General features: G+C 37.0%; 1 protein-coding gene across 4 annotated transcripts; it reads left to right on the forward strand.

The window, feature by feature from the left end:
* Positions 1–10149: 10149 nt before the first annotated feature.
* Positions 10150–41669, forward strand: RAB18 (RAB18, member RAS oncogene family; the record flags this gene model as incomplete). Of its 4 annotated transcripts, none has more annotated exons than XM_079700415.1 (7): positions 10150–10217; positions 14407–14462; positions 32530–32609; positions 36527–36599; positions 37920–38038; positions 38112–38178; positions 41316–41669. In XM_079700415.1, the coding sequence occupies 7 exons, from the start codon at positions 10150–10152 to the stop codon at positions 41489–41491; spliced, it is 639 nt and encodes a 212-aa protein (XP_079556541.1). In that variant the 3' UTR covers positions 41492–41669. The 4 variants fall into 4 exon arrangements, with proteins under 4 accessions (XP_079556541.1, XP_079556542.1, XP_079556543.1 ...); XM_079700416.1 differs by having other exon boundaries at positions 32548–32609; XM_079700417.1 differs by lacking the exon at positions 38112–38178 and having other exon boundaries at positions 32548–32609.
* Between the last annotated feature and the right edge of the window lie 30420 nt (positions 41670–72089).

Below are 72089 nucleotides of genomic sequence, written 5' to 3' on the forward strand. Positions count from 1 at the left end.
GTCATGAGCTGATCATATCTTATGAATATGGCAGAAAGACTTAATACTAGAAGATGGATCCATAAGGAAAAGGACAATTAATGCTAGAAGATGGATCCATAAAGAAAAAGACAATGTCTGAAGCCTGAGAAAAAATGACTATTTTTTTCTAGGGAATTAAGGATAATAGTGCATATGAGGCCCCTTCCTCCCTACTTCAGCCCTTCGTACCGGGACATTGGGAAGGGAGTTGTGCCAGGCGGAGAGAACTCAGCAAGGATTCTGAGCCGTGTGGCTGACAGCGTCTTAGTGCTCCAGCCGGGCATCAGGCCTGAACCTCTGAGGTGGGAGAGCCAAGTTCAGGACATTGGACCACAAGAGACCTCCCAGCCCCATGTAATATCAACTGGCAAGAGCTCTCCTACAGATCTCCATCTCAATGCTAAGACTCAGTTCCACTCAATGGCCAGTGAGCTCCAGTGATGGACACCCTATGCCAAACAACTAGCAAGACAGGAACACAATGCCACCCATTAGCAGAGAGTCTGCCTAAAATCATAATAAGGTCACAGACACCCCAAAACACACCACCAGACATGGTCCTGCCCACCAGAAAGACAAGATCCAGCCTCAACCACCAGAACACAGGCACCAGTCCCCTCCACCAGGAAGCCTACACAACCCACTGAACCAACCTTACCCACTGGGGGCAGATGCCAAAAACAATGGGAACTACAAACCTGCAGCCTGTGAAAAGGAGACCCCAAACACAGTAAGATAAGCAAAATGAGAAGACAGAGAAACACACAGCAGATGAAGGAGCAAGGTAAGAACCCACCAGACCAAACAAATTAAGAGGAAATAGGCAGTCTACCTGAAAAAGAATTCAGAGTAATGATAGTAAAGATGATCCAAAAACTTGGAAATAGAATGGGGAAAATACAAGAAACATTTAACAAAACGTAGAAGAACTAAAGACCAAACAAACATTGATGAACAACACAAAAAGTGAAATTAAAAATTCTCTAGAAGGAATCAATAGCAGAATAACCGAGGCAGAAGAACAGATAAGTGACCTGGAAGATAAAATAGTGGAAATAACTACTGCAGAGCAGAATAAAGAAAAAAGAATGAAAAGAATTGAGGACAGTGTCAGAGACCTCTGCAAAAACATTAAACACACCAACATTCGAATTATAGGGGTCCCAGAAGAAGAACAGAAAATTAAAGGGTCTGAGAAAATATTTGAAGAGATTATAGTTGAAAACTTCCCTAACATGGGAAAGGAAATAGTCAGTCAAGCCCAGGAAGTGCAGAGAGTCCCATACAGGATAAATCCAAGAAGAAACACACCAAGACACATATTAACCAAACTATCAAAAATTAAATACAAAGAAAAGATATTAAAAGCAGCAAGGGAAAAGCAACAAGTAACATACAAGGGAACACCCATAAGGCTAACAGCTGATCTTTCAGCAGAAACTCTGCAAGCCAGAAGGGAGTGGCAGGACATATTTAAAGTGATGAAAGGGAAAAACCTACAACCAAGATGACTCTACCCAGTAAGGATCTCATTCAGATTCAACGGATAAATTAAAACTTTACTGACAAGTAAAAGTTAAAAGAATTCAGCACCACAAAACCAGCTTTATAACAAATGCTAAAGGAACTTCTCTAGGCAGGAAACACAAGAGAAGGAAAAGACCTACAAAAACAAACCCAAAGCAATTAAGAAAATGTTAATAGGAACATACATATCAATAATTACCTTAAATGTAAATGGATTAAATGCTCCAACCAAAAGACATAGACTGGCTGAATGGATACAAAAACAAGACCTGTACATATGCTGTGTACAAGAGACCCACTTCAGACCTAGGGACACATACAGACTGAAAGTGAGGGGATGGAAAAAGATATTTTGTGCAAATGGAAATCAAAAGAAAGATGGAGTAGCAATTCTCATATCAGACAAACTAGACTTTAAAATAAAGACTATTACAAGAGACAGAGAAGGACACTACATAATGATCAAGGGATCAATCCAAGAAGAAGATACAACAATTGTAAATATTTATGCACCCAACATAGGAGCACCTCAATATATAAGGCAAATGCTAACAGCCATAAAAGGAGAAATCGACAGAAACACAATAATAGTAGAGGACTTTAACACCTCGCTTTCACCAATGGACAGATCATACAAAATGAAAATAAATAAGGAAACACAAGCTTTAAATGACACATTAAACAAGATGGACTTATTTGATATTTATAGGACATTCCATCCAAAAACAACAGAATATACTTTCTTCTCAAGTGCTCATGGAACATTCTCCAGATAGGGCATATCTTGGGTCACAAATCAAGCCTTGGTAAATTTAAGAAAACTGAAATCATATCAAGTATCTTTTCCGACCACAATGCTATGAGACTAGATATCAATTACAGGAAAAGAAAAACTGTAAAAAATACAAACACATGGAGGCTAAACAATATGCTACTAAATAACAAAGAGATCACTGAAGAAATCAAAGAGGAAATTAAAAAATACCTAGAAACAAATGACAATGAAAACATGATGACCCAGAACCTATGGGATTCAGCAAAAGTAGTTCTAAAAGAGAAGTTTATAGCAATACAATCCTACCTCAAGAAACAAGAAAAATCTCAAATAAACAACCTAACCTTACATCTAAAGCAATTAGAGAAAGAAGAACAACAACAACAACAAAAACACCCCAGAGTTAGCAAAAGGGAAGAAATCATAAAGATCAGATCAGAAATAAATGAAAAAGAAGCAAAGGAAACAACAGCAAAGATCAATAAAACTAAAAGCTGGTTCTTTGAGAAGATAAACAAAATTGATAAATCATTAGGCAGACTCATCACGAAAAAAAGGGAGAAGACTCAAATCTACAGAATTACAAATGAAAAAGGAGAAGTAACAACTGACACTGCAGAAATACAAAGGATCATGAGAGATTATTACAAACAACTATATGCCAATAAAATGGACAACCTGGAAGAAATAGACAAATTCTTAGAAAAGCACTACCTTCTCAGACTGAACCAGGAAGAAGTAGAAAATATAAAGAGACCAATCACAAGCACTGAAATTGAAACTGTGATTAAAAATCTTCCAACAAACAAAAGCCCAGGGCCAGATGGCTTCACAGGCGAATTCTATCAAACATTTAGATAAGAGCTAACACCTATCCCTCTCAAACTCTTCCAAAATATAGCAGAGAGAGGAACACTCCCAAACTCATTCTACGAGGCCACCATCACCCTGATACCAAAACCAGACACAGATGTCACAAAAAAAGAAAACTACAGGCCAATATCACAGATGAATATAGATGCAAAAATCCTCAACAAAATACTATCAAACAGAATCCAACAGCACTTTATAAGGATCATACACCATGATCAAGAGGGGTTTATTCCAGGAATACAAGGATTCTTCAGTATATGCAAATTAATCAATGTGATACACCATATTAAAAAATTGAAGGGTAAGAAACATATGAAAATCTCAATAGATGCAGAAAAAGCTTTCGACAAAATTCAACACCCCGCTCCATTTATGATAAAAACTCTCCAGAAAGTAGGCATAGAGGGAACTTACCTCAACATAATAAAGGCCATATATGACTATGACAAACCCACAGCCAACATCGTTCTCAATGGTGAAAAACTGAAACCATTTCCTCTAAGATCAAAAACAAGTCAAGGTTGCCCACTCTCACCACTATTATTCAACATAGTTTTGGAAGTTTCAGCCACAGCAATCAAAGAAGAAAAAGAAATAAAAGGAATCCAAATCGGAAAAGAAGTAAAACTGTCACTGTTTGCAGATGACATTATACTATACATAGAGAGTCCTAAAGATGCTTCCAGAAAACTACTAGAGCTAATCAATGAATCTGATAAAGTAGCAGGTTACAAAATTAATGCACAGAAATCTCTTGCATTCCTATACACTAATGATGAAAAATCTGAAAGAGAAATTAAGGAAACACTCCCATTTACCACTGCAACAAAAAGAATAAAATACCTAGGAATAAACCTACCTAAGGAGACAAAAGACCTGTATGCAGAAAACTATAAAACACTGATGAAAGAAATTAAAGATGATACAAACAGATGGAGAGATATACCATGTTCTTGGATTGGAAGAATCAACATTGTGAAAATGACTATACTACCTGAAGCAATCTACAGATTCAATGCAATCCCTATCAAACTACCAAGGGCATTTTTCACAGACTAGAACAAAAAAATTTCACATTTTGTACGGAAACACAAAAGACCCTGAAGAACCAAAGCAACCTTGAGAAAGAAAAATGGAGCTGGAGGAATCAGACTCCCTGACTTCAGACTATACTACAAAGGTACAGTAATCAAGACAGTATGGTACTGGCACAAAAACAGAAATATAGATCAGTGGAGCAGGATAGAAAGCCCAGAGATAAACCCACACACATATGGTCACCTTATCTTTGATAAAGGAGGTAAAATATATAATGGAGAAAAGACAGCTTCTTCAATAAGTGGTGATGGGAAAACTGGACAGCTACATGTAAAAGAATGAAATTAGAACACTTCCTAACACCATACACAAAAATAAATTCAAAATGGATTAGAGACCTAAATGAAAGGCCAGACACTATAAAACTCTTAGAGGAAAACATAGGAAGAATACTCTTCGACATAAATCACAGCAAGATCCTTTTTGACCCACCTCCTAGAGAAATGGAAGTAAAAACAAAAATAAACAAATGGGGCCTAATGAAACTTAAAAGCAAAGGAAACCATAAACAAGACGAAAAGACTATCTTCAGAATGGGAGAAAATATTTGCAAACGAAACAACTGACAAAGGATTATTCTCCAAAATATACAAGTAGATCACGCAGCTCAATATCAAAAAAACAAACAACCCAATCCAAAAATGGGCAGAAGACCTAAATAGACATTTCTCCAAAGAAGATATACAGATTACCAACAAACACATGAAAGGATGCTCCACATCACTAATCATTAGAGAAATGCAAATCAAGACTGCAATGAGGTATCACCTCACACCTGTCAGAATGGCCATCATCAAAAAATCTACAAACAATAAATGCTGGAGAGGGTGTGGAGAAAAGGGAACCCTCTTGCACTGTTGGTGGGAATGTGAATTGATATGGCCACTAGGGAGAACAGTATGGAGGTTCCTTAAAAAACTAAAAATAGAATTACCATATGACCCAGCAATCCCACTACTGGGCATATACCCTGAGAAAACCATAATTCAAAAAGAGACATGTACCGCAATGTTCATTGCAGCACTATTTACAATAGCCAGGACATGGAAGCAACGTAAGTGTCCATCGACAGATGAATGGATAAAGAAGATGTAGCACATATATACAATGGAATATTACTCAGCCATAAAAAGAAACGAAATTGGGTTATTTGTGTGAGGTGGATTGACCTAGAGTCTGTCATACAGAGTGAAGTAAGTCAGAAAGAGAAAAACAAATACCGTATGCTAACACATATATATGGAATCTAAAAGAAAAAAAAGGTTCTGAAGAACCTAGGGGCAGGACACGAATAAAGACGCAGACGTGCAGAACGGACCTGAGGACACAGGGAGGGGGAAGGGTAAGCTGGGATGAAGTGAGAGAGTGGCATGGACGTATATACACTACCAAATGTAAAATAGGTAGCTAGTGGGAAGCAGACACATAGCACAGGGAGATCAGCTCCGTGCTTTGTGACCACCTAGAGGGGTGGGATAGGGAGGGTGGGAGGGAGACTCAGGAGGGAGGGGATATGGGGATATATCTATACATATCGCTGATTCACTTTGTTATACAGCAGAAACTAACACGACATTGTAAAGCAATTATCCTCCAATAAAGATGTTAAAAACAAAACAAAACAGTGCATATGGGAAACAGATCCCCCAGGCCAGACTGTTGGCCAGGAATGTCATCTTCCTGATTCTTCTGTTTTGGTGTCTTGCTATCTGGCCTGAATTTCAGAAGCACAGCTCTAAAAGGGTTCTGAAAAATTTTGCTTCCAAGGTGTACCTTCACATAATTCAACATGGCTGAAATGTAACTCATTTTCCTCACCATTTCTGTCATAAGTTTGCCTGCTTATTGGTGGCACTGAGACTTACAATAGTAGAGAAATTCTTGAAATTTTTCTCACCTTTTTTTTCTCCTCATCTTTCACTGGGCGTGGGGCAATTATTCCTTTTGTCGTCTGTATATATGCCTCCATTTCCAGCCCCCAACCCCCATCACCACCACATTCAGGTCTTCCCCTAATTTCCTATGAGGTCTCCATGCTGTGGACTAAAAACAAAATGCACAATCTAAAAGCTGAGAATTATACTTTATTTGGTTGACTTAACACAGGACTTAAGCCAGGGATACAGTCTCTCAGCTCTGAGGGACTGTTCCAAAGAGGTAAGCAAAGAGCCAGCATATATATGAGTTTTTGGAAAAAAACATAAAACAGTGGTCAAACAGCAAAAGATTACTCCTAATTAAAGAAACAGACATCTCAATTTAATGGATTTAGCATTTTTTCTATGCATGGGAAGATGCAGGAGTCTGGGCTTATTGAAATCATTCCTTTGATATGCATCTTAACTATCTAGTGCCAGTATCCTCTTCTTTCCGACCCTGAGCCCCCTCAGGGTACACCTCTGGGGGCGGCTGCAGTAGCTGACAGCTTGGTGGTGGCAACATCCTTTGTTTACTGATATGGCAGGTGACCTTCTTTGTCCAAAATGTCTTTACTCCTGTCTGTTCCCTAATTCTTCCTGTAAATAGCCAGATTTATCCATCTAAAATAGAGTCCTGATGCCTTTGTTTATGCTAGATTCATTCTGCCTGAAGCGGTACCCCCTTTCTTGCACTTGTCTAAACTGTACCCCTTTTCAAGTCCTGCTTCCTTCCTGAAGCCTTTTCTGGTGGCCCTAAGCTTCAGTGATCAATTACTCTTGTCTGAATTTCTGGAGCATTTATTTTCTGTGTCACCTATTTAGCACAAAAAATACTACCTTGCCTTACCTGTGCATGAATGCTTGCTTCCTTTCTAGCAATACCTGGTAATGGCTATGCATTAAGATTTACCGAGGTTTTTCTTCCCCTAATGTTCAAGACAGAGATTCAAGAGACACTCCAACTCATATAAGCAACAAATAAATAAGAAGACCTCACTGTTCCAAATTTCTGAAGTTGATTTGAGGTTTTTATATTTACAAATATTTTTTGAGCAGCTACTCTATGCTTGGCATTTTACTGCATGCTGGAGACAGAACAGTGAACAGGACACTAATCAAGTCTGCTTTCAAGAAGCACACATTCTGGTAGGAGAACAAGCAATTATAATACTGTGGAGTACATACCACAATAGACGCGTAGGACACTATCAGAACACAATGTAATGCTGACCTGGGGGGCCTGAGAAATCATTCCGGAGAAATAGATCCAAAAACTGGAACATGGAGGATGAGGAGGAGCTGCCCAAGCAAGAGTGTGTGTATGTGCAGGGATGGGACTGGGGACAGAGGAAAGAAGGGGACTCCAGGCGGAAGGAATGACAAGGTCCTGGAGACAGGAAAACACGGCTCATTGAACATACGAAAGGAGTTTAATTTGGCCAGAACACAGAGTGCAAGGCATGAGATAGCAAGAGATGAGGTTGGAGGGATAACCAGGGCCTATGATAAAATAATAAATACTTGGAAGGGCAGTGAGCAACATAAAGAAGGTAGGATGACTGGACTAGGTTTGCACTTTAGCAGTGCCACTTTGGCTGCAGGGTAGAGAAGAGCCCGAGGGGAGAGAAGAATGAAGGCAGGAAGGCCAGCTGGGCAGCTAACAGGGCAGGTGATCCAGCAAGAAACTGGTGGTGACCTGACATTAGCAGTGATGGTAGAAGTGAAGAAAGTGGATACATTTCAGGATGCTTAAGGGAGGTGGGTAGTGAGGCTGAGGAAGGTGAGCGGCTGTTAATGTCATTCCTTAAAAAGGAAACCAGGAGGAAAAGCTAGTATAGAGGAGAAGACGATGATGTCAGCATGATTCATGTTTAGCTTGGTTTTCTGCACCTGGACAGACCCACGTGGAGACGTCTTGGCAGCTGTGCCATGCAACAGTTCTCAAACTTTTTGGTTGTACAAATTATTGTATACTGTTACAAATTATTGAGGACTTGAAAGAGCTGATGACTATTCATATTTACTATTCAAATTAGAACTGAGAAAAATTTAAACATATGTATTAAACCATCTTAAAACATAATAAACCTATTACTAGTTGGTATAAATGTTTATGAAAATAATTATTTTAAAACAAAAAATCAGTGGAAAAGTGGCACTATTTTACATTTCTGCAAATCTCTTTAATGTCTGGCTTAACAGAAAATAGCTGAATTCTAAGATCTGGTTCTGCCTTCAATCTGTTTTGCTATCACACTGTATATAGCCTCTGGAAAACTCCACTGTAGTATCAAAGAACCAGAGTGAAAAAAGTAAACAGCATCTTGAATAACTATGAACATAGTTTGACCTTGTGTTCATCCCTGAAGGGGATCTCTAGGGATCTGGGGACTACACTTTTAGAATCACTGCCCCAGAGCAGGAAAACTTGACAATATTGTGAGTCTCACTAATAAGCTCTTGATGCCATGGCCAAAAGGAGGCTGGATAGTCTTGATTGAGGTTTCAAGTGCTATTTTGAGAGGTTGTGGTTGCCTGGTTGACATCACCTTCCAAAGTTAGGAACGGAAGAATGTTCATTCAATTAATTCATTCAACAAATATTTATTTAGCCCATATTATATGTCAGGAACTACTCTAGACACAGAGGGTAGAACAAACAAAACAGAAAAAAAATCCTTGCCTTCATGAAGCTTCCCTTGTCTTTGGGGAAGATTAGACAGTGAACAAAGTAGTAAAATATATATCGGAGGGCAGTAAGTACATGCAGAAAAACAACGAAAAGAGGTATAGGGAATGTTGTAAGGATTTGCAGATTTCGAGTAGTGTGTACAGGGAAGGCTTCATTAAGAAGGCAACATTAGAGCAAAGACCTGAAGGAGGTGAAGGACCCATTTGGGTATCTAACACAAGAGCTTTTCCGGGTATTTAAAAAGATTATTTCCTTAATTTATTTTAACTTTTATTAACATGTATTCTTTAATTAAATATCTATTGTATCTGGCATTAGCTGCAGGTAAAAGAAGATAAGATGGGAGGTTAATGTTTATTTAGTGTCTGCCATGTACCAGGCACTTTGTTAGTTACTATACATGAGGTTTGGCGCCCTCACTAAGATTTATAGCTTGCCAAGAAGACAAAGCATGTACACACAATTCCTGCAGTTGTGGTGTAGCAGCTCTTATGAGTAACAGTTGGTTTGAGTTGCACCACCAGAGATTTGTATGCACCTGATCTACCTGAGGTTTACATCTCTCTGAATATGAAGTGAGGTGTGAAGGGTATTTGTCAAACAGCCAGGAAGTTAATAATACCAGATCACACCTTTTATAGAGCACCTGAGTTTACACAGTGCCATCAGAAATTAACTCATTTAATCTTCATAACAATTCTAAGACGCCGGTCTTGTTCAAAGAAGTATAGTTGTGCCGACTGAGGGGAACAGGCTCAGAAGTCTAGGTAATGCAAAGCGGTTATACGGTGGCTGGGACCTAAAATTAAGATAATCTGCCTTCGCGCACAAGACTCTTGCCACTGCAATGCAGCTGTTTTGAGCAGCTATTGAAATCAGAGAGCACCATACTCCCCTGACTCAGTCTTCTTCCGAGTACATGCACCAAGGAAGGACGGTTAAGTGAGGGCTGGAGAAGCGGAAGAGCCTGCGAACTCGGTGAAATCACACCCGGCACTCTCCCTCTGCGCTTGCGCAAGGGAGGAGTTGCCCTTTCCGGAAGGACACCTGGGACTTGGGTTTGCGCAGACGCAGAGCTACCTCCAGGCGGAACCCGGGCGTGCGGGGCTCCTGCAACCTAAACACCCGGTGTGAAAGGAAGGTGGCACCGGCGGGGCAGGGCGCATGCGCGGCAGCTCCCCCTGGGGAAGGGCTGAGAGGCGGAGCGGGGCGGCCAGCTGTGAGCCGAGCGGAGCAGGGTCAGGATGGACGAGGATGTGCTGACCACCCTGAAGATCCTCATCATCGGCGAGAGTGGCGTGGGCAAGTCCAGGTGAGGCGGCTCTGCGGGCCGTGACGAGGGTGGTAGGGCCCTTTCCCCCTCGGTGGCCGCTGTCCCCTGGGCCGCGGCAGGAACGGTAAACGGCGACGGCCGGGCGCGGCCCGGGCTGGGGCGGCCTCCGGGCCTTCCCGCTGCGCGGCCCCGCGGCCCCGCCACCCCTCCACCCGGTCCACGGCCTCTGCCAGGCCCAGCTCCCTGGATCGCTTCGCCTCCTGTCGCACCCAGAGGAAAACAGTTCCGGGGCCGCCGCCCGGCCGGCGGTTTGCTGTAGAGGAGCCTAGGGCGCGGCGGTCGGGCTTGGGCCCGAGTCCGGCCGAGGGCGAGGCCTCTGGGCCCCGGGGCCAGGCTGCCTGCACCCCGCGAGTTGAGAGGTGTAGCTCTACAGCTGGGGTTTCGGCCTGCCTGCCTCGTAGTACGTCAAGTTCTGCACGGGAAGTTAGCGACGCCGTAGGTCGCATTCCTGGCCTATTATGGTGCACCCCGCAATTTTTTTTCTTTTTTTTTAAATGAATCAGCTGTGACAGAACTCTTCAGTCCTCTGATTGCTTAAATAATTCACTTTAGTCTAAGACGGTAGAGCTTAAGCTGTGGGCCACTTTTGAAAATCAAGTGTGATTGTTACTTGTCATTGTGCCGCATCATATAGAGGTAAAAGAACACATTAGCATGTGTCTCTTCTTTCTTGACGCTTTCTTGGGGGAAAATAACGTCGACAGTAGTTAGAGTTGAGTATAAAGGAAGACGTGGAGCCTGGGGCGTATTGCAAGAGGGCTGTGATTTCATCCACATCCTGGAACAGAGTTCTCCAGGTGAAGGTATCCTCGCCATATGATTATGAGCTCCTTGTATTCTACGCTGCTTTGATCTTCAAATAATATCCAAATTCCAGGAGCTGCAAGCAATTTCATATTTTAGCTATACCTCCTGATAAACTTATCTTTCACATTACTTCGTGAAGTCTTACTTTTTAAAAATACTTGAGTATTTGAAACCTTACTCTGTAAATATATTCTGAAACTTTATGTGTTTTTAAAGCATGGCAGTACATTTTCATAGTTTCTCTCATTTAATGTACTCTGTATGTTAGAGTGAGGGATTTGTACCTAAGAATGAATAAATTAATGAAACACTATGGGCTAAAAAGATAGTATGATTTGTGTGTGTGTGTGTGTGTGTTACTTAAAGGGCTGAATAAAATCATTTTCATGATCACCATCTATTGTATTTGAGGGTTAAAAAGCTAGGTAATATATAAACATTGTCTTAATAGGAATTCCTTGGCCTTGTGACCATTTTCTTCTTGAGATGTGACCCTCATTTAGGTTAAGACATATGAAATTGCTGATTTTGAAGTTAGGAATGGTTGAATGTCATTTCATGTGGTTCAGCCCCAAACATGGTTGATTGGCACCTTTTCTAAATGTGTTAGATGGGTGATTACTTGAAAGCTAATTGCAGTGCAGTGTTCACATAATTGAAGTTCTTCCCCTAGAGTAAAATCTGTTAAGTGGATTTACTGGTTCCCTTGGTTCCCTCCCCTCAAACAAATTTATTTGGATCTAATATGCTCCAGACTTTTTCTCAATAGTTAGTGGTGAATTATCAACTACTCACTGCAAAATTTTAACACCTTTACCTCTTTCAAGAAAGGATTGCATTTAAGGAGAAAGTTGGCTTATTTTTCTGGCTAGATATACATTTTTGGTGTATGTCATATGCTATGGAAAAAACTTTGAACACTTTCTGGATAAGATGAGAATAAATGACTTTAGAAGCCTATGCTTTTTAAGGTAAGTACAAAAACACTTGTCATGGATATAATACAGCGTTGTTCTAACCAATGGTTTCTATTTCTTTATAAATCTAGAGTTAGTGGAAGTGATGTATCACTTGTGTTGTTGAGAAATCATCGCACAACAAAGGATATCTTAACTAATTCAAACTAGTGGGTTATTTTTCCAGTTTATTTCGTACTTGGAGTGTAATGAGCATGTGTGAGAGGAGCCAGGAGATGAGAATGATGAAACTGGTGCTGCCACTTGTGTGACCTTTGTCACTCAGACACTCCAGGCCTTCATTTCTTTGTTCGAAAAGTGAGGTTGGGTAGAAATCTCTCAGGCCCTATCAAGTGTTAAATGTGTAATAGTCTTTGATTCTGTGGCTAGCCATAGTGAAGTGAAGAAGTAGCCAGGTGTTTCAGAAACTGGGAGGGATTATAGAGACCTTCTGTTATTTAAGTTGCCGTCCCTCCTGTGCCCCTTATATCCCATCCTTTTTGACCAATTTCATTTGTAAATTGAGAAATGCATGTTAGTTATAATCGCACTGATTAATTACAGATTTGGTCTTCCCCAGGTGGATTGGTGTCTCCTTCCATCTATAGCTCTGCATGGAGAGTATTTTGCTCCTTTAACTTTGAAAGTATGAAGGCTTAAACATACATCCTTTAGAGCAGTGGCTCTTAATCATTTTCGGGTTGTGGGTTCCTGTCAAAATCTAATAGAGAAATAGACTCCCTGCCTAGAAAAATGTACACATAGAATTTAGAATACATTTCAAGCTAATAGTTTACCCCTGGCTAAGATCTGCTGCCTTATACTCGAAGCCTGTATTAAAATTTGTTGCTTTACACCCTTGTCTTTCCTGACAAAATACCATTAATGACAAGCCACGTTGTCGATGTTTAATAAATAATAGCCAATACCATTGTTATTATTTATGTTATTATGGTGTTATTATTACTACTCAACAAGGTTCTACGTTTTTGTAATAATATTTTCTTTGGTGACTGAGTATAGATACACAACCTTTCTATTCTTAAATTGTGAGTAACTGAAATTTTTAGTGAAATCTTCACTTTTATTGATTTGAAGTTTAATGTTGGGGACAGAAGAAAATTCTTATGAGTAGTGTTTTAAGATTCTTATTAGTGCTGTCACCTAATTCATGTTGGAGGTAAGTAAAATGAGTTATAGTCAAGAGTGTTCAATGTTAAGTAGAAAAATCTACAATATGATTCTTTTTACTTTGCTTTTGTAGTGTTGGTTTTATGATCAACAAAAAGCAAAACCAGGAAAGGGAGAGTTAATCCTTCAAATAGAATTAATGACACTGGGTTCGGGAACTACCAAGAGGCCATTACGTTTTGCAACCCTGTGGACAAAAAAAAAAAATCTTTAGCAGCAATAATTATAATCTATAGAAATATTCATACATTTTTTCCTGCAATTCAGACATGAGATAGCTATTGTCTTGATTTTATTAATGCAAATAGGTCAATAGAATGGTCTCGTCCTACTTAGGAGATAATGTGAGGGGCAGTTGATTAATTTTATAAATCTAGGGCTTTAACAAAAGCTTAGATTTTATTTTTGAAGAGCTTCTAATAACTGACACTTCTGCCTTATGTTAAACAAAATAATGCTGGGAAACAAAATCTTGGAGTACTCTTAGGGTATCTTTTCATTTCATGCCTTCCTTTCTAGTTTCTTTACCATTTCCTAGGTTTAGTCCTTCATGATCGCTTACTATAATCATGGCAGTTGTCTTCTGTTGTTTTTCTTGCATTTTTTTTGCTGGCAATAAGTTTTCAAGATAGAGAGCGATTCCTGCCATTCCTTTCGGTGAAAGCTGGCCATCATGTGACCTTTCTGCCTTCACTTTTTATTATATCTCTTTACACTTGGGTAATAGTCTTACTACTTGTTTCAAAATGCTAGACTTCACACCTTTCTGTTTTTACCTGAATTCAGAGTGAATTATGCATTAGATTAAAAAAAATTAATTTGTTGCATTCCAAAAGACTTACTTTTCCCCTTTTTGTCCATGTCAGTTAAAGTGTCACATGTTTGCTAATATCATTTTCTCAGAAGGACATACCAATACAGTTATAAAAAAGCAAAAAACACAGTCGTTTTCACACGTGGTGAATTGAGCAGGGGAGCATGGGGAACATATTTTCTAGTAAAAACTACTTTGCTTTTGGGACTCTTTAATTGCTGTTCCAATAATTTAATTCCTCTGTATATACCTGCACTGAGGCTGTATTTCTGGGAGCGGACTACATCAGCTATTCTTATCTGCATCTAACTAGTGACAAAATAAAACAATCAGGAAGATTTATCAAGTGATTAGAAAGAAAAGCCAAATTACTAATCTGTCTTTTTAACATCTCTTTTAGCCTGCTCTTGAGGTTCACAGATGATACTTTTGATCCAGAACTTGCAGCAACAATAGGTAAGCCTATGTTTAAAAATTTAGTAGAAATGCCAAATATTTTCTTGCTTCAGGCTGTTTCATCTAACTCCCCCTACCCATCCTCTCACCACCCCATTGCTTCCATGTGTGTCAAAATCTTATTTGTCTTTCAAGTCTTAACTTCGGTAGTCATTAAATTTCTGGAGCCTTTGTAGATCTCACCAAGCAAAAAAAGTCCTTTTCTGTTGTCTCATGGTACTTTGTTAACACTGCGGATATTACGATTATCTGTATACACATTCCTGTGCTATGGGTTGTCTGTTATTTAGCAGTATACAGTCATTTGAATGTTTATTGCATGCCAGGCACTGTCCTAAGAGGTGGGTTATAATGTTCAATAATGCAGACTTGGTCTCTGTCATAATGGACCTAGCAGTATCACCCAGCAGTAGAGTGTGTTAATTTTGTATTTTTAGCACTCAGTACAGTATCTGGCATGTATTCTGGCAGCATATTTATTTATTTATTTATTAAAAAAATTTTTTTTGCGGTACACGGGCCTCTCACTGTTGTGGCCTCTCCCGTTGCGGAGCACAGGCTCCAGACGCGCAGGCTCAGTGGCCATGGCTCACGGGCCCAGCCGCTCCGCGGCATGTGGAATCTTCCCGGACTGGGGCACGAACCTGCGTCCCCTGCATCGGCAGGCGGACTCTCAACCACTGTGCCACCAGGGAAGCCCATCTGGCAGCATATTTATTGATATTAGTTATTAAAGACTGTTAGAAGCAGTAATACATAAATGCCTTTTAAAAATGAAATTTAGATTGCCTGAAAGTGGTTTGCCACGCCAGCTTATTAGGATATATGAGAAGACAGAGCTAAATATTCTGGTGTCACATGTTTAGGGAGTAGGTGACAATGTAAAGGAACAAGAGGCAGCTTGCAGCAGCAGTAGGAGGAGCTGAGTCAGAGCAGGATAATAGTCTTGGCTCTGCCTTGAATGTTGTCTTCTTGAGCAAGTCATTCACTTCCTTGTCTTCTGTACATTGAGGAATTTTGGTGAGAGAATACATTTTTCTTCCAGCTCTAAAATTTCATGATCTGATGAGTAGAATGTAGTAAAGATGACCCTTGTATTATTATTAGGCAAAATAAAGAGTTTCTATTAACTGGGTTGATTTTTTTTCCTTTTTATTGTTAAATAATTTCATACTTAGAGAAAAGTTGTAAAAATAGTTCAAAGAATTCCTGTATATCTTAATCAAATTCCCCAAATGTTAACATTTATCACATATGCTTTATCATTTGCTGTCTACATACACATACACAGTATTCTTGCTTTTCTCGAATTGTTTGAGAGAAAATTGCAGACAGTGTCTTCAGTGTCTTTAACCTCTAAGTACTTTAATGTGTATTTTCTAGATGAACATGGATACAGTTCTCCTGTATACAGACAGATTTCATCAGTTGTCCCACTAATGTCTTATATACCAAAGAAAAAGAATTGTTTCTGGTCCAGAATCCAGTCCAGCATCACATACTGAATTTTGTTGTCATTTTTCCTTAGTCTCTTTTAATCTGAACAGTTCTTCACTCTTTCTATGTCTTTCATGGCCTTGACATTTTTGAAGAGCACATACAGGCCAGTTATTATAGAATATCCTTCAATTGCATTTGTCCGTGTGTCCTCATGGTTAGATTCAGGTTATGCATTTTGGTCAGGAATTCCTCAGAAGTGCTTGTCAGAGCACAGTGTATATTTGTGCCATTACTGGTGATGGGACTTGGTTCCTTAAGATGATGTACACCAAGTCTCTCCACTGTAAACTGTCATCCTGTCATTCCAGCTATAGTGGTTGTCCAGCTGTGGTTTTTCAAATTCCATCCTTCCATTTACATTTCTTATTTAGAATTCTGTAAAGAAGAGTTCTTCTTTGTTTCTTTCTATCAGTATGAGCTCACGGTGCCTCTAAATGTTTAATAAATTATATCAGGCATTACTTAGCTTTTGGATGACATGTTAACATTGACAGATTTACTGTTATGTGTGTAAAAGGTAATCATTTAAAACACTAGTAATTCAAAATCTATTTAATTTGGTTTTGGTATATTATTTGCTCCTTTAAAAAATCAGTTATTAATAAAACTTGATTTTGTTCAGAACATACCTGGTATTGGATAAGCGAGGAGTAGAAGAATAATAACTGGCAGGAAAATAAACTTGCCTAGAGTTAAAATTTTCCTAAGGGAGTGATCTTATATATACTATAAACTATCTGTCTTCATTTCAAACCCAAATGTAACTGGGGACTTGCAGACTGACAGATCATTCGTTGTCTTTATTACTAAAAAGGCTTTGCTTTAAAAGCAAATACTAAGATTGTAGCATACTGATGAGAATATACATAATTTGTTCCCCCAATGGGCCTTGGGTCTTGAAAAGTATCTTTTACATTTCGGCATCAGATAATTTTCTGCCCTAGGTTATAACCAATATACATGAGTTTTTGAAATAAAAATAATTAGCCCAGTTGTTAATGGCCATACGAAAATTAGTATTTACCTCACAGTATAATAGTAAGGAAAGCACACCTTTATCTTACAGTAATACAGTGAGACACTCAAGTTTCTGTCTTGTATAAAATACTCTATTAAGGTAATTGTTGGATTTGGGGTTTGAAGGTGGTACTATAGAGTTGGCATTTTCATCTTTTGCTTTCTGGCAATTGACTAATAACAAAGAGAGGGAGAAACTAAAACCCCACCTCGTAGTCCACTATACTAGAAGGCAGCTAAAACACCAAGCCACGAAATAGGTGGGATGGCTGCCAAGAGCAGTGGGGACCAGACAGGCCGCCTGCAGGAGAAAGTAGGCGATGCCAGGGCTGCAGAGCTGGGAGCCAGCAAGAGGTGCTTCATGAGGTTGAGAGGCCCACTGTGAGGTGCAAAACCTATATCCCTTGTTTGTAAAAGCAAAATGGCTTCTTAAGCTAATGGCAGGAGTTGCCCTGCATCTGGTTTGGTTTTAAGAAGTTGGGAAGGTGAAGCCAAACAAGGAGTCATACAAACCAGCCATTTTTGCATTTTGTCTGTCTCTGTAGCAGCAGGGGAGGAGATAGATGCCTTTGAAAAACCTCAAGGTTGCCTATCTCCTCTGAATGTTGAGAGATAAAAAACTAACTGATTCTCATGTAAAACCCTGAATCAAGACAAAATTTTGCCAGTGCAGAACTGATCCACTGTGGCTTTCTGCATGAACCTCCTGCAAATAGCTTGTCCAGGAAAACCTCACCACTTTCAACTATGACTTAGTAAAAAAGAATCCAGCTCAAGGCCACTACCACCATTCAAGAATCGAAAAGGAAGAAAGGAATGGAAAAACAAAGAACAGTTGAAGAATCCTCACCAGAAAAAAATATTGCCGTAAAGAAGATGAAAATAATGACCAAACATTTTGCCATGAATTTAAAAGCCTTAATGGAAATATTTATCAGTGAGAGCACAAAACAGTGATATAAGAGGTCGGGGAAGAGATAGTGCGACTACATGAGAAAATACAGTGTGAGCTGATTGAGTGGAAAGAAAGAAAAGATAAAACCATCACTGAAATGAAGGTGAGATTGGAAGGATCACAAGGGACAGTAGAAACTGGGAAACACAATAAAGAACCTAGAAGCTAGGAATGGAAAAGTGGGTAGAATTTACCAAAATGAATAAGAATATTAAAACAAATTAGAGTGAGAAAATGATAGATATGGAAATCAGAAAAGGAGATTTTACATAGTATGTTTGAGTCTTAAAAGAAGAAACATAATGAAGCACAACCAATATTTAATGATATATAATCCGAGGTAACGTTTCTGACATAAAAATAAACCACATAGACAAAATTGTAAGAATATTTTGACCAGGTTTTTGTTTGTTACATGGGAATGTTTGGGGGGAAAATAATAAGCATTAGATTTCTCTTTTTTGCTATGGTCAGGCCATAAGATGGTGCTTAATCAGGTCTTTACCTGAGGTATTTAATCAACTGCATAGATACAACTGGTTGAAATTTAAGCATGGATATAGAAAGTAGTTACATTAACTTTATATAGTATGATTAAATAGGCAAAATTTGCTTCATGCTTTTTGTTTTTTTAATTTACCCTATTTTAGGTAACCTTTGAATACAAAAAGAGCACTTTAAGTAAAAATTTTCAAATAAAAAAATTAGAAAATTTAAAACTGGCTCTCTACTTAGGACAGGCTCACAAACTATTTCTTAATCTCTAAGACTTATAATTGTTACAATATGTGAAAGTGTTTTTTGAGGGTTGATACATTTCAACTAAAGTTAGACAAATTTTGCTTGTTGTTGGTTGACTTTAGATCAGTGATTCTTATCACTCCCTTGGTAAGTTTTTAGAAATACCCATGACTGTTTGGCTTCTAAGGGCAGGTGTCAGATCTATTTCATCCACAAGTTACTTTATAGTTTGGGCTTACTTAACAGAAAGATAATTTAATTAAAATGCAAAGTAGTTTATACATCTTGTTTAATGCCACAACATAAACTTGTTAAAATACTTGGGAATATGAGATAATTCAGAAAGTAAAATAGAACTATTCTATTTCATATAATTTCGTTCAATTAAAACATGTTAAAGTAATAAAACTGGCTCTGAATTTCTTTATTTAGAATAATGACAAATGGTCTTGATCATATATAGATTGTTTCTTTCTTCCATTCTACTTAGAGGCTTTATTAGGAAAGGTTGTGATGTTTTTCATATGCCTTTTCAGCACTGACTAATGGTAGATAGACCTTTTTATACTGAAATGTCCTTGCTTTCCTAGATAAGCCTTCACTCATTTTGTTTGATGTATTTCTGGATTCTGTTGACTAATTTAGAATTTTTACATCTATTTTTATATGTAAGATGGTCTCCTTTTTTGTATTTTTAAAAAATCAGAATTTGGTATTAAAGTTGTATTAGTGTATACAATGAAGGAGCTTTCTGTCTTTTTAAATTGTCCTTACTTGTGTAAATATTACTGGAATTATCTGTTCTGTGAAGGTTATATTTCATCTGAGTCAGTCTGATCCTGCTTCTTCCTTACTGTTACAACCTCTTCAGGTTCTCTGTTTCTTAGGACAGTATTAGGAGTGCAGCTAGAAAGGAAAATCCCAACTCACTTGTTAAGTTAGTTGCATGTAGTATCTTTTTTTGTTTTTTGGCCAGCACACAGGATCTTAGTTCTTGGTTCCTGACCAGGAGTGGAACCCGTTCCCCCTGCAGTGGGAGCACTGGACCACCAGGAAAGTCCCTGTAGTATTCGTTTAAACTCTTCATTATCTGTGTTTATGTTCCCTCATTTCTAAACTTGTACATTTTTTTGGTCTGTCTTTTCCTTAAGGAATGTATCTATTTTATTGTTTGAGGAATTGCCTTATTTTTCCCCTCTTTCTCCTTCCTACTTTTATTTTGGTTTATTTTGTTAGTTTCTTAAGATGAGTATTAAGTTCCCTTCTTTTTAGTCTTTATTCTTTAATAAAGATGTCCTCTAAGAACAAGTTTTACTGTGTCCCATAGGTTGTGATAGGCTGTTTGTTTTTCATTGCTCTCTGCATAGTTTAAATTTTCAGTTTTGCTTTCCTCTTTGAATATTTGAAATCTTTGATTTAGGAATATGTTTCCTAATTTCCAGGCTTTTTTTGGTCATTTTATTTCGTATTTATTGGATAATGACTTCCATTTGGAATAAAGCCACCCACCCTTCTGCCAGCCTCATGTCCATCAGCAAGAGTCAGGTTAGCCTCAGAATTTAGCCTACTTCTGACAAGACCTTCCTCCACACCCTTCTTTCCCCTCCAGATGTTCTTATCTTGCTACTGCTAGCCACCGTAAGACCATCAGGCATCCTCACCATTTTTCCCTCTAAGCAGTCTCCACGGAAAGCCCCGGTATCTCTTCATTTCCCAGACTCGGACCTTTGTCCCCTGTTCCCCTTCTTCTCTTGCCTCCAGTGCTCACTGCTTCTCAGCTCTGTCCTCTGGGGGAGCAGAGCACGTAGCACAGTTCAGTGTTGATACTTTTTAGGTTGTTGGTCAACTGAGACTTCGGGATCCAGGTCCTCCTATCTTGTTCTCCTTGGACCCTTAAAGCTTTTATGGTATCTGTCTTGGTGCCCCCTCTCCTGTTACCCTCTAGCCCCTCCCCCCAAATAACGACATAGCAGATAAACCAGGAATTTTTATATCTTTCATGAGAAGGGGGAAATTGACTTAAAGAGATTAATTAATAAGCTCTTGGCTATCGAGACCTTAGTAAGAGGGCTGAGACTAAATCCAGCCTCCTGACTTGGTATTCTTTTAATTACAGCACAGAAATACAACTCAGCAATGAAAAGGATCAAACACAGATTTGAACAGAATGTCAGAAATGCTAAACATAAGAGGGAAGCAGCAAAATTAGATTTATCAGTTAACTAAATGTAAATGGGTCCAATTCTCCTAATAATTCAGATTGCCAGATTGGAGTTGAAAAGTACTTAAAAGAAATATGGAAAGGCTGAAATAAAGGGATGCACCAGTATAGAAGCAGAGGTGGTAATATAACATGATTTAAGGTAGAATTCAGGGCTAATGCACTTGACAAAATAAAATAGGATATTATGTAATGATGAAAAGCCAAATTAATTAACAAAACAGCTATAATAGTCATAAACAAGTAGGCATCAAACACAGAAATGATATATAAAAGCAAAATCTGTTTAAAACACAAGAGAAGAATTTGATGAAAATACATTTATATTAGGAGATTTGTCCAAAAGACACAAATAAGGTCATGGGAAACAGAATAACACAGTCAAGAAATATTTTGAATGAAGAACTAATTATATTAAAAGCCCATGGAACAGTTTTACAAAATCAATCTTTACTTCAGCAGCAAAATAAATTGGAAAGAAGCAGAAATTTTACAGTACATGTTCTCTGATAATTTATTTTTTCAGAAAGTATTTTTGATCTATTATGTTCCAAGTAGATAGCAATATTTTTTTAATTATGATATAGTAAAATTGGCTTCTTTGGGGGTATAGAGTTCTTTGAATTTAATATGTGTTATAACAAATATATATGGTTATGTAATCGCTACCACAATCAGGATACCAAACAGTTCCATCATCCCAGAGTTCCCCTAGTGCCATCTTTTTTCAGGCACACTTTTTCCCTGTCTCTGTTCCCTGGCAGCCACTGCTAGGTCTTTATCACTATAGTTTTGTGTTTTTGAGAATGTCATATAGATGGAATAGAGTGTGTAACCTTTCCAGCCTGAGTTTTTTCACTTAGCATGATGCCTTTGAGCTGTCTCTGAGTTTTTGCGTGTCAATAGTTTGTTCCTTTTTATTGGTGGGTTGTATTCCATTTCAGAGTTGGTTAAGTCATCTACCCATTGTAGGACATTGGGGTTGTTTCCAGTTTTTGATGATAATAAATAGACCTGTTAAAAAACATTCAAGTACAGGATTTTACATGAAAATTAATTTTTATTTCTCTAGAGTAATTACCCAATAATGGAATTGCTGGATCATATGGTAAATGCATGTTTAACTTTGGAAAACAGTCTGTCCATTTTTTAATAAAGTGGTTGTGTCATTTTACATTCCCACTAGCAGTATATGAAACTTCCTGTTCTTCTGTAGCCCCATCCATTATACTTAGTATGGTCAGTCTTTTAAATCGTAATCATTCTAATAGGTGTGTATTGGTAATCTCATTGTGATTTACTTTGCATTCTCTAATGACTTATGATGTTGAGCATCTTTTAAAGTTCTTATTTGCTATCCATATGTATATATTTTGTGTGTGTGTGTGAAGTGTCCAAGTCTTGTTCAGTTTTTAATTGGGTTTTTTCTTATTGTTGAGCTTTGAGTTCTTTATATATTCTGCATGTAAGTCCATTATTAGATGAAATATGCTTTGTAAATGTGTTTTTCTTAGTCTGTGGCTCCTCTTGCCATTCTCTTAACAGTTTACTTCTAAAAGCAGAAGTTGTTTATTGTGATGAAATCCAACTTATCAATTTTTTTCTTTTATGGATGATGATTTCAGTGTTATATCTTGGACTCAACAGATGATTGCGATGATTTTCTCCCGCATTTTCCTCTAGAAGTTTTATAGTTTTGTATTTTACACTAGGTGTATGACTCATTTTTTAAAAATTTTCACTTATAATGTTCTTTTTAATTTTTATTTTTTAATTTTTTTTTTTTTTTTGTGGTACGCGGGCCTCTCACTGTTGTGGCCTCTCCCGTTGCAGAGCACAGGCTCCGGATGCGCAGGCTCAGCGGCCATGGCTCACGGGCCTAGCCGGTCTGCAGCATGTGGGATCTTCCCAGGGCACGAACCCGTGTCCCCTGCATCGGCAGGTGGACTCTCAACCACTGCACCACCAGGGAAGCCCTAATGTTCTTTTTTAAAAAAAATTTTATTGGAGTATATTTGATTTACAGTGTTGTGTTAGTTTCAGGTATATAGCATAGTGATTCAGTTATACATATACTTATATTCATTCTTTTTCAGATTCTTTTCCCATGTAGGTTATTACAGAATACTGAGTAGAGTTCCCTGTGCTGTACAGTAGGTCCTTGTTGGTTATCTATTTTATATATAGTAGTGTGTATATGTTAACTCCAAGCTCCTAATTCATCCTTCCCCACTCCATGTTTCCCCACTGGTAACCATAAGTTCGTTTTCAAGTCTGTTTCTGTTTTTTTTTTTTTTTTGCGGTACGCGGGCCTCTCACTGTTGTGGCCTCTCCCGTTGCGGAGCACAGGCTCCGGACGCACAGGCTCAGCAGCCATGGCTCACGGGCCCAGCCGCTCCGCGGCACGTGGGATCCTCCCGGACCGGGGCACGAACCCGCGTCCCCTGCACCGGCAGGCAGACTCCCAACCACTGCACCACCAGGGAAGCCCTCTGTTTCTGTTTTGTAAATAAATTCATTTGTATCATTTTTTAAAAATGAGATTTCACTAATGAGTGATATGATATTCGTCTTTCTCTGTCTGACTTACTTCACTTAGTATGATAATCTCTAGGTCCATCCATGTTGCTGCAGATGGCATTATTTCATTCTTTTTATGGCCAAGTAATATTCCATTGTATATATCTACCACATCTTCTTTACCTGTTCTTCTGTTGATGGACATTTAGGTTGCTTCCATGTCTTGGCTATTGTAAATAGTGAAGTGAACATTGGGGTGCATGTATCTTTTCAAATTATGGTTTTCTCCAGATATATGCCCAGGAGTGGGATTGCTGGATCATGTGGTAGTTCTATTTTTAGTTTTTTAAGGAACCTCCATACTGGTGAGCTTTCCCATTCATAATTTTCTTGTTTCTAGCTGTGGCCTTTTCTTTTCTGCCTAGAGAAGTTCCTTTAGAATTTTTTGTAAAGCTGGTTTGGTGGTGCTGAATTCTCTGACCCTTTGCTTGTCTGTAAAGCTTTTGATTTCTCCATCAAATCTGAACAAGAGCCTTGCTCAGTAGAGTATTCTTGGTTGTAGGTTTTTTCCCTTTCATCACTTTAAGTATATCATGCCACTCCCTTCTGGCCTGCAGTTTCTGCTGAAAAATCAGCTGATAACCTTATGGGGATTCTTTTATATATTAATTCTTGCTTTTCCCTTGTTGCCTTTAATATTTTTTCTTTCTGTTTAATTTTTGTTAGTTTGATTAATATGTGTCTCAGCAAGTTCCTCCTTGGGTTTATCTTGTATGGGACTCTCTGTGCTTCCTGGACTTGAGTGTTTCCTTTCTCATGTTAGGGAAATTTTCAGCTATAATCTCTATAAATATTTTCTCAGGCCCTTTCTCTCTCTTCTCCTTCTGGGACCCCTATAATGCAAATGTTGGTGGGTTTAATGTTGTCCCAGAGGTCTCTAAGACTGTCCTCATTTCTTTTCATTCTTTTTTCTTTTTTATGTGCCACAGCAGTGATTTCCACTACTTTATCTTCCAGTTCTCTTGTTGTTCTTCTGCCTCATTTTTTCTGCTATGGATTCCTTCTAATGTATTTTTCATTTCAGTTATTGTATGGTTCATCTCTGTTTGTTCTTTAAATCTTCTAGCTCTTTGTTAAACATTTCTTGTATCTTCTTGGTCTGTGCCTCCATTCTTTTTTCTGTGATCTTGGATCATCTTTATTATTGTTACTCTAAATTCTTCTTCAGGTAGATTGCCTATCTCCACTTCATTTAATAGTCCTTTGGGTTTTTATATTGTTCCTTTGAAACATATTTCTCTGCCACCTCATTTTGTCTGACTTTCTGTGTTTGTGGTCTCCTTTCTGCAAGCTTCAGGATCGTAGCTCTGCTTGCTTTTGGTGTCTGCCCCTGATGGGTGAAGCTGGTCATGGGGCTTGTGCAGGCTTCCTGGTGAGAGGGACTGGTGCCTGTCCACTGGTGGGTGGAGCTGGGTCTTGTCCCTCTGGTGGGCAGGGCCATGTCAAGAGGGTGTGTTTAGAGGTGGCTGTGGGCTCAGTATGACTTTAGACAGCCGTCTGCTGATGAGTGGGGCTGTGTTCCTGTCTTTCTAGTTGTTTGGTCTGAGGTGTTCCAGCACTGGAGCCTGTAGGCAGTTGGGCGGAGCTGGGTCTTGGGGTCGAGCTGGACATCTCCGGGAGAGTACACACCGATTAATATTCCCTGGGCAGAGGAATTCTCTGGTGGTCCAGCATCCTGGACTCAGCGCTCCCACCCCAGAGGCCCAGGCCTGACGCTATTTCCTGGCTTCTTGGGTCTCCTGTGTCCTCCCTTCCACTCCCATTGCCCATGCAGGTCACAGCACTGTAGGTGCTGCAGCAAAAACACCTGAGACCTTTAGGTGCAGGTAAAACGCCTCAGAGTGGTTACATACATACCTTTCACATCTTTTGTGAGATTTAGCCCTAAGTATTTTATAGGTTTTAATGTACGATGGTAGTAAATTTTAAAAAAATATTGTTTCTTTTCATTACTATTATATAGAAATACTGTTGATTTTTTAAATGTTTATTTAGTGCCCTCCAACCTTGCTAAACTTGCTTATTCGTTCTAGGTGCTTTTTTAATCCCATAGATTCCATTGGGTTTCTACATTCTTCCTTTCCAATCCGGATGCCTTTTATTTCTTGTTTTATTGCCTTGGCTGAAGATCTCCAGTGCAGTGTTGTGATGAGAGCCGATATCCTTCTTTTGTTCCCGATATTAAGGGGAAAACATTCAGTCTCTACCACTGAGTGTGCTGTTAGTTGTATCTTTTCATAGATGCAGTTTATCAGGTTGAGGAAGTTTCCTTCTATTTCTGGTTTGCTGAGAGGTTTCATTAGGAATGCGTGTTGGATTTTGTTAAATCCCTTTTCCACATTTGTTGAGATGTTCATATGAAGTTTCTTTTTTGGTTTAAAATAGTAAAATCCACATTGATTTTTTTCCCCGTGTTATATCAACCTTTCATTTCTGAAATAACGTCACTTGGTTGTGCTGTACTGTTCTTTTACACCTATTTGGATGACTTATGGTAAAATTTTGTTTAGGGTTTTCATCTATGTTCATGTGGGATATTAATCTGTAGTTTTCTTTAATTATAGTGTCTTTGTCTGGTTTTGGTATCATGGTATGTAGAACTCATAGACTGACTAAGGAAGTATTCATTCCTCTTCAGTTTCCTGCAAGAGTTTGTTTGTAATGGATTATTATTGAAATGTTCAGTAGAATTCATTTGGGGCCTGGAGTTTTTTCATGGAAAGGTTTTATCCACAGATTTAAATTCTTTCATAGATATAGGATTCTCTGGTTATCTATTTTTTATTGTGAAAATATACATAAGATAAAATTTACCATTTTAACCATTTTTAAGTGTATGATTCAGTGGCACTATGTTCACATTGTTTTGCAACCATCAATACTATCCATTTCCAGAACTTTTTCATAACCTCAAACAGGAACTCCACCAATTAAGCAATAACTCCCACTCCACATTTCCTCTCAGTCCCTGGTAACTTGTTCTACCTTCCATCTCTATGAATTTGCCTGTTCTAGATACCTTGTATTAGTAGATGCATACAATATTTGTCCTTTTGTAATTTGCTTATTTCACTTAGCATAATGTGTTTAAGGTTCATCCATGTTGTAGCATATATCAGAATTTCATTCCATTTTATAGCTGTATGTATTGGAATTTTATTCCATTTTATGGCTAATAATGTTCCATTATATGTACATACCACATTTTGTTTATCCATTCATCTGTCCATGGACACTTGAGTTGCTTCCACCTTTTGCCTTTTGTGAATAATACTGCTGTGAACATTGTTGTACAATTATTTGAGTTCCTGTTGTCAGTTCTTTTGGGTATGTACCTGAGTGGAATTGCTACATTATATGGTAATTCTATTTTTAGCTTTTTGAGGAACTGTCAAACTATTTTTCACAGTGACTGTGCCATTTTACATTCCTACCAGCAATGCACAAGCATTCTAATTTCTTAATGTCTTTGTTAACACTTATTTTTCACTTTTTTCTTTAATTGTAGCTGTTTTAATGGATATGAAGTAGTGTCTCATTGTGGTTTTGATTTGCATTTCCCTAATGGATAATGATGTTGAGCATCTTTTCCTGTGCTTTTTGGCCATTTGTGTATATTATTTGGAGAAGTGTCTATTCAAATCCTTTTCCCCATTTTTGAATAAGGCTTTCTGTTGTTAAGTTATAGGCATTCTTCATATATTCCAAATACTAATCCCTTATCAGATAACTGGCTTGCAAATATTTTTTCCATTTTGTGAGGTTTTTTTCCCACTCCCTTGATGTTGCCCTTTGATGCATATAAGTTTTTAATTTTGATGAAGTCCAGTTTATTTTTCTTCTGTTGCCTGTGCTCTTGGTGTTACATCCAAAAACTCTTTGCCAAATCCCATGTCATGAAAAATTTTTCCTATCCTTTCTTCTAAGAGTTTTTAAGATTTAGTTTTTACATTTACGTCTTTGATCCATTTGGGGCTAACTTTTGTATATGGTGTAAGGTTAGGGTCCAACTTCATTCTTTTGCATCTGGATATCTAGTTTTCTGAGCATCATTTGTTGAAAGGACTGGCCTTTACCTATTGAATGGTCTTGGCTTCCTTGTTGAAAATCAGTTGGCTATATATGTGAGGGTTTATTTCTGGGTTCTCTATTTATTCCATTGGTTTAAATGTCTGTACTTAATGCTAGTACCACTGTTTTAATTATTGTAGTTTTGTAGTAAGTTTTGAAGTTTTAAAGTTTGAGTCCTCCAACTATTCTTTTTTTTTCAATATTGTTTTGTTATTTAGTGCCTCTTGTAATTCTATACGAATTTGAGTGTCAGCTTTTCCATTCTGCAAAAAAAGCTATTAGAATTTTTATTGGATTCTGTTGGATCTGTAGATAGCTTTGGGTAGTATTGTCATCTTCACAATATTAAGCCTTCCAGCTCATGAACACAGCATGTCTTTCCACTTATTTGTGTCTTCTTTAATTTCTTTCAGCAGTGTTTTGTAGTTTTCAGTGTATAAATATTAAAGCTACTTGGTTAAATTTATTCCTGAATACTATTATTATTATTATCATCGTCATCATCATCTATTTTAAAAGTATTTTATTCTTTTTGATGCTATTGTAAATGAAATGGTATTTAAAATTTTTCTTTTTGGATTGTTCATTACTAGGGTATAATGCAACTGAGTTTTGCATGTTGATTTTATATCCTGCAACTTTGCTGAATTCACTTAATAGTTCTAACAATGTTTTTGTATGTGTATGGAATATAATCATTAGGATTTTCTACATATAAGAAATGTTGTCTGTGAACAGAGATAATTTTACTTCTTCCTTCCCAATATGGATGCCTTTTATTCCCTTTTCTTGCCTAATTGCTCTGGCTAGGACTTCTAGTACTCTGAGAATAGTAGTGGTGAGAGTATGCATCCTTATCTTGTTCTGATCTGTGGGGAAAAGCTTTCAGTTCTTCACCAATGAGTATGATGTTAGTTAAAGGTTTTTCTTATGTATTCACTTGTGTTTTCTTCTGCATTGTCTAATCTGCTGTTAATCCCATCCTGTGTATTTGTTTTTTTTTTAATCTCAGACATTGTCATTTTCATCTCTAGATGTTTGGTATGGGTTTTTAAAATCTCTCTCACGGAGGCATGGACATATATACACTACCAAACGTAAGGTAGATAGATAGTGGGAAGCAGCCGCAGAGCACAGGGAGATCAGCTCGGTGCTTTGTGACCACCTGGAGGGGTGGGATGGGGAGGGTGGGAGGGAGGGAGATGCATGAGGGAAGGGATGTGGGAACAGATGTATATGTATGACTGATTCACTTTGTTATAAAGCAGAAACTAATAAAAAAAAAAACTAAACTAAATCAATAATTTTACCATTGTAAAAAAAAAAATCTCTCTCACGGCAGCTTAACTTTCTGAACACGTGGTATTACAGTTATGTGTTTTTAATATCCTTCTTTGCTAGTTTTAACATCTTTGCTAGTTCTGAGTCAGTTTCTCTTGATTGCTTGTTTTTCTTTTGATAAGGCAGATGATTCCATTGATATGTTCTGGCTTCCCATTCATTGGTATTTCTTTACAGTGTAGTTGATATTATCTTTGGTAAATTTTCATGTCTCACTTATTGCTTGTTTCAAAGGCTTTAATTGGTTATATTATCTAGTTTTAACTAACTTAACCTTCATAAAATAGGCATGTGCCTATAAAAACATTCCTGCAGAGGAACAGAATTGAATATTGTATTAAAAATGCAAGCCCAACTGAACAACTAGAGAAAGCTGAAGTGACAGTTCTTCTGTGATTTTGTGATTTATGATAAGAAATATATGTTTGGTTCCTAGCACTGAACTCTGAAAACCCTTGGATTTACTTAAGTGATAAGAATTAAAGATGTCTTTTGTTTTTCTTTTCTTTTTTGGCTGCACCACGTGGCTTATGGGATTTTAGTTCCCCGACCAGGGACTGAATGAACCTGGGCCCCGGCAGTGAAAGCACCAAGTCCTAACCACTGGACGGCCAGGGAATTCCCAGGATGTCTTTTGTATTTTCATAACAAGCCTTTTTCAACCACACCTGAGTTTATGTTAATGATGTGACTTCTAGAAAGCCCCTAAGCATAGAGGCTGGTTGCCAGGAGAACCAACCATGTATTGGGTTGGCCCAAAAGTCCGTTCAGGTTTTTCTGTAAGATGCTATGGAAAACCCAAACAAACTTTTTGGCCAACCCAATAATTAGAGGGTTGGAACTTTTCAGCCCTATCTTACCTCCCTCACTTCCAGGGTGCGGAGAGGGGCTGGAGGTTTCGTTCAATCACCAAAGGCAAATGGTTTAATCAGTCAAGCCTCCATAAAAAAACCCCACAGGTTCAGAGAGCTCTGTGTTGGTGAACATGTGGAGGTACTGGAAGGATGGCATGCTTGGAGAGGGCATGAAAACTTTGTGTTCCTTCCCCATACCTTGCCCTGTGCCCAGATCTCTTCCCTGTGACTGTTCCTGGGTTGTATCCTTTTATAATAAAATGATAATCAAGTAAGTAAACTGTTTTCCTGAGTTCTTTGAGCTACTATATCAAATTAATCTAATTGAGGAGGGATTATGGGAGCCTCTGATTTATAGCCAGTTGGTCAGAAGCACAGGTAACAACGTGGACTTGAGATTGGACTCTGAAATGGGGGTGTGGCAGTCTTGTGGGACTTCGCCCTTACCCTGTGGGATCTATCTCTTAACTTCAGGTAGATAGTGTCAGAACTGAATTGAATTGTGGGACACCCAGCTGGTGTCCCTGGAAAGTCAAAGAATTGGTAGTTGTGGGAAAAACCCTACGTATTGGGTCACAGAAGTGTTCAGTGTTGTAGAGGAGAAACACAGGAGTGTTTTTTCCTAAACAGTCTGCTTCTATTATGAGCTCCTTGTTTGTCATCCACATGAGGAGGTTGAGAAGATAGTTTAATCAAATGTAGTGAGAAGCTGGCAAAATAAAATTTATCAAAAACATTCCCACTGCTGCCACCCATAAGGCAAATTAACATCCACTTGCAAAACAGAAGACCCAGACTTGGTGAAGAAGCAGTTTGAGCATCTAAGAGCTGAAGAGATCAGTGTCTGCACAGGAGATTCACCAGAGGAACCAAGGGAGGATGAATGAGAACTGAATGTCCTGTGTCCAGGAGAGGTACCCTTTCAGGTTGCCTGTCTCTTGACTTTGATGGTAGGACTCCAGGGGCAGTGTTTCCTGAGGGTGTTATCTGTAGCTTTCAAATCTAACATGTCAGAAGAGTAACTTGGAGACAGTTATTGACATGCAAATTATACGTATGACAGAGAAAGTCATTAGACTGCCAAGAAATATATGCAGGAAATTATAAAAGAGAAAGAGGATATTGGGGGAGGGAAGGAGAACACAAACATTCTGGGAACATTGAGTTTCTTTTCCTGGGTAGACTAGCTGGTAGCAGTCTGCCCTTGAGCAGATTTGTCTTAGGTGTTTAAGAATAGAAAAGTTCTTTCTATCTTCTCTGAAGAACCTTGAGAATTTAACTGTGGAGCATGTGTGACAGGCCGTCTCTTTGTGATGTCTACCAGTGGCCTTCATTTAGTACCTCTACCAAGTCAGAACCATTTCTTCATCCACATTTTCTCAAGTTTGGGTGTCTTTTTTAAAAGCTGTATGAGTAAAATGTAAATAATTTCATATTTTTTATAAAAATGGTGTGGCAGATTTCTTTATCTAGACCTGGTGAATACAAGATTACTTAATATATAGAATTTTTTGTTTGTTTTGCCTCAAAGAAACTACACTTAGGTTTTCCTTGGACTGTGCAATTGGCACTGTCCTTTAACTCATGGTTGCCTGACATTCTAGGAATGACTTTATCAACTTCTTTATCACCTTAGCCCAAGACACCAAACTGTTTTTTTTTAATCTTTGGCATGCAGAAAGACCTGGTGTAATGCATGTTTTGAAATGCATTTTTACTACCTAATTTGTGTGTGTAATGGATTATCAGAAATCATCCAAGAATTACTAATATATTTCCATATTGGTGACAGGTGTTCTAGGAAGCATTTAGTATTTGAGCATTTATATATATCATCTTAGTTGTGGCTGTTCTGAATTAATTGTGATAAGCTAAAATCTTTTGAAAGTTTCTTTCCAAGTGTCTTGAGTTAATATTTTCCCTCTGGCCAGTGGGATAGACTGCACATTATTTTTGATACTCTTTTAAGACATGTGGGCAGTTACTGTTCATTTAAGCCAGATGGCATGTGTCAAGTCCTTTTCCAGGGCAGGGAGAGGTTTTGGGGGCTGCTGTAGTAGAGCCCAATGTGACTTCTTACGGAACTTGTCTTCCCTTCATATAAATCAGTACATACAGATTTCACTGCTCTTCAAGCACTCCTCTGTAACTTATGAAGATTCTTAAAGGATTGGGCATAAACGTTTTTGTGTGTAAATTCTCTTTTTGCAATTATGCAGTAGCAAGTGATTATTGATAAAATTATATAAAATGAATACTGTTTTTTAGGGTAAAAACAAACAAAAACAAAGAATTCATAAGGCAAGGAAAGAGGGGCCCTTTTATAATTTTACCAGTCTTCCAAGCTGCCCACAGCCAGAATCTGACTTAGGGTGTTGGCCAGCTGTGGACAACGCTCCTAATAATAGCTTAGGGGGCCCTGGGAAAGTGCCCCAACCCACAGTCAGCCAGACATGTTCTCTACATCAGCACGGTGAACTCTAGCTCTTGGCTTTTAATGTGCAGGGTCGATCACCGCCTTACACCTTACACTTTCATTTTTTTCAATAAAACGTTTGCTTTTTCAAGAAGTCCAGGTAAGTGAATAAATTTTGCAAGCATTTGGTTTTCATTTTTCTCGATTAAATTCTAAGCTGCTAAACTTTAGTGACACTTTTTCTTTTATCTTCACACCCGTAACTGTAAGAATTCGGATGTGAATTTGGGCATTTAATAAAGTGGCTTTTCTGTTTCTTCATTTTCTTGGTAATTGATTTGAAATGTATGTTTTACTGGAATTCTTATCAAAATTTTCATTTTTCCAAGGTGTTGACTTTAAGGTGAAAACAATTTCAGTGGATGGAAATAAGGCTAAACTTGCAATATGGGTAAGAATTTTTTAAATGTATTCTGTGTGAATATTAAACTTGTACTTTTTGAAGAAGCAGAAATTGATGTGTGTAGTGTTCTAGAGCTGAATGAGCAATGTGTGTTTAACAACTTGGGAGATTTGATGTTGATTAAAGGATAGACATAAATAGTTGTATCTTATAATTCTGTAATCGGGCAGAGACTTGTTTTACTTACTCAGATTTTTAAAATATATAATCCCTTCAGAATATTTGAAAACAGAGTATTAAAAAATTCATCGTCTGCCAGAGAGAAATCATTGTTATTGAATGTGTTTCTTTAAAGTTTTGAAAAGACAACCTACTCTGAACTAATGCTAAAGGCAGTTGTTGGGGAGAAGGGAACGAAGCGATAGAAAAAATGATTTTTCATGTTTGTTAGTGTAAATATCTATAAAATTTGAGCTTGCCAACTCTGGATTTTTTTAAATACTGATGCTGAGTGTTTACTTACTAGCGTCTTTTCATTTGCCTGTTAACCCAGCTGTTCTGATCCGCATTCTCTGCTAGCTAGACCTCTTCCTGGTAGTGCTGAATAAGGTAGCACTCTCTGCTGGGACATCCAGGTTACTCAGTCTGCATCTGTATGCTCCTCTTTCCCCTCTCCTTCCTTCCTTCCTTCCTATCTCTGTCTCTCCATCTAAGTATGATTGCTTATATATTAAATATATTACATATAAAATTTATAAAAATATACTCAGCTAATTCCCACATATGCTATAGTTAAATAAGTATATTTTTATAACATGATAATAATATTAGAACTGGTCTGCAGTCATCAAATTGAGTCATACTTCGGTGGCTAAGTAGTAAATGCTGGCTGGGTGGGTATCAATTACAGATTGAAACAGCAAGTGTTCATGCATTGTATCTCATTCATGTTAATGGCATTCTCTGAATGGCACACTATTTCTAACACACATTTTATTCAAAATGACTGTGTGTCTTATTTTTTTTTGTCAGTTTTTTTCTAAGATACAATGCTTTACATGATTGGTAGCCTGTTTGTCCCTTCCCCAAAATCTGTTTAATATCAATCAGTACAGTAATGTCTAACAAGAAACAATTTGGAAAATGTTGAACTAGACCATAGTAAAATATATACTGAAGTTTAAGAATGCTCCCTTCTTTCCGTACTGAAGTGGAGCCTGATTTTCCATGTTTTTCTTGTTTGATTTATTACCTCTTCTGCCCTTGCTCCTGCTGTGACATATACAATTTAGAATAGGATCTGAGGCTTGATGGCTGCTGTGAGATCTTACTTTCATACAAGAGGTTTTTTGTTTTTTTGTTTTTAATTTACTTTCTAGTTTCTGCTCAATAAAAAGGTTGGCAGGTATTACTGAAGTGACATCTTTATCATAGGCTTATAAATATTTTTTAAATAAGAGAGGCTTCTCCTGACTGCAAGGATAATATAGTTTCATTCTAAAAAGGATAATCAAAATAGTATGAACTTAATAGAGAAGAACGTTCATCTTTAACCAATGTCTGCATTTTAGTGAACATCCTATAAAATGTCAGACACATGCACATTGTTACACGTGTTGTATATGCAACTTTCTGAAAGAAAGGATTCACCTGCTTGTCACCCTCCCCCCAACACACTGTGTACATTGTTCTGTGTCAATAAATATAGAAGTACATCAGTTTAAATGACCATCTTAAGATATTTACACCATTAATAGTTTTTCACAAAGATCAGAAGTGCTGTGATGAGCATACTAATTTTTACATCTGTGTGTACTTGTCCAGTTACTTTACAGTGTATACGTAGAAGCTGAATTATTGTCTCAAAGAATATGAAGACTTAACATTGGGGTTTAGGAAAAAGGTCTTCTGTACTCTATATTGTTAATCTTTCTCATTTTTGCCTTTCTGAGTAATAATTTTTCACTTATTTTGCATTTCTTTTGATTAGTGAGATTTTTTCTTACATATTTATTGTTTATATTTTAATGAATTTTCTCTTATATGCTTTGCCCTTTTTATATTAGTGTTCATCTTTTTCATGGTTAAAGTCTTTATATAATAAAAATACTAGTTTTTTGTCATATGCCACACTTTTTCCACTCTGTCATTTGTCTTTAAAATCTTATTTAAGAGGAGTGTACATTAATGTTCTTGTGTGTGTGTGTAATACTAACTCTGTCATATGCTGCAGATTTTTTCCCCTAGTTTGTCATTTACTTTCAAATCTTGTTGAGGATGAGTGTTGGGGTGGGGGCGGGGAGAGAGCGTGGTGTTGGGGAGGGGTGTTCTTGCCATACCAAGGGTTTAGTATTCACATGATTAAATCAGTTATTTTCTTCATGCATCTGGATGTCATGTCATATTTAGGAAGGCCTTCTCACTCAGTATTAGAAATATATGAATCTACGTCATGTAAATAAAATCAGCTCCTCTCCCACTTGGATGCTCCTTCTAGAATTCTTCAAATAGATCAGTCAGGCACAACCCTGCCTCCTGTGCCCCCGAAAGTGCGGCACACACAGCATGGCCTACTTGGCACCCACCTCCGAGGTGGTTCTTCTCTGCATCCTTCCCTCACTTCTACTCCCCACATTCTGTCATTTAGCCTTTCTAGATCCTTTCCAGCTTTGTCCGTTTCTGTCTTTAATAATCCTCTCTTCTCCCATCAGAAAATAAAACCACATATAATAAGCTCTGCTTCCTTTATCTTACAAAGATGTTATTACTTACTGCAAATTCCTGTTTTGAAGACAAGCAAAGATCTAACTTCTGACTATTTAAACATATAAATTATATAGTTATTATAAATTCTGATCCATCTGAGCTTCTGCTTGCACCATAGCTAAACTCACAACCATGGGACTGGCAGTTGTTGACATTTGATATATGTGTTTACTTTTCTTCAGGTTATTTTACATTAGCAGACTGCAAACTTTTTCTTAAAAGACTGGAAAATATTTAGTTCAACCCCAAGGTGGGCCGTACAGCAGTACATAAGTGAATGGGCCTGGCTGTGTTCCAGGAAAACTTTATTTAATAAAAACATATAATGAAACAGGTCGTGGGTTGAGGCAGCAGTTTACCAACTGCTGCTTTGCTTAATCTTAGGTAGACTTGAGCCACAGTCCGAGGATGGTAGAAAGAAGACAGAAGGAACCAGGCCCAGAAGAAGAGACTTGTTAATTAGTTTACTCCTTTTTTTTTTTTCAACAGAAGTTGAGCAACTATTCTATGGCAGGAATTTCTCTGGGCTCTGGGGTTAAACCGGTGATTGAGCAGATGTGGTCCCTTCCTTGTGAAATTTACATTTCCTAGCTTGTGTACATCTTATATTCATTACCCCTAATATGAGTCAGAAATGTAATAAGGAGTGGTTTGGTTTTAATGCATTTTCCTGAAAGAAGATACATAGAAAACATTTTTAAAAGTACAACCTAAAAATTGCCTACTTAAAATAAAACACCCCTGTAATTCTCTTTAAATCATTGGTTCTCAACCTTGATCCTATGTCAGAATCACCTGGTGGGAAGAGTATTAAAACTTCTGTCATACCCTAGTTAAGTCAGAATCTTCGTGGGTTCAAGCTAGGCGTCTGTATTTTTCATTTCCCAGGAAATTTTATTGTGCCACCGGAGTTGAGAACAGTGGCTTTCAATGAAATGGGTTTCATGTGTAATAAAAATCTTAAATTCAAAATGGTAGAAAACCTATACTTTGTTACATTTTTTCTAGAGATGAGGCAGTATTTGTTGGTTTTTATGTTACATTTGTCAGTTAAAAAAAAAAAGTCTTATTTAAATTTTAAGTTTTAAATGAGCTTGATATTTTAATAATGCTGTTCAACTTTCTGCTCTTAAATTAGTATGTTGAAGGCTTTTACTTATACTTTGTTTTGTTTAATAATAATTGATTGCCACTTTTAGGATACTGCTGGTCAAGAAAGGTTCAGAACATTAACTCCCAGCTATTATAGAGGTGCACAGGGTGTTATATTAGGTAAGGTTTTACTTTAATATACCGTTTAAAAAATATTGTTTTATTACTGGGGAATTTCTAATTTTCCTTGTTTGTGAAGGTCAATAAGTTTTTGTTTCATTTTTCTTTAGGGCTACTTTTATGTGACTTGAAGTTATATTAACTTCATGTAATATTAATGAATATTTAAACTTTTAAAATTTTGTCTCAGCCCTTTGTCTAGCAATTAAAAAAATAAAGATCAGAAACATGTACTAAGGAGTGGTTTGGATTTATGCATTTTCCTGAAAGAAGATACATAGAAAACATTTTTTAAAGTACAACCTAAAAATCGCTTACCTAAAACAAAACACCCCTATAATTTATCTGGTTTAAAAGCACATGTTGCTGAGGACATAATTGAGGACCAGTCCTCCTGTCACTGGTCTGTCTTAGAGTATTACCAGAAACCAATCTTCAGTCAGCAGCTTACAAATATTTACTGCCAGATTATAAAAGGAGAGTATTGGTTGCTTAGCAGAATCTGTTTTATTAGTCTTGAAAAATAGCACAAAGCACTTAGTACTATTGATTTATAATCACACAGAACTTAAAAACCAAGTGTGGATTTTCAATATAATTTATTGAAAAGTGCTTGTTCTTAATATTCCTGAGAAACTGTTTAAAATGAATATTGATCAATTGTAGGGAGAAATCTCTTTTTATATATCGTGACTTGTGAGGCTTTGGTTTCATTTCTGTTAATTTGACAGTGACTCTCATAGTTTTGGTTCAGCATCTCCTAAGTTTAGAAAACACTTTAAATTAATAAGCTCTTTATTTAGTATAATGCAGAGTGATGTGAGATGAAAGTGAAAACAGAGGAAGACGATCAGGATTCCACCCACTAACTTTACATGTTTTTTCAAAATTTCAAATTCTGGTCCTTGTGAGAAATAAAATAACAGGGTCATAGATGTTGAAATTTATGTAAATTTTTTTGGTATTTTGCCACAGATTTGAATCTAAACACCTTTTGGTTTTCAGACAAACTTTTTTTATTGTTATAAATGGAGACAGCTGTTGTTTTGCTTAATTTTCAGTTATCACATAGGATATAATTTCATTTCTCTCACAACATATGTAAATAAAGTTGAAGTATGTATGTAAATGCATATATATTTTTTAAAAATACACTTGTTTTCTTCCAACTGGATCAGTAGGCACTGATTTTTAAGCATTGAAGGCTTAAAAAACAGACTTGTCTGTATAGTAATGTCAGTTCCTAGTACATATCAGAAGTGTAATGTCATTGTTTCTTACTTTTGATATTTATTTAATAAATGATTCTTTTTATTTCAGTTTATGATGTCACAAGAAGAGACACCTTTGTTAAACTGGATAATTGGTTAAATGAGTTGGAAACGTACTGCACGAGAAATGACATAGTAAACATGCTGGTTGGAAATAAAATTGATAAGGTGAGAAGTCAGACACTTGGCAGTTTGGCTCTATATTTTGGTAGCTTTTCTTAATCTTTGATTTACCTTTTAGGAAAATCGTGAAGTTGATAGAAATGAAGGCCTGAAGTTTGCACGGAAGCATTCCATGTTATTTATAGGTAGGTGTGTGAATCTTTGTCTTTTCATTATTAATGAAGAGTTTTTAAATGGAGTTTCTGTTACATTGTTCTCTTTATGAACCATAAAATGTGTGTATATAGCTTGTGCTATAAAACTAACCAACTGTAGAACCAGGTTCCTTATTTTTCTTTCTGTGAAAAAGAACAGGATCACATCATGTGAAGCCTGACAGAGCACAGTCACACCGTTCCTCTCCTTCAGTAAAGCCAGGAACCCAGCCCTGCAGTCATACCTGCTGGTTCATGTGCTGGCAGCAGTGGCACCACCTGAGAGCTTATTAGAAATGCTTCATTTCAGACCCTAGCCCAGTTTTTCTGAATTAGAATCTGCATTTGAGAAAGATGTTCATGTGATCTGTATGCACGTTAATGTGTGAGAAGCACGGTAGAGCAAGTGTTGGCAAATACAGCACGGGCCAGATGTGGCCCCACTGTTCGTATGGGAACACACCATGCCCGCTCATCTGCGTTGCTGTCTATGGCTGCCTTTGTGCTTCATGGCAGAGTTCAGTCATTACAGTAGAGGCAGTATGGCATCAAAGCCTGAAATATTTACTCTCTAGCCACTTACAGAAGACGTTTGTTGACCCCTTGTCTGGCATAGTGGGCTGCCTCTACCAGTTGGGAGCTTTTAAAAATTACAGCTCTCTGGGCCTTACTTATCACAGGTCTGAAACAGAGCCTCGAAGGCAGTTTATAAGAAACACACTAGTTGATTCTGATGTGAAGCCAGCCTTAGGAATTACTGTTTTAGCTATTCCACTGTATTAGAACCTAGTAGGAATCAGGAAATGGAAATGGGAGAACATCACATATAAAGAGAAGTGGGGTGGTATAAGTGGAAGGTATAGGGAATTTTAGAAGGGGATTGAGTAGTATCTCTACTGCTTACTTGCTAGGTGTCTTTCATTTTTATATGTTAGTTTGTTCAATTAATATTTATTGAACACTGAGGATACAACAACAAAATGGTCCAACTTCCTGTCCTCAGGGAGTTTACATTCCAGGCTGGGAAACAGACTTGTATAAGTAAGTAGTGCTATGCAGGAAATAAAACATAGTAAGGGGAGAGAGAATGACCAGGGTGGGAGGTAATAAGGAAAAGTTCTTTGAGAGAGTGCCATTTGAGCAAGAATTCGTGGTATGAAGATCGAGACGGAGAGCGTCTCAGGCTGAGAGAATAACAAGTATTTCCTGAGGTAGGAACCAGCTTAGTGTGTCTGAGCAACAGGAAGAAAGCTTGTGGGCTGGAGCATAGTGTGTGCTGGAGGAAAGGGTGGTGATGATGGGACAAGAGATCTTAAGAGGTCATGTTGGACCTCCTAGGATATGGTAAAGAAATGAATTTTATTCTAAGCAAGGTGGAAAGCAAGGGAGTAGTGCTGTGATTTGATATTCTTTTAAAGAGACTCATTTGTGTAGAAAATGGCCTGTGAGAAGCAGAAGCAAGAGGCTGGTTATTCTCTTACAGTGGCCTAGATGAGGGATGCTGGTGGCGCTGACTGTGGTGGCAGTCGTGGGTGGTGGGAAGTTGGCAGATCCAGGAGACACTTTGAGGGTAGAGGTGACAGCAGATAGGTTGGGTGTGGAGGGTAAGACAGCAATCAGGATAAGTTCAAGTCTCTGGCATGAGCAGCTAGGTGAATGGTGGTGCCGTAACTGAGATGTGGAGGTCTGAGATAAGAACAGGTTTAGGCAGAGGAATAGGGAATCACGATTTCTGCTTAGACATGAGACCTGTCTTTCAGACAACCAGTGGACATCGTGGTCATTGGCATTTAGGTGGCATTTAAAGTCATGGGATTGGAGCAATCACTACAAGAAAAACTGGATAGAAAAGGGCTGAAGATTGAACCCTGGGGCACTCCAACAGTCAGAAGTCAGCAGGAAGAGGAGGTGCCAGCAAGTAAGGCCGTGAACGATATGCCAGTGAGAGAGGAGTACCAGGAGTGTTCAGTGTCCTGCAAGTCACGTGAACAAAGTGTTTAAAGGAAGAAAGCGGTCAGCCGCATCAAATGCTGCAAGGTGTCAAATGAGAAAAGGACGTTGGATTTGACAAGGCAGAGGCTGTTGGTAGTCTTTAAAAGAATAGTTTCCATGGAGTGGTGGGAACAAAAGTCTAATCAGAGTAGTTTGAAGAAAATTTTGAGATAAAGTGGAAACAACTTATATGGACAACTCTTTGTGACAGTTTTGTTTTGAGAGAGTAGAGAAACCAGGTGGCTACTGGAGGAGGTGTGGGCTGGAGGGCAGGTTGGTTGGTTGGGCGGGTGGGTGTTGAATAAGATGGACAATAATTTTGGTGGGATTTTAAGCTGACTGGTATAATCCAGTAGAGAGGGCACATGATTTTTCAGTGAATGAGAAGGGGTGGGATCCCGGGAACTAGACAAAGGGGGGGCCTCGGATGGCAGCCGGGATGGTTCACCCGTTGTAACAGGAGTGAAGGCAAAGCCTAAGGATACAGATGTAGGTGGGCTGGTAACCCTGTTAGTGGGATGATCAGTAGTTCTTGCCAGGTTGTTTCTGTTTTTCTCAATATAGAGCTAGATCATGAGCTGAGGTAGAGGAGCTTTAAGATGACGGAATAAATAGTCATCTCAGACTGGAAAAAAAGGTAGTCACTGGGGAAATACAGGATTGGGGAGCAGTGCTAAGTGTCCACATGCATCTCATGAGCATAAATTTAAAATGGGACTAGTGTTCATGGTTGTATGTCATTTATGCAACCACCTATATAGCTGCTGGGTCACAGGCACAGAGCAACCAGATTGTTTAACTTAGAGCCTAGATTTCCTTATTCTAAAATGGGAATGATACCTGCTTCAGGGGCTAATTTTAAGAACTAAAAAAATTAAGGAAAGAACTTTGGCATAGTATTTGAGTAGGGCTTTAAAATTTACAACTCTATCACAAAATCTTGGGCTTATATACCGCTAGTCTTATGGATAGAATTTAAATAGCTCAACTTTGAGAGTTGCAGGAAATTCGCTAATCTTAAACCTGTGGGGAGAGATTTGGCTTTTTAGATATCATCAGCTGATATTTCTGCTGTAATAGTTTTCCAGAAAAACATAGAAATATGATCATATCTGACATTTTTCCTTGAATTTCAGAGGCAAGTGCAAAAACCTGTGATGGCGTACAGTGTGCTTTTGAGGAACTTGTTGAAAAGATCATTCAGACGCCTGGACTGTGGGAAAGTGAGAACCAGAATAAAGGAGTCAAACTGACACACAGGGAAGAAGGCCAAGGAGGAGGAGCCTGTGGTGGTTACTGTTCTGTGTTATAAACTCTGGGAAACTCCATCTCTTGCATATTTGATCAGATAATGTCATCTTTCTGTATATAAACTCTTTAACTGCTATTTTAGGGTCCTTGCAGTTTGCACATATTTGTTTTGTATCATGGCAGTAAATATTTGCGAGAAATCCCACTTATCAACTTTTCCAGGTAAAACATTATGGTAAGCATGCACAGTTTGCAATCTGCAGTTTTTTATGTAACATAAAATAGGTGTACCTTTATAAGTACATTTGATTTTATGATTTACATTCATCATGTGATTTTTTTAAAAATCCACTTATCTAGTGTATGTTGATACAAGGTCTATTTCTGGTCTCCTTTTCATTTAAATACTCATCAATTACTGAATTAATTGGTATGTAGAACTCCTAGGACCACTGGGAGATATACAGGTATCATCAAACCTGGCAAATTTCCCTTCAGAAATAACAAAGAGCATGATTCCATAACTTTTCTAGGATGTTTGCTGATGGATTCTCTTTTAGTACTAAGCAAAATTCTCTTTACAGGATGTAGTCCAGGCCAATTTATAATTAAACCTCTGTTTGTTCTGATGTTGTTCTGATGCTTCTAAAAGAGCATCGATATGTTAAAGAAGTTTGGTCTTACTTTTTAGTTCAAGAGTAGCTCAGTTGCTTAACTGCAGTTTTAATTCTGTGATATGTACATGGGATTCATGACCCTTTGTGCAGCATTTTTGGTTATGTGGTATTTGACAGGATGGCAATAAGGTTTCCCCCCATTTTGTTTTCAGAAGGACAGGAATAGTGTGTTTATGTGTTTATGTGTTTACTACTTGTGTAGTACTTAGTTTTAAAAACAACACCTTTTCCCATAAATGTTGGTGGTGTTTGTCCAAGTACTTCAATTGTAGCTTGTGTAATGTTAATGAATATCTGTATCTTATGACTTCCATAAATGGCTAGTTGATACTCAAAAACCTACTTCTGTGTTTTGAGGGTTGGGGGAAAACACACTAAATTATAATTTGAGAAAGGCATATTGCTTCCAGATTTTGATGTATGTGGGAAAATACTGTTGCAATGAAAATCTTGGTAATTTACTGTAACAAGTAGCCAATAGTTTATCAAAACCAACTTGTACAGACTAATAAATCTTTTCCACAGTACTCAGTTTCCTAACCTCTTGCTATTGTACACTGTATATTTTTTCACTCATATATTTAATTTACATTGATCTCTGCTATTTTAAGCCTCCAGATAAGTAATTTGTCCTTTCAGGCAGGTTACTCTAATACCCCTCAGTAAGATTAATAAGAAATATTAATTTCTGGGCAGTTTGTTCTCTGTATACAGTTGCAAATGATAAACATTTTTGTGGGTCACCTTTGCAATATGTGTGATAATGGGCTGAAATGTACATCTTCACATAAGAAAACCTTACATTCTACGTGGTTCACACTTGTTAGACTACATTACATTTGATTAAAGGTTTTCTGCATTATGTATGTTTTTACTAAATATGAAACATACTACTTTAATGTTGGAGAAAGATAGCTAACACATGTACTTAACGATTTGTTGTTACATTAAAACTGTAGATTTGTATATTTATGTAGTTTCTGTATTGACATTTCTGTTTATTGCTTTTTGCTCCTTGAACTATATATAATACTTTCTATGCATTGGATTGTCTTGATTTGGTCAGAATTTGGATACATATGAGTCACTTAACTTTTAACAACTAATTTTGTTTGATTTATATTGTAACCTTTTATAGTTTTTAAATAAATATAGCCTGCTTTCCCTAGATGCATTTGTGCAGGAAGTATTATACATTTCCCTGTTACTCTCATCAGCTGAGGAAGTCCTGAATACATTGTGATTCACATTGTCACTATTTTGTTGCAAGTTTCTTGTTTCATAGTGTAGGTTTTCTAAGTGATGTAGTAGTAATATCTAAAATTAGTCACTTAACAGGATTTTGTCATTTCTTCATTTCTCAGTCATTTGTAGTAGTTTTAAAGTGCCTCTTGCAGATGGAGAAAATCAGAACAATTAGAATATAGTGTTTTGAGTCTGGGAGTACTGAGATAGACCTAAACAAAAAAATAACTTCAATTTATATTAACAGTAATAGTTAACATTTATTGAAAGCTTACTGGGTGTCAGGTCCAGTTCTAAGTGCTGGATTATCTCATTAAACCTCACAGCGACCTTAAGAGATTGGTTGGTACTGCCATTATGCCCATTTTAAAGATGAGTATAATGAAACTTAGATAGGTTAAGTAACTTCCCAAAGATCACAGAGCTAGTCAGTGATGGAGCTGGATTCCAGTCAAGGCATTTTCACTCCTGAGTCCGTACGCTTAACCACCGCTCCCTTTGCTATGGCTAGTTTTTGTTTTAACATAGCAGGTTTATCATTCTTTTGTTATGTGTAATAGAAGCTTTTCAGGTTTTTTGGTTATAGAGTAAATCCCATTGATGAAAACCAACTGTGTAAATCATTTGACCTAGAAGTTAAGGTAGTAGAGTAGGTGGCCTCTTAGTTCTTTTACCTCCTCATAGTGGAGTGAAAATCTTTGACTTAGTAAAGGTACAAAATCAGGGGACTTAGGGCACCTTAATTTCCTATTTTTAATTGGATATGGGAAAAGTTATTAAATCTGGGAACAGCCTTTCGGCTCAAAATTGAAATCTAGGGGATGTTTTCATTTCAAGTACTCAGTTGCCATCTGCACATTCACACTTGGCTTTCTAACTGAATACAGTGGAATTGGACTTGATTTTGATTCATTGTAATTTGCATACTTGAAATATACATGATTACATGATTCTGTTTTAAGTGTGGGATAGCACAGACCTACCTTATATCTATAATGTCTTTAAATACAGTTTAATATATATTTTTTCTAACTGATTTTCAAGTGAACTGGGATAATCCTCTAGATCCAATAGCTTGTAGGTCTTTTCAGTATTCAAGCATTATGCTTCTGTATTTTGGGGTCCATTTCATCAGTCATACTTATGAAGTTTTTGCATCCTTCATTTATTTCCCTTGTTAGAGATAGGAATAAAAGCATTTAATTTAGAAGATATTATACTAGTTCTGACCCCAGCTATGCTGAGGGTAATCAACTATAGATTTCATCTTGGGTTTTGTCTGGAAATGTTGAAGGAAGAGAATAGAAAGAAATAAGCTGAGTCAACACTTGGAGCTAAGGAATATAGATTTACCCAGGAATCTCCATTTTTATTTTTTATTATCATTTTTAATGGGAACATCTATCAGGTTGGAGGAAAAGAAACATGCTCAACTTCTGTTACATTATGGGCTTTAAATTTTATTGTTTGTTGCTAGCTTTTTGTTTCATATTTAGGAATCAGTGACATTTCTGATAGTGGCATAAAGTTTGCTTCAGGGCCTCTTAGTTACAACTGTTTTGTCACAAATGTTTCCAGTAGTACTGTGAGCTTCTCTTCTCACAGGAGCTGCCCCCTCACCATCTCTCTCTCACACACAAGCAATGTTTCTTTTTTTCTTATTAACTTGATAAACAATAAACTATGTAATTTTATTTGTATTTCTTTGAGTACTAGTGTGGTTGGGCACTTTTAATATTTTATTGGATATTTGTATTATTTTCTTTTGTTCCTTGTTCATGTTATGTTGTGCTTGCCCATCCGGCATCCACCACCCACTTTTTCTTTGGGTAACTGCCCTCCATCATCACACATGCAGCTTGGATGGGATTGTCGCACCTTCAGCTCTGGAGCTGACGTGGTTATCTTTAACCAGTGCCACTTCCCCCCACTCCCCACAGTAAATGGTTCAGATGAGGCTACTTAGTTATAAAATGTTTGCTAAGGCTTCCTCAGGAACTGCGGAAGAAGACACTTTCTTGGAGATAATGTGGTGTGATAATTCTGAACTTGCTGCAGCCAGCTTTTCTATTTAAAGGAGCCAGCCTGAGGGCAGTACTAAGAAAATAAAAGTGTGTCCAAGTTGGACCCTTGATGCAATCTGGAGCCTCTGGATCAAACTGGACCTGAAGTTAGTTACACTTCTGGACTTTTCACTTATGTGAGCCAATAAATTCCCTTTTGGTTTAAGCCAGTTTGAGTTGGATTTTTTTTCTTGTAACCAGATGTATGCTCTGTGAGTGTATATGGTCTTTGTAGGGGCTCTTTGTACACTGAGTTCAGTATGTTGACGACTATCACTTGAAAAACCATTATTCTTAAGTAACTTAATATTTTAGTGAGGTTACTTTCATATATTTCTTTGTGGATATATACCTATATATAATTTTAAGGGCTCCTTATTTTATAGGGTGTCACGTTTTTTGGTTTAATTTCCTCTGTCATCCCAACATTCACTCTTCCCTTTTCCCACCTGACATAATCATTGTTACAGCCTGGCATGTGTACCCTTTCTGCCTTTCTCCATGCCTCTTTAATCGTATGCAAGTATGTATATATACATTATTTTACTCTTGTTATTTTACAAGAATGAGATTGTCTGTATATTCACCTCTGCATGTTGCTGTTCTTACCTAACAATAGACTGTGAAAATACCTCTAAGCCAACTTGGATGCATCTATTATCTATTTCAATGATTGTACAATATTAATATTCCATGGTATGGACTATCACAGTTTATTTAACCATTCCTCTAGGAATGGGCACTTACATTGTTTCCATTTTGGCCTTTGCAGATGGTGATGCAATAAGTATCCTTGTACACATATCGTTTTGTTTCTATGGGATAGATATTTAAGAGTTGGATCTATGGGCCAAAGAAAATGTATATATTTTCTAGTTTTGATAGATCTTATAAATTGCTTTCCAAAAATCTGTAACAGGGCTTCCCTGGTGGTGCAGTGGTTGAGAGTCTGCCTGCCGATGCAGGGGACACAGGTTCGTGCCCCGGTCCAGGAAGATCCTACATGTCACAGAGCAGCTGGGCCCGTGAGCCATGACCGCTGGGCCTGCACGTCCAGAGCCTGTGCTCCGCAACGGGAGAGGCCACAGCAGTGAGAGGCCCACGTACCTCAAAAAAAAAAAAAAAAAAATCTGTAACAATTTACATTTCTACTAGCAATATGTAAGGGTATTGCTTTTCCCCCTGCATTCCCCATCAGCAGTAGGAGGTGTTCACAAAATTTAATTTTTACCACTTTGATGTACATTAGTTTGCATTTTCTGCAGAACATTTTTTCATGTTTGTAGGCTATTTGGAGTTACTCTTTTTTGAAATGATTATTCATATCATTTGTCAGTTTTTTTCTGGTTTTATTATGTTATACGAGTTCTTTGTATAGTACAGATACTAACCCATATATATGTAAGTTTTAAGCATTTTTTTCTAACCCAATGTTTGTTTTTCAGTTTGTTTATGCTATGTTTTTTCTTACAATTTATTTTTTAATATTTTATACCTTTTGGGTTCCTCGGCTCTTAGACTGTACATGCAATCTCCTTAACCTCTTCTGAGACTTTTGTTTTACTTTTTTCTTTTTAAATCCTTAATAACTTAGAATTCACTTTTGCTTATGAGACAAAGTAGGGAGCCATCTTATTTTTCATATGGGTAGCCAGTTGTGTCAGTACTACACATTAAATAAACTTTTTTTTCCCCACTGAGCTGAAATACCAATTTTGCCCTAGATAAAATTCCCATAAATACTGGAATCTACTTTGGCCTTCTATTTTGGGCTCTCTTCACCTTGGAAGGTTATGGATTTCAGTGTAATTGGTTTTCTTTAATCCTGTGTGTTTCATTTATGCTTTAAAAACATTCTTAGAAGGGCTCTGTGGGTTCCATCATACTGTAGCAGAGGCCTGGCAAAACAAAGGTTTTGATGTTAGTGGCTCTATAGTATGTTCATGGCTGATAAGGAAGTCCTTTCTCACTCTTTTCAATTTGTTGTTTTTTTACATATGATTCTTTCACTTTATCCTTTGCCCATTTTTCCTTTTTGTGGTTCCTTTTTTTAATAGAGATCTTTTATAAAATGTGATATGGATACTAGTCTTTTGTCACTAATATATATTGCTGAAGTCTTGTCACAATTAGTGGTTTGTCTTTTGAATTTGTTTGAAATAGTGCATAATTAAAAATTTTAAACTAAGAATTTAATCATTTTAGTCCATTTGTAAAAACTAGAGTTCTAATTGGAATCACCTAATATTTCTACGTTAATTATGAGAAAACTGATAATGGTAAGACTTGACATTAGGAAATGAGATATCTTTCTGTCTATTCAGATTTTATACTGTTTTTATATTTATAGTTTTCTTTACATAGGTCCTGAACCTTCCTTTTTAAAACTATTCCTAAGAACTCGTGTGTGTGTGTGTGTGTATAGAGTTGGTCTTCTCATTTCAGAATCTATGAACTTGTTGCTAGTAAGGAAAAGCTGTTGACTTTTCTATCTATCCAGCTGACTAATCAGTTTGGTACTTTGGTTTAAAATAAGGTTTCGTGGGACATCCCTGGTGGTGCAGTGGTTAAGAATCCGCCTGCCAGTGCAGGGGACATGGGTTTGAGCCCTGGTTCGGGAGGATCCCACATGCCATGGAGCAACTAAGCCCGTGAGCCACAACTACTGAGCCTGCATTCTAGAGCCCACGAGCCACAACTACTGAAGCCCGTGTGCCTAGAGCCCATGCTCCACAACAAGAGAAGCCACTGCAATGAGAGAAGCCTGCACACCACAAGGAAGAGTAGCGCCCATTCACTGCAACTAGAGAAAGCCCAGGCACAGCAACGAAGACCCAACATAACCAAAAATTAATTAATTAATTAATTTAAAAAATCAATAAGGTTTCTTTGTTTTCTAGGTAAAATAGAAAAAATATAATTTGTAATTTTAATACATATATATTTATTTAGAGGAAATTACAGCCATCTGTTTTGTTTCTAATATCATTTTGAATCTTTTTTTGACAAAGTGCTTGGAGGGAGCCTCCCATTTCACAACTGCTGTTAGGGTCTGCGGCCTTCCAAAGAGGCAACTAACATGCAGCTAGCTCCTCGACCAGCCCTCCCAGCCTCTCCAAGGCCAGGGGTCTTCTTAGAATTCCACAGGCTGAGCTCTCCCTAGGATCCACCGCTTTCTGCTTTTTTCTTATGTAGTCATAGTGAGACTTGGCTATTGTTTCTGTCGGTGTGAGACTTGGCTATTGTTTCTGTCGGTGCTAACTTCATGTTTTCTAAGATTCATAAAACTGAGGATTCTATGTTTTTCTACATGCTGGAATACTTAATTTTAAAAATGGGTATTGCCTGTTTGTTGTAAGTTTCCTAGACTTGGTTCTCAGTTTCTTCAAATTGAAAACGGGATAATAACAGTCTCAATACTTTGTAGGGTTGTTCTGGGCATTAAATGAATTAGGGAGTACAAAGCTTGACAGAGTACACTTCAATAAGCTTAGCTATTATTAGCATATCATGATTATTGGTCTTCTTAGTTTTTCTATTCTTAAGTCAGTTTTTATAATTCACATAGAGAAAACAGTGGAGTTTTTTTTTCTTTTGAGATTTAAATTTTTTCTGGAACAAAATTGGGTATACTCATTTGAAAATTATTTTTCTAAGGTTATAGTTTCTCATTCCATACGTGTATATGTGAATTTTCCTTTTTTTCTTCTGCAAGCAGTTTGTCTCTTTGGTCTTTCCAACAGGCAAAAACTAGCATAGAAGAGTGAACTGGGAATAAATGATACAGTAATTTCTAAGAGAGCCAATAAGTGCAAATGAGGCACCTGTTGAGGATGCTGCCAGGTTCCCTGCATTGTGAAGACCTAGATGTTGACAGCCAACCCCACGTCAGGCTCTAAGGCATCCTGCGTGTCCCAGCCTCTGAAGTCTGCACCTGCCACCGTGCCAGGAAATAGGACAGGCTCCGGGCCATGAGGCAGTTGTCCTCTTGAGAGTCATGTACCTTTAGCCATATTTCCTTCACTAGGAATTTTAAGCTACTTAAATATTCCTGTGTGTCACACTCATACCACCTTTTTTCGGTTAAAAACACAAGCAACATCTAAGTTTTCTCTAAAACAACACTAATAAATCTTGCAGTGCTGGATAGAGAGCATAACCATGTACATTAATAAGCATGTCTGTTTACATGTATCTCTTGCACAGTTCACTTTTCATTAATAGAAATACGAATAAATCACTCTTTACAAAATGACTTCAGAATTATAATACCAGTAGAACTACCAAGCATGAACCTGCTAAGAAAATGTCAAAATTCACTTGCATTCTTTTTAACCTTACGGTGTTTACCTCACTATGGATGTACAGTCAAGTGTTCAAATTACTTGAATACATATTTTTCTATGTGGTCTTATTATCTATTTGATATAATTTCATTTGTTCCTGCGTATATTCAATTTTAGGGTTACTTTTTTCATCCCTTTTAATTTATTTAGTCTTGAATAATTAAAACATTTCACGTGGCTCAAAAGTCAATACCATATAAAAAGCTAAATCAGACAAGTCTTGTTCCCAAACCTATTGCCCCATTGTGATGTTGCCCTCCCCATATGTAGTCCTTATCAATAGGTCCTGGTTTATTCCTCCTATGTTTGTTTTTGCAAAAATTATGCAATATTCTTTTTTTCCATTTCTTACACAAAAGGTAGCATGCTGTAGACACTCTTGAATCTTGCTTTTTTACTTAACAGTGTAACCTGAAAAATCACTCTATGTATCCTCAGTTTGTAGCGTTCTTCCTTTCTTTTTTTTATGGTTGCAAGTCCTCCATTGTCCTGGGTTGCACAGTTTATTCAACCAGTTGCCTGTGAATGGGCAGTGAATAATCGTATGTGTTGTTTTGTATCTGTGGAGGATAAGTTCCTAAGGCAATTTAAAAAACCTTATTTTTTTATTTTTTTTGCGGTACACGGGCCTCTCACCGCTGTGGCCTCTCCCGCTGCGGAGCACAGGCTCCGGATGCGCAGGATCAACGGCCATGGCTCACGGGCCCAGCCGCTCCGCGGCATGTGGGATCTTCCCGGACCGAGGCACGAACCTGTGTGCCCTGCATTGGCAGGCGGACTCTCAACCACTGTGCCACCAGGAAAGCCCAAAAAAGTCTTTATTGAAGTATATTTTACATAAAATAAATTCACCCATTTTAGGACTGTAATTTGATGGGTTTTAGTAAATACATACACTTATGAAACCGCTATCACAAGATCTGGAACCTTCCTATTACCAGGACATCCAAAAGTTCCCTTGTGTACAATGTTTGGTCCCTTCTTCCTCCCATCTCCACTATGCCTGACACTGCCTGGGGCTTCCTCTGTGACCCCAGGCAGAATGGCTCTGGCCTCTATTGTATTCTCCACCTGCGAATTCTAGACCTACAGTTTCTCCTCTTTTATCCAATAGAGCCAGCCATCTTTTCTCCATTTTGCATAAATCTAGAATCATAATGTTCTTCACTGCCTTCACTAAGAAGACTTTTTTCTTCAATTTCTTTAATATACTTTTAACATGTTTTTGGGAGGACGTACAAACAAACTCACGTGCTTGGGTGTACCCTCCTAAGCTGGAGCCATCTTTTTATTAATTGAAATATAGTTACGGTACATTATTATATAAGTTACAGTTGTACAATATAGTAATTCACAATTTTTTTTTTTTTTTTTTGCGGTACGCAGGCCTCTCACTGTTGTGGCCTCTCCCATTGCGGAGCACAGGCTCCGGACGCGCAGGCCCAGCGGCCATGGCTCATGGGCCCAGCCACTCCATGGCATGTGGGATCCTCCCGGACCGGGGCACGAACCCGTGTCCCCCGCACCGGCAGGTGGACTCTCAACCACTGCGCCACCAGGGAAGCCCAGTAAGTCACAATTTTTAAAGGTTATACTCCATATATAATTATTATAAAATATTGGCTATATTCCCCATATTGTATAGTATATCCTCATAGCTTATTTTATACCTAATAGTATGTACCTTGTAATCCCCTACCCTTATACTGCCCCCCCCCACTTTTCTCTCTCCACTGGTAACCACTAGTTTGTTCTGTATATCTGTGAGTCTGCTGCTTTTTTGTTATATTCACTAGTTGTATTATTTAGATTCCACATATAAATGAACAGCCATTGTTAACTAGCGAGGTCAACAAGAAATTGTTGATGGGGGGAAAATGTAGAACCAAAGGATGGGTGTTCCCAATAGGGTCAAATATTTTAGAATGGATATATCAAGGCAAGTGAGCTAGAAAGACAGGCAATAGTGGAGAGATGCTTGATAATGAGATTCTGGGAGTAGATCACAGTTACAAACGTGTGTGTGCCTGATGTGGGGTGAAGAGGCCAAAGTACTAGATGGGTCATGGATGTTCCTTCAATCAATAGATACACAGTTGAATTAGTTCTAGATTCTATTCTGTTCCACAAATGTAGTCCTCTGCCAGATCATAATGATTTGATTTGCAATATATTTATAAATCGTTTTCCCCCTTGCAATTTTTTTTAACATCTTATCTCGGCAATCATTTTATCCAGTTACAAAATAAAGTTCTTTGGAATTCTGACAGAAGCCTCATTATATTTATATATTAACTTACAAGCTGACATTTTAAAAAGTCTTCCCATCAAGAAACATGGCATATCTTTCCATTTACTGAGTTCTTGCTTTTTGTCTTTCAATAAAATTTTAGAATCTCCTTCATATACACCCCCTAGCTATATTTGTTAATATATTCCTAGGCATTTTACTGTTACTATAGTGTATCATGGGTTTTTTTCTTATTTCTTTTTCTCTGTAATAAAGAAAAATTAGTTTATATGTTTCTTATAAACATCATCTTAATGAATTTATGAATACTAATCTATTTAGTGTTTCTTATTATCTAGGTTCATAATAATATGTGTGAGTAAAGATAATTTTATCTGATCCTGATTTTATGGCAATAGTTTCAGTATTTTGCCTTTTAATGTACTATTTGCTTTTTTCATTTCAATAAATAGCCTAATTAGTATATTGGTTTACATTCATACTTTTAATATTTGAATTCAGTCTTATTAGGAATGGCAGTTGAATTTTTTCAAAATTTTTTTTGCCACCTATTGATACAAGCAAATGGTTTCATTGTTTTAATGTAGGAATCATGTTGAAGATTTCTTGTTGAAAAACCATCCTTACATACTAGGAATATATCTTACTCGTCTGAATTGTATTTTTTTAAAATATTCTACTGGATTCAACTTACTCATATGTTTGTAACTCTTGCATCTATAAGCTATCTGAAGACATCAAAGGAATCTTGTAAATTGATCTGTCCTCAGCACCAAGAAAAGGGCAGCTCATGCATACAATTGTGTTTCCCCCCTCCACCCTGTAGACTTCTGGCATCTTTTATAGGAGTGAATTCAGTGAGCACAAGCTGTGTGGCCATCCAGGGAGGCCCTAGCTAGAAAAGTGGCCTATAGTAGATGAGTTTACCATAAATTTTCAAATTTATTGCCATATATAAATAGACGAATATATAAGGTCTCCTAATTTCTTCTGTAGTTGGGGTTTTACCTTGTTTCTTATCCCCTATGTATTTTCATTTTCTCTCTTGTATGGTCAGACTTGTTGGGGTTTAATGTGTTTTATTTTTATTTTCAAAGAACAAGATTTTATTTTATCAATATTTTAAATTCTACTTAATAATTTTATCCTTTATTTAAAAAAATTTTTTTTTATTTTGGCATAATTATAGATTTGCAAGAAGTTGCAAAGATAGTACAGAGTGGTCCCATGCACCCTTCACCCAGTTTCCCCCAGTGGTTACATCCTACATGACTATAATATAATATCAAAACCAGGTGATTGATGTTGGTCCAATAGGTGTGTGTATTTCTACATTTTATCACATATGTAGATTAGTGTAACCTCCACCTTATTTATGATACAGAACAGTTCCATCACACAAAGCTCTCTCCTGTTCTATCCTCTTATAGTCATGCCTCCCCTTTCCCCCATCATCCCTAGCCCCCAGCAACCAGTGTGTTCTCCACTATATAATTTTGTCATTTCGAGAATGCTCCTGGGTTCGCCAAGAAGTTCGTTTGGTTTTCCGTATGATGGTTCTAGTAGTACTTGGCTGTCTTTAACTTCAATTCAAAACAATTTTGTTAGATTGTATTGTGACAGCTGTCATATCAGTGTGCATTAAAAAATATCAAAATTGGTGAATTTTTGTGTAGCAATTTTAATATAGAAGATGCAAGAAAACAACATTTTTGGCATATCACACTTTAGTGTTTCAAGAAAGGTAAAAAACCAACTGAAACACACAAAAAAAGATTTGTGCAATGTATGAAGAAGGTGTTGTGACTGATCAAACGTGTCAAAAGTGGTTTGCGAAATTTCACACTGGAGATTTCTCACTGGAGGATGTTCCATGGTGGGGTAGACCAGTTGAAGTTGGCAGCGATCAAATCGAGATGTTAATTGAGAACAATCAATGTTATACCACACAGGAGAGAGCCGACATACTCAAAATATCCAAATCAAGCACTGAAAATCATTTGCACCAGCTTGGTTATGTTAATCACTTTGATGTTTGGATTCCACATAAATTAAGCAAAAAAAACCTTCTTGATCATATTTCCCCATGGAATTCTGTACTTAAATGTAACAAAAATGTTCCATTTTTAAAACAAATTATGACAGGTGATGAAAAGTGGTTACTGTACAAAAATGTGGAATGGAAGAGATCGTAGGGCAAGTGAAATGAACCACCACCAACCCCACCAAAGGCCGGTCTTCATCCAAAGAAGGTGATGCTGTGTATATGGTGGGATTGGAGGGGAGTCCTCTATTATGAGCTCCTTCCAGAAAACCAAACAATTCATTCCAACAAGTACTGCTCCCAATTAGACCAACTGAAAGTGGCACTCGATGGAAAGTGTCCAGAATTAGTCAACAGAGAATGCATAATCTTTCATCAGGATAACATAAGACCACGTGTTTCTTTGACGACCAGGCAAAAACTGCTACAGCTTAGCTGGGAAGTTCTGATTCATCTGCCGTATTCACCAGACATTGCACCTTTGGGTTTCCATTTATTCTTTACAAAATTCTTTACAAAGTTCTCTTAATGGAAAATCTTTCAATTCCCTGGAAGACTGTAAAAGGCACCTGGAAGAGTTCTTTGCTCAAAAAGATAAAAAGTTTTGGGAAGATGAAATTATCAAGTTGCCTGAGAAATGGCAGAAGGTAGTGGAACAAAAGGGTGAATACGTTGGTCAATAAAGTTCTTGGTGAAAATGAAAAATGTGTCTTTTATTTTTACTTTAAAACTGAAGGAACTTTTTGGCCAATCCAATATATAACTAGAATCATTTAGTATGTGACCTTTTAAGATTAGCTTTTTCTCACTCAGCACAATGCCCTTCAGATGCATCCAGTTGTTGCATGTATCAACAGTTCTTTTATTTTTATTGCTAAGTAGTAATTAATAATATGGCTGTACACGGTTCATTTACTCATTCACCTATTATAGGGCATTTTAATTGTCCAATTCGGGGCTATTACAAATAAAGCTGCTATGAAAAATTTGTGTGATGCCCAGAAGGGCTGGGCATCATCAAGGATGATGACCCAGACCCCCAAGGAGTGTGGGGGGCTGGATCATCATCCTTGATTCTTAATTCTCTGGCTTTCTTTTGATTTATTATAATTTTATAAAGTGTTCTTTAGTTGCATACTTATTTATTGTCAGTCTTTTTTAGTAATAGAAACATTTAAATATTCTCTACTGTATATAGTTTAGCTATGTTCCAGATATTTTGATATTAAGTATTCTTTTATTTGTAATGTATTTTAATTATATGTTTGAGTAGGAAACTATTCAGAGTGTCTTAATTTCATATTGTAAGGACTTTGTTTTTTTCTCTTTAGGTTAGTTTTTCTTCTTGTAAACTTCTAGTTTACAATTCAGTTATGGTTAGAGAATGTGGAACATAAAATCTCTGTACTTTTGGGGATTCTTTAAGGTTTTCTTGGCGGCCGAGAATTTTATTTTTTATTACTGTTTGGTTTGTTCATATTTTATCATTACTTATTTTAGATTTGCAGTTGTATAGCCTAGGGCAACCAAGGGCAAGAGCAGTTTACCTGGCATACTGTTGCAGTGTGTGGGGTTGCTGAGTTCAGAGCATTTAAATTTCCCAACTAGAGGAGAGCTGTGATATGAATGAAAAGGACTAGTACGCAAGTTGAGGAAGATGGCACCAAGAAGAGAGATAATTACAGAAAGAAAAAAAATGCTATTATTTACCATCTCCTAGGTGCCAGTTCCTGTGCTTGGCTTTCACTCATTAATCATTATTAAACTTCAAATGCATTCACCACACTGTACTGCATGGAATACACTATGTAAAGACACATGTGTTAAAGATGTCTCTAAGAGTGGTAGAAAAAAATTATTAAATTGTCACAACAATCCAGTGAGAAAGTGTGACAGTTTTTATTTTACAGAGAAGGAAATAGAAACTCAGAAAAATTAAGTAACTTTTCCAAGGTCACATAGCTAATAAATAATAGAGTTGGAATTTTGATTCATTTTTTAAAATGCATGGATATTAGAAATTTAAAACACATAATTTATAGAGAACAAAGTTTTATACAGATATATCTACTAAGTAAAATATGGGGCTTCCCTGGTGGTGCAGTGGTTGAGAGTCTGCCTGCCGATGCAGGGGACACGGGTTCGTGCCCCGGTCCGGGAAGATCCCACATGCCGCGGAGTGGCTGGGCCCGTGAACCATGGCTGCTGAGCCTGCGCGTCCGGAGCCTGCGCTCCGCAACGGGAGAGGCCACAACAGTGAGAGGCCCGCGTACTGCAAAAAAAAAAAAAAAAAAGTATCTTTCACATCTGCTATAGCATTGTTATTTTGTGTATTTGAGCTGTCAAATTCTGAAAGAGTTAAAGGATGTTATAATGATAGATGATTTTATCAAGTTCCTGTAGAGCTACATGTTTTAGCTTTATGTTATTTAGTCCATAAGGAAACAGAATGTACATATTCTTGGTGCTTGTATCTTTTATCATTACATAAACGCCCCCTTTGTCTTGTTTAATTCATTTGGACCTTGAATTTTGCTTAATCTGATAATATTGCAACCATGTACTCTTTTGTTTTTATTTCATTAATTTTTTCATGTTTATAAGGGAATATGGGTAATGTATATATGTTATAAAGAATAATATGACGAACACCCATTGAAGTCCTGCTGTGTGTGTGTGTATAAAATTTATTTTTGGAGATTTCTTCAATTTCTATACTTGGGAGATAAAATCAAAAATAGACTTTTTCCTTTAGATTTTCTCTTCCAACTTCAGAAAAATTTGAAGAATGTGCACAATACAGGAATTCAGATTTGTTTTAAAACGATGTTAATGTCTAAGTGCAAGCTCAAAAGAGTACAGCACTGGAGTGGGGTCAAAAGTAGGTGAACAAAGTTAGAAAAGCCTTACTTTTTACACAAGTTTGATGGAGAAGAGTTCCTTATTGAAGCATTCAAAGAGGATATGGAAATACCAAAATTCACTTAGTTTCTAAGTGATTAAGATGCAGCTATTGGAAATCCCATTTCAAGCTCCAGTGATAAATATCATTTGTATAAATTACATGTTCGATTCGTCAATTAACTAGATGGGAGGAATCCTTTCACAATGTATATTTATATCAAATCATCATGACATACATTTTAACTGTCTTACAATATGTAATATATTTCCAGTAAAACTGGATAAAAAGAGCTTTTCTTTTTTTCAAGAATGAGTCTTATAAAGGATACATATTAGGTTAGTATTTGAAAATAGAGACTGAAGTAAATTCAGTATTCTAAAACTTTATCCTCTTTGAATTTAAATTTAAAAGAAAACCAATCTTATTTTGTAGATGGATGGAGAAATTTCTATCCACATGGAATCAAATGTTTTGAAAAACTTAGAAATGCAACCAAGGTACAAGTGCTAGTGGAAAAAATGATGGTTGTCATTGTGTAAACTAGTGTTAATTTTCTAATTCACATAGAAGTATTTCAAATTGCCTACAACCTAGAACAAGACAGACAAGTTCCCTACTTTCCTGGAATTTATATTCTATTATAGTAGAACAAGACAGACAATTTAAAAACTAGATTTTGAGGTCATTTTTTCCCTTGATCAAAATGCACACTATAGCATATTATCCTCCCCTGCAGAAAAAGGCATGTTGCTTTGCTCTGCTACTAAGATATGAAAGTTCCTTGGAAGTGAATTTATTATTGTACTTTAGGTCTTGAGCTTGCCCATTTCTATGGCTAGGATCGCATGGCTTGAGATAAGACCTGAAATTGGGAAGGCAACAATACGAAAGATAAGAAGGAAAGATTTTTGATTTTTCGATCAGGATGTTGCAGGGAAGGTAGACATGGGGCAAGAAGACAACCTTCAACTGTGCTACTCTCTAAACTTTGAAATTTCACTGTTAGATTTTTAAAGTGTGTGTTCAGGGCAGAATTGTAACCTGTCACATCAGACTGTTTCTCTCCACAGTCATGTGTGGGGCAAAGAGTTTGACATCTAAATCCAAGTAAAAACTTAAAGTGAAATTCTATATTTTATTGCTTTCATATGCCTGTGCTATATAATACCAGGGTCATCAAAAATTAAATTAATTATTTTTAAAGGAAAATTATGTATCAAGAAGAGTGGGCATTTTCTATAGAAAATGTTTGTGCCTTTTTTCTTTTTAATAGTCCAATAAAAGAGAAGAAGACAGGATGTAAATGTGAGATTGCAGAATCAATGCTTCTAAATGAGATCTTTCAGTTCTCCATGAGGGGGCAGCAGCTCTTCAGTTATCTGAGAATTTCTGCAGTGAAGGTCACCGTCAAAGCCTTGACACTGTCCAATTTTTTGAGAATTTTTACAGCCTGTGGGTTTTTTTTTTTTTTTTTGGTTGCTGTTGTTTGTTTTTTGTTTGTTTTTGTTTTTTTGCCCTCTTCCTCCTTTCTCTCTCTTTCTGTCTGTCACTGTCTCTTTTTTTGTTTCTTTTCATTTTTGGCAAAGTTCAGCCACAGATCACATTTTTATTACATCTGAGCCTTTCTGTTCTGAAATGGCCTATTTATACTGAAGTCAACAGACAGACTTCACAACAGTGCTCAGGACCAAATTACAGTTCAGCACCCACAAGGGTTGATTTCGCCGGAGGCGGAGAAAATGGAAGCATAGTTGGTCTCACAGTTTGGAAGAGGACTGCTTCCTTCTGTGGTATGCCTTCATCATTTTAAAGAGAAGTTTGGAGGATTGAATAGAGGCATTACAGATAAAATGAGGATGCCACAAATAGTTTGTGAAGCTGAGTTAATTTAAGGCTTTAAAATGATTTACTTTTATGTTTTTGATTTAAAATCAGTTTAGAGCTTAAAGATGAGATTATATTAGGCTTCTTTTTGTGAGAAGAGAGAACTGTTTTCTGGAAACACTCAGTTAAAATAAAGGATTTAAAATTGCACTTCATTTTCCACCAAACTTTTAAAACTAAATTGTTCGATGATTTTGACTCCAGTATATTGAATACATTTAATTCTCACAGGCTATTTTTCTCCAAATGTTTCAAATTATAAGACAATTCTGTCATTGTATTCTTCATCAGAGTCTGGCACTACCTCTCTTTCTCTGCTTACTTTGTTTAAATGGCACTGTTTCTGGACTGAGTAATAGCAGACATGCTTGATATAAATATATGTTTATAATGTTAGTCGTTTTTAGAAGGTTCAGAAGTCTTCAGCTAATGTTCTTGATCACACTTGCTACTTTTAAGATGCTGGTTTTATTGATAATATGTCTACATTTTTATTGGTAATGTTTCTACTTAATTTTTGCTTCTGTATTGATTAATTCTTCCCTCTACTTAAAGAATATCGACTTTATTTTTTATAGCAGTTTTAGGTTCACAGCAAAACTGAGCAAAAAGCAGAGTTCCCATATATCCCCTGCCCTACATATGCACAGCTCCCCCCAGCTACCAGCATCCCACACTAGCTGTTTTTCCAGCTATTTTTGTTATTAATTTGTAGTTTAATTCCAATGTCATCTGAAAGCATGTATGATTTCTATTCTTTCAAATATGTTATGGTGTGTTTTATAGCCTAGAAAGTGTTCCATCTTAGTGGAAGTTCCACGTGAGCTTGAGAAGAACGTGTGTTCTGCTGTTGGATAAATTTGTCTATAGATGCCAGTTACATCCAGTTGATGGATGGTGCTGTTGAGTTCAACTATGCCTTATTGATTTTCTGCCCACTGGATATGTCTATTTATGATACAGGGATGTTGAAATCTCTCACCATATTACTGGATTCATCTATTTCTCCTTGCAGATCAGTTTTTGCCTTATGCATTTTGATGCTGTGTTGTTAGATGTGAACACATTAAGGATTATTATATCATCTTAGAGAATTGACCCCTTTATCTAATGACCCTATTTATCCTTGAGAAACTCCTTGCTGTGCAGTTTGCTCTGTCTGAAATTAATATAGCTACTCCTGCTTTCTTCTGATTAGTGTTAGCGTCGTATATCTCTCTCCATCCCTTTACTTTTAATCTATATGTGTCATTGTATTTAAAGAGGGTTATTTGTTGTCAACATATAGTTTGGTCTTGTTTTTGATCCACTGGTAATCTGTGTAATCTAAACGTCAATTGGTACATTTAGGCCATTGACATTCAAAGTGATTATTGATGTAGTTTGATTAATATCTACTATATTTGTTAGTTTTCTGTTTGTTGCCCTCGTTTTTTGTTCTTATTTTTGTCTCACACTCTTTTACTGCCTTTTGTGGGTTTAATCAAGCATTTTATATGATTCCATTTTCCCTCCTTTCTTAGCACAGCAATTATACTTCTTTTAAACGTTTTCTAGTGGTTGCAATATGCATTTACAACTAATCCAAGTCCACTTTTGAATACCCTTATACTGCTTCATGGGTAATACAAGTGCCTTATAAAACCAAAATATTCCTAATTCTTTCCTCTCATCCCTTTTATCACTGCTGTGATTCACTTCACTTATACATAAGCATACGTAAACATACGCAAAAATACATTGTTGCCATTATTATTTTGAACAAACTGTTATCTGTTAGAATAAGAGTAAGAAAAATAAAAGCTTTTATTTAACCTTCACTTACTCATTCTCCAATGCTCTTCCTTTATGAAAATCTGAGTTTTTGACCTATATCATTTTCCTTCTCTCTAAAGAACTTCTTTTAACATTTCTTGCAGGTCTACTGGCAATAAATTCCCTCAATTTTTGTTTGTCTGAGAAAGTCTTTCTCCCTCACTTTTGAAGGATAATTTTGCAGGATACAGAATTCTGGGTTGTTGGCTTCTTTTTTCTCTCAGCATTCTAAATATTTCACTCCACTCTCTTCTTGCCTGCATGGTTTCTGAGGAAAAATTTGATATAATTCATATCTTTGTTCCTTTATAGGTAAGATTTTTGCCTGAAGGCTTCTTTCACTATTTTTTCTTTATTTTTGATTTTCTGCCCTTTGAAAATTATATGCCTAAGTGTAGGGTTTTGGGTGTTTGTTTGGTTTTTGTTTTTGCACTTATTCTGCTTGGTGTTCCCAGCTTCCTAGTCTGTTGTTCAGTGTCTGACTTTAATTTGGGAAAAATTCTCAGTCACTATTGTTTCAAATATTTTGTGTGTACTTTTTCTCTCTTCTTCTAATATTTCTGTTATGTGTATGTTATACCTTTTGTATTTGTTCCACAGTGTTTGGATGTTCTGTTCCATTTTTTTTTCATTCTTTTTTCTCTTTGCTTTTGGAAGTTTCTATTGACATACCCTCAAGCTCAGTGATTCTTCTCTCAGACATATCCAGTCTACTAATTAACACATCAAAGACATTATTAACTTCTGTTACATTGTTTTTGATCTCTACCTTTTTTGTTGTTTTAATTTTTATTTAATTATAAAGGAAGTTGAGCATCTTTTTTCTAATTTTTTTTATTGTGGCAAAATACACATAACATAAAATTTACCATCTTAATCATTGTAAAGTGTACAGCTTAGTGATATTATATATATATTCATAATGTTGTGCGACTATCACCACTGTCCATCTCCATAACTCTTTTCATCTTGTAAAACTGAAATTCTACACCCAGTAAATAGTAACTCCCCATTTATTTCCCCCCAGTTCCTGGCAACCATCATTTTAACTTCTGTCTCTAAGATTTTGACTATCTTAAGTATTTCATGTAAGTGGAATCATACCATATTTGTCTCTTTGTGACTAGATATTTCACTTAGCATAATGTCCTTGAGGTTCATCCATACTGAAGAATATTGCAGAATTTCCTTCCTTTTAAGGCTGAATAATATTCCATTGTATGGTTATACCATTATACTTATTCATTCATTGATGGACGCTTGTGTTGCTTCCAAGTTTTAGTTGTTGTGAATAATGCTGCTATTGACATGGGTGTACAAATATCTCTTCAAGACCATGCTTTCAACTATTTTGGGTATATGCCAAGAACTGAAATTGCTGAAAATGTGGCAACATTATATTAAATTATTTTGAGGAATTGCCATGTTGTTTTCCACAGTAGCTGTACCACTTTACATTCCCACTAGCAATGCACAAGTGTTCCAGTTTCCCCTTGCCTATTTTTGAACGAGGTTGTTTGTTTTTGTGTTGTTAAATTTTATGTTGTTGTACTCTATATTTTGGGTATTAATACCTTATCAGATATATGATTTGCAAATACTTTCTCCCTTTCCGTAGGGTACCTTTTTACTGTCGATACTGTCTTTTGATGTACAAATTTTTTTATTTTTCATGAAATCCAATTAAAAATTTTTATTCTGTTTTCCGTGCCTTTGATGTCATATCCAAGAAATCATTGCCAAATCCAATTTGTGAAGATTTTGCCCTATGCTTTTTTCTAAGAGTTTTAGGTCTTATAGTATTAGGTCTTACATTTATGCCTTTGCTCCATTTTGAGTTTATTTTTGTGTATGATGTTAGGTAAGGATTCATCTTCATTCTTTTGTATGTGGATATCCAGTTTTCCCAGCACCATTTATTGATAACACTATCCTTTCCCCATTGAATGGTCTTGGCAGCCATGCCAAAAATAATTTGATCATATATACAAGGGTTTATTTCTGTGCTGTCTATTCTATTCCATTGGTCTGTATGTCTGTCTTTGTGCCAGTACCACACTGTTTTGATTACTGTAACTTTGTAGTAAGTTTTGAAATCAGGAATTGTGAGTTCCAAAGCTTTGTTCTTCTTATAAAAAGTTGTTTTGGCTATGTAAGTTCACTTGAGATTCCATAGAAATTTTAGAATAAGTTTTTCTATTTCTGCAAATAATGATGTTGGGATTTTGATAAGGATTGCATTGAATCTATAGATTGCATTGAGTAGTATTGACACCTTAACAATATTAAGTTTTCCAATCAATATATATGGAATGTGTTTCCATTTATTTATATCTCATTTAATATTTTTCAGCAACGTTTTGTAGCTTTCATTGTACAAGTCTTTTATCTTCTTGGTTAACTTAATTTCTAAGTATTTTATTCTTTTTGATGCTGTTGTAAATGGAATTGTTTTTATAATTTCTTTTTCAGATTGTTCATGCTAGTGTATAGAAATGCAACTGTTTTTTGTGTGTTGATTTTATATCCTGTTGCTTGCTGAATTCATTGATTAGTTCTAATAGCATGTGTGTGTGTGTGTGTGTGTGTGTGTGTGTGTAATCTTTAGGGTTTTCTACATAGAAGATCATATCATAAGTGAACAGAGATAATTTTACTTCTTTTCCAATTTGGATATCTTTTATTTATTTATTTTTGCCTAATTTCTCTGGCTAGAGCTTACAACTATGTAGAATAGAAATGGTGAAAATGGGCATTCTTGCCTTGCTCCTGATTTTAGAGGAAAAGCTTTCATTGAGTGTGATGTTCACTCTGAGTTTTTCACATATGGCTTTTGTTATGTTGAGATAATTTCCTTCTATTCCTACTTTGTTGAGTGTTGTGTTTGTTTTAATCATGAAAGGGTGTTGAATTTTGTCAAATACCTTTTCTGCATCAATTGAGATAATCATGTTCATTTTGTCCTTCATTCTGTAAATGTGCTGTATTATATTGATCAAATTTTGTATGTCGAGCCACCCTTATATTCCTCTCTGTCTCTCCCTATTCCACAGAAGGCACTTCTCTTATTTGTATCTTTTAAACAAAATATGTTTTCTGCTTGATTATGTTTTGGCTGACATTAATAGTGCCAAAGTGCTAGCATTTACTTGGTTTATCTGTTTCTACCCCATTATTTTCCATTTTTGTGTCATTTTTATTTATGTGTATATTCTGTAAACAGTGTAGAGATAAATTTCCTTTGTTTTTGTTTTTAGGTCAGTCTAAGAATCTCTGTCTCCTGCACCCCCTCCCCCACACACACTGGATTTAACCCATTTATTTTTACTGCATTAATTGAAATATCTAGTATTATACTTCTTACCTTTGTGTATGTTTCCCATTTATTTTACTTTTATTTTCAACTATTAAGTATTCTTGTTTCTTTTCCTGTTTCCTTTCCTCCTTCTCCCCCATCCCTTTATCCCTTCTCTCCCTCCTTTTTCAATATTTTTGTGGTTTGAAAGTAATACATCTTATTATTATTCTCCAAATTGGTAACTTTGTGTTTTTCTATCAACATTGACAATCCATCTTTTTTACCTGCCTCTCTCAGAAGCTGAACAGTCAGTGGTTTGGCACTTTCAGTCCCTCTTTTTGTCTACCCATTGCATTGACTTTCTGAAAAGCATGTGGCATCAGTATTTGCAGATTTCTATTATTTTAAAACCATGATTCCTCTACTTTTAGAGTAATGGTTTCTTAAGCCATATTATGCTTCAAAGCCATATAGAAGTAAAATGTCATGATCTTACTGGTTTCATTACTTTCCATTATTTCTTGAATTCCATGATGGCTTTTTTCCAACTTTGTTGTTGTTGTTTTTTTTAAGATTATTTATTATTTATTTATTTTTGGCTGTGTCAGGTCTTAGTTGCGACATGCAGGATCTTTGCTGTGGCGAGCAGTCTCCAGGGCGTGTAGGCTCTGTAGTTTTTCAGCACACAGCCTCTCTAGTAGAGATGTGCGAGCTCAGTAGTTGTGGTGCGTGGGCTAAGTTGCCCCACGGCATGTGGGATCTTAGTTCCCTGACCAGGAATCGAACCCACGTCCCTTGCATTGTAAGGAGGATTCTTTTCCACTGGACCACCAAGGAAGTCCCTGCTGCTGTTATTTAGTGAAGTACATCATCTAGTAATTCCTTAGGAATGGGTTCCATGAGAAGTAAACTTTCTACAGAATCTTTGTAATTTGAAAATATTTTTTGTGCCTTCAACATTATATGATGGTTTGGTTCTGTATTTGAATCCTAAGTTTAAAATTATTTTGCTATGGAGATAATATATTCCTCTATGGATAGCTTGCAGATGTGGAGTCATATGCTAGTCTACTTAAAGTATTTGTAGGTAGCCTGTTTTGCACTTTGCTCTTCTTCTCTCTCTCCCTCCCTTCTTTCCTTCCTTCCTTCCTCCCTTCCTTCCCTCTCTCCATTTCTTCCTTCTTTCATTCCTCCTTACCTCCCTCCCTCTCCCCCTTTCTTCCTTCCTTTACTTCTTCTTTAGCACCTCATTAGCTCTATCCTTATCAAAAATCTCAGTTAGTTGTATCTGGCATGACTTTCCCCCACAAGTCCTGTTAGACTTTCCGTGGACTCTTGTATCTGTTTTCCTTGCCTGTTTTTCTCACAATTCATTACTCTTTATTTTGCACTCTATTCCAGAAGAATACTTCAGCTTGCATTTCCAGGTTGCGAACTTAATCTTATTTCCATTATGTAATTCAACTCATGTCCTGAGATTTGTCAGGTTGGGGATTTATAATTGTTTCTATTTTCCAACTACTCTGATCACTTTTTTAATACCTTTTTTTTCTTTCCTATTGTGATAACCTCTCATCTCTCTGAGGATACTTATGATTATTTTCCTCTGGTCTCCTCTGAAAATTATGTTTCCTCAAGTGTCAGTTCTGTTTCATATTTTCTCAGGTATATGTGGTTCTTAGAAATATGCTTATATTTATGAGGAGAGATTTTTGTTTCAGTGCTTCAGCTAGTTGAGAAATTTTGTTTTCCGGGAACTGAAAATATATTCCCAAGGTTGTGTAAGAAAGACAAGGAGGGTGTGCATGCAGGTGGCTACCTTGTCTTGTGGGTGTGAGGATCTCATCTTTCTTGTCTGCTGAAATGTAAGTGGAATGCTACCCCACTTCTGTGGTCCCAGTGCTTTTAGCTCTGAAAGTCTTTCACATTAGACTCATAATTTGTTTAGAGGAAAGTGCGCTCAGCGTATTAAAACACAACAGCAAGGTTTCCTCGTAGCCACCTAGTCAGTAGTCATAAAACACAAACTTTGAAAACTGGAAAGGCCATCAAGATTTGAAGGAATGGAGTTATAAGTCAGTCACTTTTCACTGGGGTGGAGAGAGGTATTAGTTTCCTATTGTTGCCATAACCAACTGGCACAAATTTAGTGGCTTAAAACAGCAAATTCGTTGTCTTACAGTATAAGAGGCCAGAAGGCCTAAAATCAGTGTCAGCGGGGCTGTGTCCCTTCTGGAGGCTCCCAGAGAGAATCCATTTCCTTGCTTTTTTCTGGATTCTTGAGGCACCTGCATTCCTTGGCTCAGGGCCCCTCCTCCCTCTTTAGAGCCAGTCCGTCTGTCTCTCTTCTCTGAATCTTTCTCTGATCTCTATTTTCATCACCACATTTCCTTCATTGAGCCTCCTACCCATCTCTTATAAGGATGCTTGTGATTACATTGGGCCCACTCAGATCATAGGATAATCTCCCTATTCCAAGACCCTTACCTAAGTCAATTCTGCAAAGTCCCTTTTGCCATGTAAGGGACATGCTCACTCATTCTGGGAGTTAGAATGTGGACCTCTTTGGGGGACCATTATTCTGTCTCCTTCTGGGGGCTGAGAGGTTTGGGTCGCTTTGGCTGGTGACACATAGCAGGGGGTAGTCTCAGGAGCAGGTAAGGAGGGGGTATCCTAGCTTTGGGGTGGATTCTCTGCCCTTTCCCTGTTGTTTTCCCCACTCCCCTCATCCACCCTGCCAGCACTCGCACCATCCCTATGGGGCTCATGTGTTCCTTTCCTCTCTCCTTGCTCAACACTAATATCCCAAAGTCATCTGACAAGGACACAGAAGCCATACCAGCCAACTAACAAAATTCAACGGATAAATGTCAATGATTTACACAAAGTATTGTCAGAAAGAATATAAAAAGTAGGAGGATTCTTTATGGATTCTGTAAGGGCCTGTAACAATCCAATTTATGTACCAGAAATGACTACATATGTTATACAATCGAAATACCTCAACCAAACCCTGAAATGTATATGTGTTGGGCCTGCATTTAATCTAGGGTCGTCTCTTTAGATTATGATGTGAAACGCACTTTTGAGGACTCTGATGAGAACCACATGGCAGGGTTCTGCCGCTTAGCTGCAGAAGTGGGTAGCCCTCTCCAGCACAGTGCGTGCTGTGCAGCTTTCATGTTTGAAGGATGGCTTGCTTTTCTGTGTATAGAACAGATGCATCTTTCTGAAACAGTGAAATTTGTTGATAGAGCCCATAATTAATATATTTAACCTGAGCTGTTGATAGAATTAAACATTTCTTATCTGAGGATGCCATCCTTCCTCTACATAGGAAACAGAGTGTTTTTCTTTGTTATTGTTGTTATTGTTATTGTTGATCTGGTCAAGGTTCTTTCCACAACACTGTGCTCCCAAAAAAGGGCGGACAAGCCAAAGACAGATAAAGAACAGAGTGTCAAACCCCAGCAAACTCATTTATCACATGTTTTGGATGGACGCCAGCTAAATTTTAATTTTGTAATATTTAAGAAGACAGTGTATGATAAACAAGTTAATAAAATAAACATAATTTCACATAAGCTCCTGGTCAAAACAAAAGTTTTTCTTTTATAAAATATTTTTCTTAATTACAAAATACTTCAGACAGAAAATAGAGGGCAAAACATCTATGCACTTAAGATCCATATTTAACAAATGTTAATGTTTGCCTTGTTGTTTTCAGATATTTTTTTAAAAAATAGACAGGTATGTTTAAAGCCCCTGTTTTGTCTTTTCCTGATCTCATCCTCTCTCCCTTCTTCCCTCCATAGAACTAGCCACTCTCTTCAAGTTGGTAAGGATCTTTCTATCCAGACTTTTGGTTCTTAGGAAGTTTCTGTATAGTCATAAAATAGACATTTTTGTTTGATGTACTTGGGACTTTATGCACGTGTCATTTTGCAACTTGATTTTGTTCTTCAACTTTGCTCTTCAGATTTACTCATGCTCCCATTCATTCATTAAATGGCATCATTCTACTCCACTCTACTAATAGGTCTCATTTTATTTACCTATTCTCTTATTTATAGGTATTGAAATTGTTTCCAATGTATTGTTATTTAAAAAAAAAAAGCTGCCAAAAGACCCTAGTTTTTGCTTTTCTTGTTTTTGTGTATGTTTGTATGTGTGTTTTCTTTCTAGTTTACTAACTTCTTCTAAGGTCTTATCCTTCTACGTTTCTTTTTAGATGTACTCTATCAATCTTTTCCTAGCACCTTGTATAGAGAAAACTCCTCTGTGTCTCCTCCTAGCTCTACTCACACTGAACACTTCTGTGACCACCAGCTGTGTGGGTGTTTTTCTCACACCGAGCAACTCTGCAATACCAGCTGGGTGTCCTACAAATAATTCCATTCTGACTCTATCTACTTGGAGACAGCATCAGACCCCACAGGTTAAGGGCTCAGTCCCACAAGACTGCCCCTCCCCCATCACACACACACACACACACACTTCAGACGCCAGTCTTAAGCCCAAGGTTATCGCCTGTGAGTCTGACCAGCTGGCTATAAATCAGAGGGATAAAACATAGGAAATCACTAATATCAAAGATTTAACTGGCAAGTATAGTTGCTGTACAATATTATATAAGTTACAGGTGTACAAAATAGTGATTCATAATTTGTAAAGGTCACACTCCATTTATAGTTATTATAAAGTGTTGGTTATATTCCCCATGTTATACAATATATCAGTTTCTTATTTTGCAAAAACATATTTACTGGACTTCCTTGGTGGTGCAGTGGTTAAGAATCCTCCTGCCAATGCAGGGGACACGGGTTCGATCCCTGGTCCGGGGAGATCCCACATGCCACGGAGCAACTAAGTCCGTGTGCCACAACTACTGAGCCTGCACTCTAGAGCCCGTGTGCCACAACTACTGAAGCCCACAAGCCTAGAGCCTGTGCTCCACAACAAGAGAAGCCACCGCAATGAGAAGCTCCTGCACCACAACAAAGAGTAGACCCCGCTTGCCACAACTAGAGAAAGCCCGTACACAGCAACAAAGACCTTACGCAGCCAAAAATAAAATTAATTAATTAAAAAAAAATTTTACTTTGTTTTTGAACAAACATATTTCAAGCCTCTAATAATCTTGAGGTATCCTAATGTACCTTCCAATAACCACTAACTATTGATTACAATAGTTTTGATTTCAGTAGTAAAAGATGGTCCACAACATCTCCTTTGGATCAAACTGAGCACTATTTTATATACCAAGGAGATGTAATGGTTCACTTTTTTGACAGGATATTTCTCTAGGTAGGAGTGTGGTATTCCAGGAACAGGAGCAAGATTCTGGCATATTGCTCTAGACTTTTTATCTCATCAGTGACAAAGGCTGAGTTGAATTTAAGATTTTCTTCACAAGCTAAATTGGAACATTTGTTTAAAAAATGTGCACACCTGGTTGCATTGCCAAGGGATAAACTATCCTGGGCTTTCAGGCAGAAATGCAGAGTTTATTCTCAAATTCAATGGCAGAAGCAGGGTTTGTACCATGTCTAGAGATGAGGATCTTGGGCTGAGAGGCCCATGTGTTCCCAGATCCCTGTATTAACTCACATCAAGGGAACTGCTCTGAGGGCACTCTGCAAAGAGAAAGTGGGTAGTACTGTCTGCTGGTAGAATTTTTAAATATAAGTTTATTTCACACATTTATTGTTCATGTTCACCCATTCCAACACCTAGTTCCAAAGAAGAATTTTAAGACGTTCTTACTTTGATGCTCTTCCAGGAGTATACGTACTTTAAAAGAGAGCTCTACATACTCACATATTCTTTTTTTAAATTGAAGTATAGTTGCTGTACAATAGTGATTCATAATTTGTAAAGGTTACACTCCATTTATAGTTATTATAAAGTGTTGGTTATACTCCCCGTGTTATACAATATATCCTTGTAGCTTATTAGTTTGTGTCTATTAATCGCTTACCCCTCAATTGCCTCTCCCCGCTTCTCTCTCCCCACTGGTAACCACTAGTTTGTTCTCTATATCTGTGAGTCTGTTTCTTTTTTCACACTCACATGTTGCTGGTTGGAGGATAAATTGGTGCAACTTTAGAGAAGGTGGTGTGGAATTTTCAATCATGTATTGAAATACACTTACCCTTTGACCTTAGCAATTCCACCCCTAGATAGAAGCAAAACATTGGAAACAACACAAATGACCATCAATGGAGAACTGGTTAAATAAAATATGGTTTAACCATACACTGTAACAAATGAGGCACCTTTAAATATACTAGTTATAGAAAGACTTCCTTTGTTAAATGAAGGAAACAAGTTGCAACACAGTGTATGCTGGCATTTGTATAAAGAAGGGTATATATAAATGTTTGAAAATGCATAGACTATCTCCAGAAGAATTTATGAGAAATTGGCAACAGTGCTTATCTCATAAAATAAGAACTGTGACAGCCAGATAGAGGAAGAAAGGATACTTATACATTCCATATATTATTCAGATGTGTATTAGTTTCCAAATATATGGAGACATTTTAGATATATTTTTGTAATTAATTTCCAATTTAATTCTATTGTGGACAGAGAATATTTTGTGTAAAATTTCAATCTTTTGGAATTTACTGAACTTTATTTTAGGTACCAGCACACATGCTCTATTTTAGCAAACTTTCCATGTATTGAGAATCGAGCTCTGAAATATCAATTTAGATAAAAGTGATTAATAGTATAGTTCAGGTGTCTTCTATACTTCTAAGGATTTTTGGTCTAGTTGTTCTATCAATCACTGAGAATGGGGTTAAATTCTCCAATTACAATTGTGAGTTTCTCTATTTCTCCATTTAGTTCTCTCAATTTTTGCTTTGATTAATTAGGAAGACAAAATTCCAAATGTGTATTTCAAAATTAAGTGTATACACATTTAGAATTTTGCCTTCCTGATTAATCCACCCTTTTATCATTATAAAATGATAAAATTCTCTTTTTCTTGAAGTCTACTTTGATATCATAGACACACCAGCTTTTTATTTCATGGAATACTTCTTTCCATCCTTTTACTTTCAATCTAGCATATCTTCAAATTTAAAGTATCTCTTGTAGACAGCATATAACTGGGTTTTTTTTAAAAAAAGATCATATCTGACAATCTCTGCCTTTTTAGTTAGAATATTTTGGTATATTTACATGAAATGCAATTATTAATATAGTTATATGCATATCTACCATTTTATGCTTTGTTTTCTACTTATACCATCATTGTTTTTTGGTTTTGGGTTTTTGATGTTATTACTGTTGTTCCTGTTTCTCCTGTCCACCTCTGGATCTAAGGGATAATCTCAGTTTTGAAATACTTCCTGAGGAATAGAGCCACAGATTACATTGCTATAGTACCAACTCTTGAACATTTTATTGCAAATAGGACTGTCTCAACTTCCCAGGATGGCCCAGTTTTTGCACATAGTGACTAGTTCCTTTTTTCTACATCCTTTTTTTAATTTATGTGACATGAGTCACCTTATTGGCAACATACCTTGATACTATGGTTTATTTCTCCTGCTGCTGCTGCTGCTGTTGTTGTTATTATTATTTTGGTCAAAATGGGACTAGTTCTAGGATGTTTTTGAGTCTCTAGAGTATGAAGGTTTTTGGTCTGAGTCATGTGTAGGCTCTTATAATCAAAATTGGTCTTTTTTGAAATGATAAAGCTCCACCTTGGCTCCGAGAGCTCTTGCTATGGTTATAGGTGAGCTTTGTCTCCAGTCTCTCAAAAAGCGGAAAAGTGAAAAAAACCAGCATCTTGGGTTCACGTAGCACTTATATGGCTCAGGTCTTTCTAAGTTTCAAGAGGAAGTAAACACCCTCGCAGTATTTACTTGCTTTTATCTTTTGAAACTTTTCCTTCAAGATTCACTGAACTTCCTCCAGTCTTGTCAACTTCTACTTCTACATGATTTACTGAGATTTAAATTTTTTTGAAGACCTATTTCTAAAAGAGAATTATTGCTTGAGTGCAAAATTTAAAAGAGCAAAATAAGAAGACAAGTGTTTCAGAATAACTGCCACCATATTTTTCAACTCTGCATCCCAGAAACACAAAATTGTCATATAAGAAACACAAGTA

This window comes from Hyperoodon ampullatus (assembly GCF_949752795.1).
Source record: "Hyperoodon ampullatus genome assembly, chromosome: 3".
Classification (NCBI taxonomy): domain Eukaryota; kingdom Metazoa; phylum Chordata; class Mammalia; order Artiodactyla; family Ziphiidae; genus Hyperoodon; species Hyperoodon ampullatus.